The sequence below is a fragment of the Pinus tabuliformis genome, chromosome 4_2 (assembly GCF_031772625.1).
Source record: "Pinus tabuliformis cultivar Carrire ecotype Pingquan chromosome 4_2, CPIR1, whole genome shotgun sequence".
Taxonomy (NCBI): domain Eukaryota; kingdom Viridiplantae; phylum Streptophyta; class Pinopsida; order Pinales; family Pinaceae; genus Pinus; species Pinus tabuliformis.
The window spans coordinates 486,445,813-486,517,901 of NC_142304.1; the positions used below are offsets into that span (position 1 = coordinate 486,445,813).

General features: G+C 38.3%; 1 protein-coding gene across 1 annotated transcript; it reads right to left on the reverse strand.

The window, feature by feature from the left end:
* Positions 1-15,075: 15,075 nt before the first annotated feature.
* On the reverse strand, positions 15,076-54,825 carry LOC149170081 (cell number regulator 6-like). Its single transcript, XM_089428873.1, has 4 exons — positions 54,430-54,825; positions 52,660-52,774; positions 16,008-16,273; positions 15,076-15,762 (listed from the first exon to the last, which is right to left on the reverse strand). The coding sequence occupies exons 1-4, from the start codon at positions 54,538-54,540 to the stop codon at positions 15,544-15,546; spliced, it is 711 nt and encodes a 236-aa protein (XP_089284999.1). The 5' UTR covers positions 54,541-54,825; the 3' UTR covers positions 15,076-15,543.
* Between the last annotated feature and the right edge of the window lie 17,264 nt (positions 54,826-72,089).

Below are 72,089 nucleotides of genomic sequence, written 5' to 3' on the forward strand. Positions count from 1 at the left end.
TTAACAAGATTTGCAAAGGGTGTTGGTACACAGATTGTCTAGGCAAATGAGGACAACCTAAGATGACATCACTGAAGATCCTAGATCCTCCCGCTTTAGGTGACAAGGGCTGACCTCCCTTTCACCACAGTGGGTAATCCCTAGTGATAATCAAAATTGAATAGTCGTTGTAGAATAATGTAAACTAAATAGATTTTCTAATTAACAAACAAATAAGTCAAATTATTAAATTAATTGTTTTTTAGGAAATAGAGGTGGTAGGCATATAACATATGAAAACTTATTAAAAATAAAATATCATTATGAGTAAATGGAGTTTAAATTAATATACAATATTTCTCACAAAACATAAGGGTTGATAAAAAAATAAAAATAAAAATAAAATGAAAAGACAGAAGTTATGAAAAATTGGTTTAAGTGCATTTAATAGAAATGTTGTAGTTGAAACAATATGCAATATGACATCAAGTGCTATTATTATTCATCCTACAACAAAACAATTAAATTATTTGATTTGATTTTTCTAAACAGTAAATATTTGAGGAAAAACTAAAGCAATTTTACTGTGTGGGAGATTAATTAATATGATCATGTCAAAGCATTGCTAATCACCACATATTACTAGTAAACTAAAGAAATGAAAAATGAAAAACAAATTAACAATAAAAATAAAAATAAAATAGAAGGACTTGTTTTATGATATTTAAATTTATGTGCAAATAAAACCCTAAATAACATGTATTGTTAGAGTTTTGTTCTGCAACCAACAAATTCAAATATAATTTTTTTTAAAATAACAAATATTCAAGTATTTAAATCATATTGCATGCAATATTATTGGATGATCATGTTATATCAATAACCTCCACAGTGAGCTAGTAAATAAAACCTCGCATAAAAATAACGCACAGAAAGAAAAATAAAGAAATAGATATTATTAAATAAAAATTCCTCACAGTCACACTGAACAACACCATTGTGGCAAGTACATGATGGCTTTAAAAAGAATAAGTCTCCATCTTTGATGCACAACCATCTTTCAATCTTCCCCAGAGTCTCTGGAACAATCTTCTACCTCATCTTTTGAATGTATGGAAGTTCGTTTTATTTTTAGTTTCTGTAATTTCCAGTAAAAATACATTAACGATTATTATAACTAAATGAAACATATATTTATTTCTCCCGTTAAAATCTTCAATCAATTAATTATTAAATTTATCATGGTAAAATTCCTGCATAAATTTTTTTTCCCGAGGAGAAAATCCGTAATTTCCATTAATTTCAGAAAATTACATGTTGTAGATGCGTAACGCATATGCAGAAGTGTGGGCAGAGCCACATACAATAAACAATACTTCAAGAGAAGTATTCCAGAAAAGCCCACAAACTGGGCAGCAAGTAAAGGGTATGTAAACCCCAAAACTGGAGGATACCCATACCCGTCACAGCAAAAACAACAAATATAAAGCAAGAACATAGCTTCTGAGGGAGAAAATGAAACAGTAAAACATCTAAATCTGGCTGTCCAAGCAAGTAGGAGAGGCACGAAATGAGGAAAGTGCAGCCATGGTAGCCACGCCTCCCCCGCCCCCTCAAAACTCTCCTCCTGAAGCCGACCAAACCAGAGGTAGATACCCAACTGCCAAAACTTCTTCAGCCGCCAATAGAAACCCCAGCAATTAAAACGGCTATGATGCGGCACGAAACAATGCCTGTTCCCTCAACGCGTCAATAAACCGCAATGTATTGCTAGCGAGCCATCAAAAAAACACCCACTGCCCCAGCAGAGGAACCCATCCGGTCCCAGCCAGAGCAGAGGCAGGTCCGGGGGCAGAGGCGGCTAGAGCAGCCACCTCGCCCCCACGAAGAGTGATCCGAAGACCAAAATAATCTCGCCCCCGCTCCGCCGCGCAGTCAAAATAACCCAAAGAAATCAGCACCTTGCAAGACCGCCAAGCAGAGCCGCCGAGAAAAATAACGAGCAGGGCCGCCGAAGTCTACAAGGCGCGCCGCAACCACCCGACAGGTGCTATAAGGAGCCCCGGATCTCTTCCGATCAGAACCCAAGACGAGCGGGCCGCCAAAACAGTATCACAGAGCCGAAAGGATTCAGGTCAGCAGGAATGGGGAAAGCAGGGGCCGAAAAAATGAAGCGTCGCCTCAGGCAAAGCCGGATTCGTCGCTCAAAACCCCAGCTGTAAACAGCGAAAAGACCTCTCGGCAACCTGGCAATGGCGACGATGTCAATACAAAAGCGTCAAGGATGGCCGCCCTGCCGCCACTTCTCAACCGCGGTAGCCAAAAATTCCTGCATAAATAAATAAACGTAAAGATTAGTAAAAATATATATATGATAAATAAAAATAACCCATAGTCACCCCTTAGAAATAAAATCCCGAATTAAAATGAAATCCAAAATAAATATATTATAAATTCTATATTTCCATTTCAATATTAATTTTGAATAATTCCTTTTTCAATGTTCTTTCAAGTTAAACCAATACATACATATTTTCCATTCACCATTAACTTTCTAAAAATAAAATCTCAAAAATATAACTTTAAATTTTAAATTTTAATTTTAATTTTACATTTTACATTTTAGTATAAACTTGGAATTTAAATAAACAACAACAGAACATATATATATTATAAATTTTCAATTTCAAATACTCTATATATATATGAGTTTCAAATAGAATTATATTATAATTATAATTTTTAATATATATATATATATATATATATATATATATTTTAAACGATGCATATATATAATATATATATGAAATAAATATGACATATGTATTATATATAAAAATTATATTATATGTATGTTATGTATTGAATTTTATTCGAATTTTCTTTAAACATTATTTATAGCCCTTGTAGAGTCTGTGGAGGAGAAAGGAAGGGAGGCGACGTTAGACCCCGATGAAGTTTTTAGCGGTGAAGGTTAATTAGTTGAAGAGGTCTGATGGACCATACGTGAGTAAAATCTGTATTTCATTTAATACGCTCCGTAAGTCACGTTGGTAATAAGAAATGTTTTGTTATGCTCGTACTTCTCGTGTGGGTTATAACTTTTCCACCACCTCGTGACTTAAATAAAAGGTTTACCAAACGTTGATTATTATCCCTGGCCCTGGCCAAGGGTATAACAAGGTTTACCAAACGTTGATTATTATCCCTGGCCCTGGCCAAGGGTATAACTTATTCAAAAATGGATTGATTTTTTTATTAGTTTGGTGTTGATAAAAAAAATTTAAACAATATTAGGAGTGGACATTAGATCATAAAAATAATTTATTTTTTTAATTATTTAATTTTATTTAATTATTTTTGTATTGTTACAGAGAGATTAGAGTCTTATTTGGTAATTATTAGCATTACGAACTTGTCCCATTCTCAAAATTGAAATCCCTGGGATCCTCCGTGTATGATATTACATGCTCTGTCGCTAGGGTCCTTGTCAACTATCCACTGTCATAATGTTTGTAACTAATTTGTGTATGCTATGCTCTTAGAAATTGGGCTAATGACAATCGAAAATGAACTTGAAAGGATTGTTGCAATGAAAGCTTTCATTTCAACTTTGCTAGGAGCATGCGTAAAATGCCAAGTGCCATTTTGTAGTAACTAGAGATCAAGGATTATATATGCATTTAACTCTTTGTTCATATAAGCCTCATAAAAATTTAGTCTTTCAAAAGAGAACCAGTTGTACATCATTTTCGCTATGATGTTTGTTTGGGGAAACATTACGTATAGAATAATACTGTTTTTAAATAGAATTAAAAATAAATATGTGATATTTGATTGATGGGTAGAGTAGTTAAAGGTAAAGATCATGCATAATAAATTTCAATTCATAATTAGTGGATCCCAATATTTATTGCTATATAATTCGCAGATCTCAATTTTACTATTACAAATTGATGTTAGGTTTCTTTATATAGTTTTTATTCTAAATTAAATTAGCAAAAATAATTTATATGCTAAATTATTATGATATAGGAAAAAAATGATGGATACATAACATTTTAGTGAATGTTCTGGTCAAATTTCTTACGTGATATTTCATTTTAATTAACCAATTTATATTTGCAAATTGAATTAAAATTATTTATTAAATATTTTACAACGTTTTAATGGTCGTGATTTATTTCTTTAATTAATTCTTGAAACTCAAAAATAATGTTTTACATTTTATAAAACTACAAGATTTTCAAATATTACACGGAATTTTAAATAAAATTTAAATTTTGAGATACTATGTTATCAATATATAGTCTCAATTTATATTTTAAATAAAACTTATATTGATCATCAAATAAGAAATAAATGCATAGCTTATATTCGATCTTAAAATATATATACTCAATGTTAAACAACTATACTAGAGTTGTGTATGGAAAATAAAGTTGTATTGATACCTTACGTTTTTGTGATCCATAATAAGTTAGAGAAAGATTTCGGCGAAAGTCACATGGAATGTCATTTGCCGACGCGTTTCGAACCAACCAATGTGGTTCATCGTCAGGACAAGTTGAAGAACAGATCTAAGCTAGATCTGTTCTTCAACTTGTCCTGACGATGAACCACATTGGTTGGTTCGAAACGCGTCGGCAAATGACATTCCATGTGACTTTCGCCGAAATCTTTCTCTAACCTTACGTTTTTGTGAATGTAATAAAATTAAGTTAATCATGATTTTAATTTGAGAGTTCCAAGTGTACCAAACATAAATAACAAGCACCTAGAGGCTAATGTGATAGGAAACTTAAAAGTTCATAGCAAGGGGATGGATAGATTTATGAAAATTAACTTCAATAATAAATATGCAAACAAGTAAAATTATGCTCTTGATAAACTATAAATGAAATATTTATTTCGTTATTGTTTTTACTTTAATTTAACTATATTTAAACTAAGCAGCAGTTGAAATATGGCAAATGGTTCATACATTTCAAAGTTCAATAATGGTTCATACAGGGAACAAGCGTTATATAGTCTTGTTATGTAGTATATATAAAGAGGTGAGGGAGGTGATTGTTATATTTTATTTAAATAAATTTGTGGAGTGAATAAGAGATAGGGTGAGTATCTTTTTAATATTTTATAATTTTTTATTTAATTAATATTTAATATTTAATTATTTAAAGTTTAATATATTTTTTATTATTATTTTATTAAGTTTAATATAATTAATTGTATTTTATTTGTATTTTGTATTTTGTATTTTAATTAATTAATTTATTTAATTAATATTTATTTAATTTTTAATTCAAAATTAAGATGTTAATTTTTAGTAGTGATTTTCTTACAAGTTACAACAATATATTTGATGCAAGGCAAACATGAAATTTTAAGGAAACATTTTTTTATCATGAGAATATGAGAGAAGTCATATAGCAAGGGAGGCATGAAGCAAAACTCATAGAAGGAGCCAAGATCTAATTAGGGCCAATTTGGTGACAACAAAGGGTATGGGGATAAGTTATGTTGATATTATGAAAGCATCCATGTTACAACAAGATATGTATATAGTTTCGTTTTGAGAATTAACAGAAGGTTTTATATTAATGATACAAAAAGTGTTTTTTAAAATAGGATGCTTAGGCCAATTGTGTGATAAATTGGCTTTTGGCATTTTTGGATACATACTCAATGGTTAATGCCTAAAACTTCAATTGTATCAATTAAAACTTAGCTAAGGTTATCATATTTCTTTATCAATACCTTCGCCTTAAGTGAGTCGTGTTTAAATAACGTTAAACTAAATACATACAAAATAGCTCCCATTGGGTAGACCCTATTCCAATTATGTATATTTATTACAACACAATAAAAAAAAAAACCGTCTATACATGTTTATCTTCTATTTCCATTTTAACTCCATTGCTTCTACCAATCCTTTATTGCTTGTGTTACTATAACAAAGACTATATGGATTAAGACATGATATGCTAATGGTCTAGAAAACTATGGGGTTGACTTTCTTGAGTGTATATGTGATCATGTATATATGTTTTCTTGCAACAAAAAATGAGACCCTATTTGTAAAGACATTGTGTTTCAATCTCAATGAAACCCTTCTCCTTACTTATATGACCACATTTTCCAATGCCAAGATGGCTCTCTTTTCCTTTTTAATCATCCATCCTAGGGAAACCATCCATGTTCAATTTCAATTGTTCTCTGTCTTCTACATTTTTTGTCATCTTGTTTAAAGAGATGGTGAGAAATTCAACTAATTATATAGCTTGATATATATTTCTTATTTCTTATTATCCTCTTTAACCTCCTTTCCTAGCTTGTGTTTTACCAAGCTAATAGTGCAAGTTATTTGCTACAAGCTCCACTAACCAAGAATTTTGGATGTGGTTACCAATATTCAAAATTGCCTCAAAGGTGTTTATGGCTTCTAGTTTGTTTTGAGTCTATAGGGAAGATTTCATCAGCTAAGTGAAAGAGGGTCTCTTTCCTCGAAGCCCTTTCACCCTCCCTCTCCTAGCCCTAGAGATTTTCCAACACTTTCTCTATGATAAACCTCACACAATCAACGAACTACTTATTTGTCCTTTGCAACCATGAACCTCTCTTTGAAGGGGCTTGTTTAAAGAAAATAAACTTTTTCCCTTAATGTCATGGGTTAGGGAGCTTGAGGTAGGATGACTTCATTTCACCAAAATGTGACCGAAAAGGGAACGTTGGGAAGAAACTTAAGGACATGAAATAAAGTAGAAAGAAACGAGGAAGGGATTAAGGACCATAGGATTGACCATAATCAAATATAACAAAGGGTTTCCCCAAAGATCCTTCAAGTTAGAACAAATAGAGAGTTAAAAAAAGTGAGTACCAATGAACCAACCTTGAGAATTAAATCTTCAAAACCATCAAGGGAAACACTAATAGATGTAAGGAAGGGAGAAAATCTTAACCCATTTGGAAGAGATATAACACCACTACTTGACACATACAACAAATCCCCCACACAAATGCAAAAGGGTTGGCCATGACCAATAATGCTACTTCACTCTAAAATAGCCCTAAGTGAGATCCAACTCATGCTTTGCAAATCTCTTGGATATTTTGTTAATTCGTTTACCTTGGTGGGGTTGGAATTCTCATCATCATCTTAAGTTACCTTAACCTCCAAGTAACGTTTGTTTCTCTTTTTTGTTTAATGTGTTTATCATGGTGAGCTACTATCTGTTGCCATTCAATCTAAATGGGTCTTCCTTTTTGAAATCCTCTTTCTCCAACCCTCATATGTGTATCCTTTTATCATGATGCCATAAATTCAATCTTTCTTTTCTTGTTCAATGACAAGGCTTAGCACTAAATAATGTATGTACATCATGGAAGAGTTTGGCAATTACGAGTATAAATTTGGTTGGTGATACAATGTTAATAATGTGTATAATGAATATTGTTGAGGATAAAGCTCATCCGTAGCATGAATTTGCATGGGTCTACTATACATGAAGATGCAAGGGTTCCAACGGTTGGATATATGTCATACATAAACAAGGGTGTCGCCCCTTGCATGCCATTAGCTATAACATCAAAGAGACATGTGGAGTTCAATGATACAACTCTTTGGCATTGATGCCATGTCATGCTTGCTATTATATGTTCTTTGACAACATTGGTCACATATCCAATGTCATAGCCCATGTAACTCTATGGTACAATGAATGTTGTTTATCCTTGTCCTTATAAATTAACTATATCCATACCATTGATATTAATACTTTCATGCATCACTTTAAATATTAATTGAATGATTTCCATTCTTAATACATAGATTTTGAAAACCCATGTATGTATTTTTTTTTAGCATTTCAAACAACAAAGATATTGTCCATCAAATGGAGACCAATTATCACTCATAAATGTGGAATGAGAATGATAATGGGGATCTTCCATGTTTATATATATTGTTGTTATAAAAAAAATAGAATTGCTTCACTTGTTGAACGTTTGGTTTGTATATCAATCCATTTCAAAATTGGAACTATAGTGACTCTATTCAATAAGGAACAATGATTATGTTACTCTTGATCTTGTTCATTATCGATCTCCATGTTTCACTTAAGGTCATCATCCTTGTTCACAATGTCGATGTAGTTTTCAATCTTTGGGGTTTCCTTGGTTCATATTTCTATGTAGTCCCTAGCAATTATTCTTACATATTTAATACATATATGTTGATTTGTATTACAATAATGCTTAGCAAGTGTATTATTTACCCACATAGTGGTGAATGGTATCTACATTGCATTCCTTCAATCTTACTTGTAACAAACACCCTATGTCATTGACATAAGATTTTCCACATGGGCATGTATCACACACACTATTTCAAATATTTTGTTGATTCAACCATTCCCCCAATTTGATATTTGGAGGGGTGAAGCCAACCTTGCTTTCATTTCTTCTACAGACCTTTGTAATTTGACTTGTTATACCCTTGATATATGGTAATGTGATTCTCAGGTCATCGTCCATTTGACATTCTTTGTAATGAATATAAACCTTAATAATAACAACAAAATATATTAATAAGCCCAAGGGGTTGGCTCAACACATTGTCATCAATGTTGTTGGGGTTTTGGCTAGTTCTATGCCATTAGGGGGTCTAATTCGAACCCCTTACGTTAGGTGCACTAGTCTACACTGATAAGTTTACAAGGGATGCCATCTGCAAATGTGGGGAAGCATCCCTTAGATTTCCCTATAATGTTTTCCTTGGAAAAAATAAAATTATATTGATAAAAAATGGTAAAAAAAAAAATTGAAAAAGGTGTGACTCTTCATAGAGATGCCCCTTAGAGTACATCTATACTTGAGGTATATTAAAAAATAATTCCCAAAAATATCCAGCGCAATATTAGATAAGTTTCCCAACAACAACTGTAAATGAAACATGTACATAAATTCTTACATTAAAATAGAAAGTAAATTTGTGAAGGATCTCTCACCTTGGGAAACTTACGTGGGGTGGTCATTGTTGACAATTATTTTCATACAAATAGGTAATTGGTCCTCCAAATCAACTTTTCATTCCTTTAAAAATACTTACAATAAAACCTCTACATCTTTCCCGAGAAAATAGCACGCAAGGATACCAAAAAACACCCCAACATGGGCTTGTATAGCTTGCCCGAAAATATAGAAACAATAAACAATTGTTGTACAACCTACGGGATATTTTGTACAGTTTGTATGGATTTGTTCGTACAATAGTACAAACTTATGTATGACTATACATAAATGTACATATTGTTTTCTACATTTGTGTGCTACCTTGGAATGCCTCTTCCTTGACTACTTGTTCTCTTTGTCACTCAATTGCTCAAATGCGCGTATAGAAACCTCCACCTCGTCGTCTTTATAGTTTTAGAAGAGAATCTATTTTTAAGATTACTAGTTTAAGTACAATTTTAGAGTCAATTGTTAAACATAAGGCTATCAATTTTTTTACTAATGCAAATTACAAAATAAAAATTAATTTCAACAAAGATGACTATTGTGATAAATACTCTCGAAATTCTACTTTCTAAAAAATTACTATTGCAGAACCGTAATTACTTTTCAAAATTACCTTTTAGAAAATATATTGAACCAATCCTAGCATGTTCACAATGAAGATGTGCAAAAGTTTCTATCCAAGCTCTAATTCTCAACAATATTATTCATGGTGAAAAGACATTATACCTCTTAGAATCTACTTATATCTAGGCTAATCTTATTGAATCAAAAGGTATTTTTTACATGGTAGTATGAGGGAGGTGTAACTTCCTCAATGCTTAGTAACTAATTTGACATGTGACATTATTTTTTGCATGTTAGAGATTATATTACCTCAAAATATCATGAAAGACATACATCCAGCGAGCTTCATTATTAAACATGTCTTTGGGTAGTTGGTCTCAATCTGCCCCGTGGGAAACCAAATGCTTTTGACCACCTACCAATAGAGTAATTAGCGCAAAATTTAAAAAGTATCAACAACTCTAGCATCACTAAAGTGTCTACAACACTGTAAAAACAAAAACTTAACATGAACATTCAATCTCAGACATCTGAAAAAGTAATAGCAATTGGATCTCCTACAATAGAACTTGGAGGGCTTTGCGATGCATGTTCACACTAAAAATGGGCACCAATCCTCTCTAAACACACCTATTAGTTACACTGGACTCTCTTGACATCCGTCAAGCTAGCAAAAACGTTATAATTTTTTGCTTGCTTGTTCTTCAACACCCTTCCCAACAAGGTCTTCAATTGCACGTATAAAGCCAAGGCTGAGAAATAATGTTTCTTTCTTTCCCAGGTGGTCCCCAGGTCAGGAATCCATGGAGATATATCCTCCGTGATTTCAGAATTTGATAGGGCTTGTCTTTCTCTAAAAACAAGTGTCTCCAACTAACAAATTTCACCAAGTCTCGAGAGGAACAACTACATGGTAAGTATCAGCAACAGCGTGTGCTTGTTGTTGACTTTGGTTGCAACCTTGGGGGTGGCGTCCTTCCCCACCTTGCCTACTACACATGCATTGGCATTGCATGTTTGTTTGGTAATAATAACACTTGTGGTTTTGACTCAACGAATATAGTATCGACCAAGAGAAAACTACATACCCAATCTTGGTTGAATCACAAGTTCCCAAGGACTAGATGACAAGTGAATGACAATGCCACAAAATAGGAAAGGGACCACAAAGTTTTGATAAAGAGGCCACACCCTAACAATTTGTAGCGAGCAGAGCTTGTTAATAACAACCACCCACGATTGCTTCCACAAGTAAACCCTTGACAACTCAACACCCAGCCAAACCCACAATCCCAAGCGAGGTGGAAGGTTACCAAAGTAATAGGCACTAGCCTGTACAAACTAACCATAAACAAAGTGCCTCGATAGAGGGATACTAATAATAATTAAACCAGGGTCACCTCCCAGATTACGAACTAGAGCCAAAATCAAAACACAAAGAGCACATACAAAACCACAAATACAAACTCCAACCCACACAATATCAAACCAAAGAATTTTCAAAAAAAAAAAACCACAAAGAGAAATACAAAGATTACAAGGTAGAAAAATTACCTCTATTCTGTTGGGCAAAAGGACCTCAACAATTACGTCTAAGGAAGACCCTCTAATGTCTGTCGCAACAAAGCAAGGGAGGAGCGACGGTTATAAAGTTGTGAAATGTTTGGTCATTTCCTTCTCCTCCCTAGTCGACCAATTCTACTAGAGAAGCAGTGTTCTAAAAAGTCATGATAAACAAACTAATAGTTCTCCCAATGGGAATTACCACCCATCTCCTTTGTCTATGCAAAGGCCTAGTTGTCTTCAAACAATGCCCACCAGACTTGCCTACTGACTTTCGCTTTACAAAAGCGGGGGGGTAAGGTTGGGGCCTCTCAATAATGCCTAGAATACCAACACAATCACTCATAACTCGCATCATTTCAAAATTCATTTCCCCCTTCATATCTCCCGCTTGCATGCAAATGCATTCAATGGGGCAGCCACACCACCCCCCTTAATAACTCCTAATGTCATATTAAGGTGGCAAGCACAATCCCCACCCCATTACCATTCTCAAAATTCAACCCCATCAGGGGTTGACATGCGACACTTAAAATTTTATTTATTATAAGAAAATTATTTCAATGTGAGCGAAAAATAAAGTAACATCCTCCATATATAAAATATTTCAACATCAACTTTATTATAGAGAGAACCCAAATTTTTATTGGCAAATACATGTTTTTTACTTGTTAGCATGAAGGAGATGTGAAATTCCTTTAATGCTTAACATGGAGCTGATTCATGACATTTAAAAATATGAATAATAAAAGAAAATAATTTAATAGTCTATATATACTCAATATGGACTTGACACATGGAAAAAACTAGAAATGATCCATCTCAACTCACGATATATATATATATAATCTCTTACCAAGTGGTGTGGTTTTCCTTGAATAACAAAAATGAGTCAGCTTGTGTTTGCAGATAATAACCAGTGACAGATGTCCCCACCATTAGTTTGACCACTTGAGATATGAAGGTTTTCCCACAGTGTAAAAAATGATATATATTTTTACATTCATTTGTTTTTAATATGGACTTGACACACACACACATGAAAAACTAAAAGAAATCCATTTTAATTCTAGATTTACCATGAATCAATAGAGATGAAATTTCTCAAGGTGAAAACTCTTTTAGATTAAAAACACTCAAAGAAAAGTTTGAAAGGTTGATTCTCTAAATATAGAATAAATCCAAATCCAAATTAAAATAGATTTATACTTATTATAAACATTTTTCTATATCAATCAATATATTCAATGTAGAATGATGATAGATGAGATATTCAATATAGAATGATGATAGATGAATTTAATGGCTTATGATAGCCTTCATGTAGGGAGACCACACAAGCTAATACAAACAAGTTAGCATGTTAAAGGTTTTGTTGGAAGGAAATCTCTTTGGCAGAAAAGAAGAGAGTTAATGCCAGAGGAAGAGCACACAACCTGCGTCGCAGATGCAACAAAGGACTGGCATCAAGGTGATATGGACCTCACATTCAATACTGGCAAAGGGACTCAAATGGGCATGGCTGACAGCAGTATGGAGAGAAAGCATACCACGAAGCGGCTGAAGGGCTCGAAGAACACCAAAAGGATCTTTGTGAACAGTTCAAAGCACGGGAGCAAAACACAGGAGAGTTGGAATTTTGCCGTGAGCCTTTTCAGTAGATTAGGGTGCAAACTCCCGTCGGATCCAAATTTTTTTAACAGCTTGTATACCTCCCTATCCACAATGTGATTGGATTAAAGATCTACAAGCAGGGAAAGTGGTGTTCTTATACCTAGAAAGTTTACGCAAGGACACTAACAAAACATGGCAAAAACGAATTCCAACCATCAGCTAGACCCACCTTCCAAGAACAAGCCCTCTCTATCAGTTGGATCAGCCTACCAAGAATAAGCCATACCCACCTACCAAGAATAAGCCCTCTCTATCAGCTGGATCAGCCTACCAAGAAAAAGCCATTTTATGATACATGGGACCTTATATATTCTGCTAGTATCTCAATTTTCAGAGCTTGTCAAACAGCTTCTAGCGAGATAAAATTTGCAACTTAACATTTGGTGTTTAAGATTTTTGGAAAAAAAATTGTAGTAAAAAGTAATAGGTCAAAGAATTAGTAGACAATAAAAAGCTATCATTTGATTAACTCCCATTTGTGGATGGTAGTTAGTGATGGTTGTCCTCACTGCTGGTTGACAACTGAGTTATGATGAGTCTTTCCACTGTAGTCAATTGAATTTATGGGGTGGTTGGTAGGAATGATTGTTATCCTCCCTACCCAAGTTCCATTCCTACAAGTGATATACGGAGTTCACATTATAATATTGTTGTAATGACTTCAAACCTTCTTGTTATACAACATTGAATATAAAGAATATCTTACCCTCACCTATGAGTTTAAGGGTGAGGTAGTTGAATAGATAAAAAGAGGAAAAAATGTTTTCCTGTTGAATTGTCTACAAGATGCACAGTAGAAACCAGTTTTCCAATCTGATAATTACTACCTAATGATCTTCAAACAATTATCTCATGCCACTGATATCATTGAGCAATTATTCAAAGAAAAATCTCAACAGTAACTGCCGCGGAAATAGTAAAGATCATAGGAAGAAAACCATGCACAATAGAGACAATTTTACCTTGGGAAACCCGACCTTGGGAGAAAACCCAGCAACTTTTCTTTTAGGAAAAATTATTCTTCAACAAGTTTTACAAATCCAAATTGTCTAGAAACCTGTGCCAATGTCCAAGTCAAAAAATGTCAGTCAAACCTAGTCAAAATCAACAACAAGATAACACTAGTCAAAACTAGCCAACCAGTCAACTTTGATGAAATTCAGCCTTATGCCTCCTGCGATAAACTGCAACCAATATGTGGTTGACTGCAGTCAAACTGGTCAACCTTCATCCTGCAGCTCCTGTGGTCAACACGGTCAAAGTCAGCCCTCCTGCAGCTTGGTCAACCCTGGTCAAATTTGGCCAACAAAAAGAAACAGCCCTGTCAAAAACAGTCATTTATCCTCCTTTTCTCCACGTGCGGTTGTCTAAGAGGCTTCAGAAATGAAGAAAAAACTTGTTGAGCTGATGATAAATTTATACTCATCAAATGAGATAAAATAAGCCAAGGGACGCACCCCTTCACTTGGCTGAGCTGACTTGCACTCCAAATTTTAATTTTTTTAGGCCAACTTGGAGACCTCTTTGGCATGCGGGAATACCTCCCGATGTTACAAAAATTCAACACTTCCCACTGTCTAAAAAAAATAACAAACCACAATATAGGTGCGACTGAAATGTCTATGCTGTACCATATCTAATTTTTGTATTTTAGAAATATATTAAAAATAAAGAAAAATCCTTACTGTTCACGAAAATTATATCAGTATACTTTAACAAGGCAATATAAAACATCAATTTTATATTCATAATCATATTTCTAAAATGTCCTATGTACAACAACGCAGAAAAGTTTAAAATACTAATCTTTTATTCAAAAACTGGTACAGCCCCATGCAAATAATCTACTATTCATTTAACCTCGTTTTCTGAAAATGATTGACGTATTTCAAAAATAATATATAATCATCTTTATTGACAAAGGAAGAACACTAAATGTGAAATTTGTTCAATAGTATACAGGAGTTCATCATCATTGATAAACAAATAACACTGTAATTAAACAACTCTAAGAGATGTGTATTTCATTCTCGCAAAGAATCGATGATGCTCTCTCCACCAAAAAGGAAACCATGCCAAGTTCACAATTTTTTTTGGCAAACTATTAACGTCCACTCTCATGCTCTTTTGAACATTATGATGCATATATCTAAATTTGTGAGGCCTCAGTCACAACAAAAACTAAGAGACAACCTTGACTGGGAGAACTACAGTTGATAAATTCATAACTCCGTAGGTACAAAATGCAATATGTTATCTCCAATACTGTGAATGTAATGTGAACTTCGTATAGGAATAACATTAAATGTGAAATTTGTTTTTATACAGGAGTTCATCATCATCGCAAAGAATCGAAGATACTCTCCACCAAAACAGAAACTATGCCAAGTTCACAATATTTTTTTTTGCAAATTATTAGTGTCCACACTCACGCTCTTTTAAACATTATGATGCATATATCTAAATTTGTGAGGCCTCAGTCACAACAAAAGCCAAGAGACACAACCTGCACTGGGAGAACTACAATTCATAAATTCATAACTCCGTAGGTACAAAATGCAATATGTCATCTCCAATACTGTGAATGTAATGTGAATTTCGTATATCCAGGATAACATCCTCCATAAGACTTTCTGTGTGAGAAGCAGAATCAATAGTTGCTCGGGAAAAGTTAGAATCTTTCATTGCCTCTCTCGATCCCCTCAACTAGCTCCAACATGAATGAAAATGTCACTTTCAACTTCAAGGTGCTTGCATCTGTACATGGTTTTGGTCGTTATGGTTGTCAGCAGCAGAAGAGCTTGTGTTCTCAGTAGTCATTTCTTGGGGAAGAGGTGGATTTATTACGGTCATTGGCATCACAACATTGTCCGACAAACGCGCTTGCATTTCTCGATGTTCTTGACAGAGTGCACACCAATGCATACAACAATGCACAACACATGGATCACAAGGTGAATTCTGCAAAAGCAAAGTCAAAGAAGATGTGTTTTAGTAAACTCATATTTAAAGCTTGAAATAAGAGGGTAACGCTGAACTCAATGGGAGTAAGCAGGGATAAATGAGGTTCAGTGGAAGATATAGCTTCTCTCCATATGTCATCCCATTCCTTACGCTAAGGATCAAGGAATCAGAGGCAGCAACAACTCGGGCATATACAGGAATACATTCAGAAAAAAACTTGGTATCACAAGGGTAAAAATTACCTGAAGGTGGTATTTCTTTTGTAATCCTTGCCTAAACAGACCTGTGTAAATGCCGCACATCCACCAAGCAAATAATAAACCTTCTCCAATCAGGAAAGCGCCATGGGGATCCACTCCATGGAAGATGGCAGTTGCTAAAGCTAAAGCCATTCCACCTTCAACAAAAATTGCATGACAAGTACAAGGTCTTGTCCAAGGTGTGTCTTCCCTCATCCTCTCAACATTACGTCCAAATAGAACACATGGACAGAATAACCCAAGCCACACTGAAACGATATAGAACACACAATAAATTTATGGAACTATCAAGCCCAAAGCAGAAAAATAGATACAATAATTTTTACAAGAACACTTTGATAAACAACAACTTGCTGTTATTGTATAGAAAATGGCTGAATTACATAATTACTGCTATTCTTGGAACATGATACCGTATAAAATTTGGCACAGTATTTGACAGATATAATCACATCAAGAAAATAGACAAGAGTAAAAGATATCATTTAGGACATTACCTCTGAATACAGAAGTTTCACAGCAGCTTAATAGCATTAAGAGACTAACATGCCTACATCAAATTCACACCTAATGCCAAGCTACATGGAGATGAAAAATACAAGGGATATCATCATCGCTTTTGTGTAAATGCACACTATGGAACCTCTTGACACAAGTTCTTGATACTTGTGAACATTCAAATGTTCCCTAGGGTAAAACCCTCAAAATGTGATCCCCAGGCATTTATCGGTGGACCCTCCTCCAATTTGTGGCACCAACCACTGGATTCATTTTTAGGAGTTTAAAATTTTTACAAGTTTTTTGTTTTAAGGTTGCAAAGGAAGGCAAAATGCAGAAAGCAATTCCTAATAGTAGGAACAAATTAGAAGAAATTGGAATTTAAACGTTGTATTTGACGAACCAAGAACATGAATAGTTGAATAGTTAGTAATACTTAATCCATACAACATCAAAAGATAAATTAGATTGCAAGATAGGCGTAAAGCCCCAATCACATACTTGTTCCAAAACCAGGTTAGCAAAAAATTATAAAGCAACAAGAATATGAACAAATAAATAGTTAATTGACATAGACTTATCAAACCAAATAAGTCTCACATGAAATGAAGATAGCTTTGCATCCATGAATGATTTGCTAAAGTTTTATTAACTCCAGCTACTAAAATGTCTCAAAAGCACTATTACAGATTGTCGGCTTACAAGGAAAATGAGAACCCCTTCTTGGGCTCTTGCTCACATATTTATACAAAATTGAAGTTAAAAAGTTGCACTGATTCAACTTCCTAACATAAATTTTGCAATGTGCATCCAAAACATCTGTTCCAAAGAACTTTTAGATTGATGGCTCCAAGGTAACCCCAAATGGAGTGGGTCCGACCATGCAAGGCCTAAGGACACTAGCCTAGCGCCAACTAGAGCTTTTGAAAGTTATTAAGGCACAATGAAACAACAAATCAATCCAATCTTTACAGAGTCACTTTAACAAGTGTTAGATGCACAATCCGTTAAGGATTATGGGGAGGAATGTGAACAGTCATTGGAAGTATATTTGATTAATAAAATATGTTTATGCATATTTATTCAATTATTGGCTTAGTCCAACAATAGCATCAAAGCAGGGTGTTCATTCAACCCCATAATTCCAATTGCTTAAAAACACCTACTATTCCTCTGCCATTCTCTGTGCCTGGTCTGACATTCACTGGGTCATTTCTCTATCTCTCTATCTGTCTGTGCAGCATTTCACTCCCAAAATTTTCTAACCCGTGTGGTCCAAATTTAACCATTTCTCGTGCCTTTTTCATCTGAGCAGCATTTTGAAAAAAGAAACTCTGTGCACCCATTCTATTCGACAATGTTCCAGTTTTGACAACCATTGGATGATTGCAAACACCCAAACAAAAAGATTCCCCAACTGTTGAGCACCATAACAAGATCTCGAAGCACAACTACCTGCATCTTTCACCATATTTCCTTCACTCACCTCCTGCTGTTGCCGTGACTCTATACATAGTGTGAAAATTCCTAGATCTAACAATCTCTGGAATCCTACTGCAACCAGCTAAATCTACTTCACCTAGATCGTAAATTACATTACAAACTTATTTCAGATTTCTTCTTGAAACATTGAAGTAAATTACTGAAGCAGCCTACACCAAATTAAATATGATTCTGAAACATAGAAATTGAGCAAGGAAAATAGAAACACGTAGGACACCATTATTTTTGGACACAAGTCGCCGGAAAAACCCAATGCGGGAAAACTGGTGCAGCAGCTCTGAGGGTTTTATTATTATGCAGGAGAAAATATGAGTACAATTCTAGGATGCTCAACTAGCAATCTGATACAGAGAGAATACTGGACAAAAGAATGGTGAAATGATCTCACCCTGTCACTGGGAGAATCAATGACTGATCCTGCTGAACTGGAGGCTCTGCGTCACCCTCTGCGTGGCCTCTGCACAAAACTGCGTCACTCCCGACAGTTTTTGCGTCACCCTTGCTAGGTATTATGCTGCCCCTCTTCCGGATCCTCTGTTGGCTGAGAAAATTGATCTTCTGCCTCCCAGACTCACACCCCGACTTCTGGCAACTGAAACTCGACTTCCCTTAGCAAGAAACTCGACTTCCCCTCAAGGACTGCGCTGCCTCTGCGTCAGCACTACGTGGGCCAGCGTCAGCCTTCCTCTGGACGTCTTTCTGTCCTCCCTATGTCTCGTACTCTCCAGAAATTCCTTCTTCCGGATTCTCTCGGTGTGCCTTCCAAATGACCCTCAAGGCCCTTCTTATATCTTTCTGTTGGACAACCAACAGCCTAGATTAAATCTTAATCAAAGGCTCAGATCGTTTTGGCTTGATCCGTGTCTTTTTCTAGAAGTTTCACCCATGATTAGATTAATACCCTTTAATATTTTAACTTTCCTAAGTTTAGACTTTGCAACCCTATTAAAAATATTAATTATTTTAATAAAATCACTTCTACGTGGAATTTCCCAAAACGCTTTCTAGGTTCTTTGGAATACATGTGCCCAAGCCTCCCTACAAAATTTGAGGCTTAGAGCACATCTGATGCTACCCCAAATCAACACATAGTACCTTCACTTCTTGAATATTTGCTTCTAGCGCCTTTGCTTCTCGACACTCAATTATCCATTCCATTGCAATAAATCGCAAACTTGCTTGCAGCTCGAAACCCTCACACTATACACACTATGCCACAGATTCGAAATTGTAACTGTTGAGTCAAGTATTTGTTTAATTTTGACGCTAAGCACATGGATGTGTTGCACTCTTAGCCCACATCAACTATCAAGATGTCAAACTCTTACCTCATGGGTTCAGAGCGAATGTAGTGGCGAGTTAGACAACTTCTCCATCTCGCTACAAAATTCAAGTGACATGGAGGGGACATTGGTTCCATTGTTGGAACCAATGTTATTATCATCCTGGTTACCATGGCTTCACATTCTCATTACAATATCGGTTGGATTTGCATTGTCAAGAAGTATTACTTTGAAAAGACTTGACATATTCTTGATTCATGCTTAAGGATGATCGCCATATATTTAGGAGAAAAAGTAAAACTTGTAAAGAATGGTCAACTGAAGATTGTTGGAGGCCACTGGGTAATAAGCGATGAGGCCAATCCTCATTACCTTGCAATTATTGAGCATATGATGGAAGGTAATGTGTGGTTGAAAGATATGATCAATATAAAACAAAAGAATGTTTGGGCAATCCCTTTGTTCACTTTCCCATAATGCCATATTTGCTTCATTGGGATGGGTTTTAATAACATGCTTATTCTATGCTTTTCCTTTCTATGGATAAATTGTTGGTGTGACATGTTATTTCTCCGCGATCTTTAAAACTTCGTTTTCACTGTTGTTGGGTCTGATTGTGGTCTTGTGGGCCATAGATGATTGCTGGCTTGGAAAGAAACAACAAAAATAGTTGGAACATCAATCAATTCTGAGCATCACATGGTAACTTGCAAATTGTTTTTTTGTAAGTTTACTAGTTAAATCTGTCAAGCCAGGGGGTAACTCCTCAAATCAACTGTGTTTATTCATTAGGATTCCTCATTGTTATATACACAAGGGAGTGACTCTTGGGTTTCACCTCCCGATGACTCTTCATTTTGCATTATTTACTATTTACATTATTGACAAGTGTTCACCCAATCCCCATGATTAGTGATCAACATTCCCCCCTTTAATCTGAAGGGATGTTGGTGAGTCCAAGCATCATTCTAAATCTTTCAAGCTTTTCTCTTCCAAGCGCTATGGTGAAGATGTCTGCAATTTGCTCATTAGTAGAACAATGGCGTAGATGGATTGTCTTGGCCTCAACATGATGTCGAATCAGATGGTATTTTGTATTGATGTGCTTCGTTCAATCATGAAACTTTGGGTTCTTGGCCAACTTTATTGCAGAGGTGTTGTCAATCATGAGTGGATTTGAATGTACTTGTTATTCCTGCAAACCTTCCAAAATTTTCCTGAGCCACACAATTTCCTTTGCTGCCACATATTCTGCCTCTGTTGTGGAATCCACTAGAACTGATTGTTTGCGTGATCTCCAAGAGACAGCTCCTGACCCAAGACTCATAGCGTAACCAGAAGTAAATAACCCAGTTGAAGAAATTTCAACCCCCACTCTAGTTATCAATTTTCCTTATCACTCCATGCATTTAGTTTTAAATCCAAGCATGATAAAAATTCTAAAATCTGGAAATGACAATAATTTTTTGAAAACACAAATTTAGAGATTTCACAACTGCTGAAATTGCAGAAATAAAACGCAGCGAAATTATGATAGCCACACAGAAAATAACACAAGTGATTTTTCGTCAATGTGACCCTGGAAAAACCCCCTACAACTCTTGGGGAAAACCAGTTTGAGATCTCTTCTTTATTTCTGAAAATGTTTTTACAGAGAAACTGAAATACACAGTAAAAATTCCAGCATCCACAAATTACAACTTTTATCGATTTTTGTGCTTGAATTCCGCCTCGAAAATCGTGCCAATCAGCAAACAGCCAAAACAAAAATTTTCCAGCAATAAAACAACATTAAATGTTGTACGGCCATCCTTGAAAAAACATGCCCAAAACTTGTACGGATGGTACGGATTTCAGCAGTACTGTTGCCTCAAAATTCGTGCCCTTGCTGTTGTCCCTCTTCCTTGATTTTTGTTCTGTCCCCCCTCGATATCTGTGTCTTTCTCCTGCTGTACGGTTTTGCCTTGGTATGTGTGCCAATAAATGTTGCCGCCCAGATTTGATGAAATGTCTTCTTGCTGCTCTCCTTCACTTCCTCACTGCTCAGAAATTTTCTCCTTACTCTCTCTTCTCTTTCTCTCAAATGCTCATGAAAAAATGAATTGGTCTTTTTCTTTTCTCTTCTCCTTTTAATCTCTAAATGACCTTTTGGGTTGCCCTAAGATCTAATCACTGAGATTCATTTAGATCTAGGGATGAGAATAAATGTGCATTTAATTCTCACCTTCTATTTTTTAACTCACCCACTTAAATAAAGACCCACTTAGCCTTTTATTTCCATAGTCACTTTTTCACTTTCTAATTCTTCATTAACTTTAATAAAGTCACATTTAAATTAGAATGTAACTTTACCACTTATAAAGTCACTTTTAAATTAAATTGACTTTATCACTTATAAAGTCACTTTAGGAGAAAAGTAAAAAATAAATTTGGACACTTTTCACTAGGCCAAAGATCAAAGCCTTAGGGAACCACTTGTCCTCTGGTACCCAAATTTTAACACTCCCTCTTACCGAGGAAAGTGTTCCTCACCACTCCCATCTTGTCTTTGAAGTAGACATGCTTGCCCTATGGTAAGGCTTTGGTGAAAATGTCCGCTACTTGCTCATTTGTGGAAATGTACTCAAGTTTGACAACTCCTTTTTGGACATAGTCTCTAATGAAGTGATGCGCCGTGAGTTTTATGCAACTCTAATTATCACAGTAAATCACTGAAGGTCTCAGTGCCTAACCAAATAGACCAAACAACATCTGGCGAAGCCATATGGCCTCACAACTAGCCAAACTAGCAGCGATATACTCTACCTCAACTGAACTCAATGCAACTCACTGTTGTTTCCAACTGATCCACGACACAACTGCCGAACCCAACCCAAAACAGCGCCCGGAAGTACTCTTCCTATCTGAAGCACAACTTGCCCAATCTGAATCCGTGTACCCTACCAGTCTCACTCCATCACCCTGTCTATAATCCAGACCAAAATCCACAGTCCCCTGCAAGTAACGAAGAATGTGTTTTGCAGCCACCCAGTGCACTCTCCTGGGCTCACACATGAACTAACTCATAGTGTTAACTGCAAAACATATATCTGGTCGAGTGTTGACCAAATACATCAAACAACCAATCAACTATCTGTATAGAGTAGGATCCACCAACTCGAAATCAGAAGCGTGAAGCTTCTTCCAGTTAGTGATCATAGGTGTAGACATGGGTTTGCAGTCCTCCATGTGAAATCTGCTAAGAATATCCACAATGTACTTCCTTTGTCCCAGGAAGAAATGCCCCTGCTCTGCCACACCTCCAATCCCAGAAAATAATGCATCAAGTCGATATCCTTCAACTCAAACTCTGAAGTAATATCTCTCTTGCAGCCCTCAATGAGTCTCTCTGCACCAGTGATGATCAAGTCATCAACATACAACACCAGAATGAGAGGCTCCTCGCCCACCACAATGAAGTATAGGTTCGGATCAGCTTCACTCTTTGTGAAACCCAACTGCTGCAAGTATGTATCAATCCTAGAGTACCAAACTCTAAGAGCTTGCTTCAGGCCATAGAGTGCCCTTTTCAATCTGCATACATGGGACTCCTTCCCATGCACCTCAAAGCCCTGCGGCTGCTCAATACAAACCTCCTCTTGAATGAAGCCATTGAGAAATGCGGTCTCCACATCCATCTGGTGGATCTTCCAACCCATCTTTGCTAAAATCGATATAATGGAGCGAATAGATGTATACCGAGCTACGGGAGCGAAGGTCTCCTATAACCCACAAAGATGCCCTTGTCTGCAGTGGGCTTTAGCTTGGTCCTGTTCTCCTTGGGGACATAGGAATATGTAAGGCACCCAAAAATACGAAAGTGCCCAACATCAGGCTTCTTCCCAAAAAAAGCCTCCTCTGGAGTCACATTCCCCAAGGCACGATGTGGACGCCTGTTCTGCAAGTACACAGTAGTGTTGCAGCCCTCTGCCCACAAAAATAAAGGTCCCCTGATCATGAAGCATGGCTTTGGCAGCCCCTGCAATGGATCTATTCTTCCTCTCTGCAACCCCATTCTATTGGGGGTTGTAAGGAACAATGAACTCCCTTCTAATGCCTGCCTCGACACAAAAATCAACAAACTCACCAAGGGTATACTCCCCTCCATTGTCTGACCTGAGGACCTTGATCTTCCTACCTGTCTAGGTCTCCACAAGAGCTTTGAACTCTTGAAACCACTTGAAGACCTCACTCTTGGTCTTCAAGAAATAAATCCAGATCTTCTTGGAGTGGTCATCAATGAATAAAACATAGTACTCATAGCCACTCAAGGATACATGCGACATCCGACCACTCACATTGGTATGTATCAAGTCAAGGATCTCAGTCGTCGTGCTGTCACTACTGGGAAAAGGGGATCTGGCAAACTTCCCCATAGCACATCCTCTGCATACATCAAGGTAATCAGAACTGAAATCTGGCACACCAGTTGTGATCTCCCGCAATGTACTCAAGGCCCCATGATACATGTGCCCCATCCTGCGGTGCCAAATCTCACACAACTCTGAACTGTTAGATCTGTTGTCGGTCCTGTCTTAAGTGCTGCTACTCAATGCCATCAGGGGCTGGAATGAGAACTTGTACACCTTGGCATGGCGCACACCAATCTCTCTAGCTGAAGAAGTTGGAGTTCTATTAGGATATATAAGCACCTGCCCTCTCCTGAACAACACATCATACCCTCTATCCTCAAGTGCTGAGACGGATATCAGGTTCTTCTTCATTCCAGGGACATATAGAACATCTGACACTTTCAAGGGAGGTTTGGGTCCCTTATCAAATGTCAATGTCCCCACACCGACTGCTCTAACAATGTTGTCATCACCAACTACTACCTCCATATCAGTATCACCCTCTAAAAGCTTTGAGAAGTACTCTCTGATTCCTATCATGTGGCGGGAAGCGCCACTGTCAACATACCAAATTCTAGAAGATGCTCTGCTAGTGGCGGGGAATGCACACTCCCTCTGAACCTGTATGGCAAGTGATCCTGCACTAGTGGCCTCACAAGCTATGAACCCAAACTCCCTATCAAAGCTCTCTATCTCTGCAGAAGCTGCCATGGGTTTGTCTTTCCCTTTCTTGTTCTTATTCTTCGGATACACAACAGCATAGTGTCCCAACTTTTGACAATTCCAACACTTTGGAATAGTCCTTCCCCTTGTTTTGCTGCTTGCCTTTGCCTTTGCCTTTGCCTCCACTGTTGGAAGCTTGTTTCTTTGCTCTGCCCTTCTTGCCTCTTGCTAACAATGTCACATTGTCATCCTCCTCCACCTGTTTGGCTGCCCCAAGATGGTTCTTTCTGATCTCATTCTGAATGCAATCATCCCACAACTTCTCCCAATCGGGAAAGTTTTCCCGTGCAACAATGCCATCCACAAAATTCTCCCAAGTCTTGGGAAGACCATTCAAAGCAATCCTCACCAACTCAATGGGTGCAATGATCTCACCTATGGCTGCCAACTCATCTCTCATTGAAGTGATCTTTGTGAGGTATGCTGTAACACTGTCAGTCTTAGCCATTTTAATGGCCTTCAATTTCTCCTTTAGGACCATTTTTCTATTTTCATTTGAGCTCTGGTAAACATTGGTCAAGGCTGTCCACATCTCATGTGCATAAGTCTTTCCTCTCACATGAGGAATGACATAGTCTTTGATTCCTTCCAGAATCAATCTTTTTGCCTTAGCATTCTTTTTGTTAAACTCTGCCAACTGTACAGGGTCAGCAGGTACTACTACTGGGTTTTGTGTGGTATTTACCATAATGCCCCAGACTTCTGCTTCCTCAAAGATGCTCTGAATTCTCTCTTTCCATGCACTGTAGTTGTTCTGCCCATCCAACATGTCTTCAACTCTCAAACCCAAAGACATGTTTCACTGTCCTACCAAACTGAAATTTTCAAATCTATGGTAAAGATTTATATTTTCTGTGTAAAAATCAGCTCGCTGTAATTTTCACTTTGTTGTCCCAAACTGCACGTTTCAGCCAACCAAGCTCTGATACCATGAAGAAATTTCAACCCCCACTCTAGTTATCAGTTTTCCTTATCACTCCATGCATTTAGATTTAAATCCAAGCATGATAAAAATTCTAAAATCTGCGAATGACAATAATTTTCTGAAAACACAAATTTAGAGATTTCCCAACTGCTGAAATTGCAGAAATAAAACACAGCAAAATTATGACAGCCACACAGAAAATAACACAGTGATTTTTTGTCAATGTGACCTTGGAAAACCCTACAACTCTTGGGGAAAACCAATTTGAGAGCTCTTCTTTATTTCTGAAAATGCTTTTACAGAGAAACTGAAATACACAATAAAAATTCCAGCAACCACAAATTACAACTTATCTCGATTTTCGTGCTTGAACTCTGCCTCGAAAATCGTTCCAATCAACAAACAGCCAAAACAGAGATTTTCCAGCAATAAAACATCATTAAATGTTGTACGACCAGCCTTGAAAAATGTGCCCAGAACTTGCTATACATATTGTACGAACCGTACAGATTTCAAAAGTATGACTGCCTTGAAATTCGTGCCCTTGGTGTTGCCCCTCTTCCTTGATTTCCGTGTTGTCCCTCTTCCTCGATATCTGTGCCTTTCTCCTGCTGTACGGTTTTGCCTTGGGATGTGTGCCAATAAATGCTGCTGCCCAGATTTGTTGAAATGTCTTCTTGCTGCTCTCCTTCACTTCCTCACTGCTCAAAATTTTCTCCTTGCTCTCTCTTCTCTTTCTCTCAAATGCTCATGAAAGAATGAATTGATCTTTTCCTCTTCTCTTCTCCTTTTAATCTCCAAATGACCTTTTGGGTTACCCTAAGATCTAATCGCTGAGATTCATTTAGATCTAGGGATGAGAATAAATGTGCATTTAATTCTCACTTTCTATTTTTTAACTCACCCACTTAAATAAAGACCCACTTAGCCTTTTATTTCCATAGTCACTTTTTCACTTTCTAATTCTTCATCGACTTTAATAAAATCACATTTAAATTAGAACGTAACTTTACCACTTATAAAGTCACTTTTAAATTAGAATGTAATTTTACCACTTATAAAGTCACTTTTAAATTAAATTGACTTTATCACTTATAAAGTGGCTTTAGGAGAAAAAAAAAAATAAATAAATAAAAAATTGGACACTTTTCCCTAGGGAAAAGATCAAAGCCTTAGGGAACCACTTGTCCTCTGGTACCCAAATTTTAACACAAGTTTCTTTGTCTCCATCGAAGTCTAAATCAGAGTATCCAATCAAGTTGAAGTTGCGCACCTGTGTATACTTGAGTCCAAAGTCTTGAGTTCCCTTCAAGTACTTCATAACTCTTTTTGCAGCAGACTAATGTCCCTTACAAGGCTTTTGCATAAACCTGAAGAGGATTCCAACAGCAAACGAAATGTTTGGTCTAGAAGTAGTCAGGTAGTTGAGACTTCCTACAAGTTGTTTATATTTTGTTGCACCCTCAAATTCTTTTCCTTCAATGGATGTGAGCTTTAAGTTTTGTTCCATTGGAGTAGTCAGAGGATTGCACTCAGCCATGCCAAACCTATTCAACAAATCTCCAATGTACTTCTTTTGAGAAAGGAATATAGACTTTGGATGTTGAGTTACTTCAATACCGAGATAGTAGTGAACATAGCCCAAGTCAGCCATTTCAAAACCTTTACTCAATTCCTTCTTTATGGATGCAATGTAGCTCTCATTGTTCCCTGTCATCAAAAGATCATCTACATATACCACAAGATATACAACTGTTTTGGCAACTTTCTTGAAAAAAAAAGTCGCGTCATCAAGATCATAATGTTTGAAGTTGAGTTTCAAAAGATGCTCAGTTAACTTTTCATACCAAGCCCACGATGCTTGCTTGAGGCAATACAAGGATTTCACAAGTTTGCATACTTTATGTTCATGTCCCTTCACAGCAAATCCTTCAGGTTGGAACATAAAAACATTCTCTTTCAGATCTCTATTCAAGAAAGCAGTTTTTACATCCATTTGATGGACTTTCCAACCGTTCTGAGTTCTAAGGCAAAGAGTGTCTGGATGGTAGCCTATTTTGCTATGGGGGGCAAAAGTCTCCTCATAATCAACCCCTTCCTTCTGTGCAAAACCTTTTGCCACAAGTCTGCCTTTGTGCTTGTCAAATCAGCCATCAGCTTTATACTTGTTCTTGTAGACCCACTTGCAGCCAATTGGTTTGGTTCCTAATGGGGGATCAACCAGCTTCCAAGTGCCATTCTTTATCAAGGCATCATACTCTTTTTGCATTGCTTCTTTCCATTCATCATGAAAAACGGCTTCTTTGAAAGAAGTTGGTTCAAAATCTGTAGACAAATTCAGTTCACAATCATAAGAAACATCCATATCAACAGGTGAATCAACATCATCTACATCGCCTCCATTTTGCCTGGTTGAATTTCTTGTTCCTGTCTTTCCAACCTCATCAGAATGAACACTTTCAAGTGTCTTTGTCAACCATTTTGGGGGACCTTTCTGAGATGGTCCAAGCTGCTCAGTTGATTGAGTTAGCACTGAATCAAGATTGAGTCTCCCAATTCTGTCAATCACATCACTCAAAGTATCATCAGTGGTTGGAGTTTCATCCAGGGGAGAAAGTGCTTCAGAAGAAGATTCCACAGATTGATGCAGTATAGGAATCCCCCCCCCTTCAAGATGTGGAATCTGATTATCAAATTCTTGAAATGATTTTGCATTTCCAAATCTATCCAAGCGATCAATTTGTCGCTCAACAACATTGTCAACTTTGGAAGATTCAAGAAAGATTACATCTCTAGATACAACAATTTTTTTATTAACTTCATCATAGAGACGGTATGCTTTAGAGGTATTTGAATACCCCAAGAAGATACACTTATGACTCCTTGCACCAAGTTTGTTTCTATGTACTTTTGATATCAAGGCATAACAGGTGGAACCAAAGACCTTGAGATGTCTTACCGAAGGAATGTGGCCATACCACATTTCATAAGGAGTCTTGTTTCTAATAACATTAGATGGACTTCTATTCTTTACATATACAACACAGAGAACTGCATCAACCCAAAACATCAATTTTACATTCTTGAAAAACATCATGGAATGTACCATATTTAAGATTGTCCTATTCATTCTTTCAGCTACTCCGTTCTGTTGGGGATTATAAGGCACACTTGTTTGATATTTGATCCCATGTTGGCGAAGATAGTTTTCAAATACATTTGAAGTGTATTATTTTCCATTATCAGTGCGAATAGAGCCAATATGAGATTGTGCATCATTTTCAATCCATGTATGAAAGTTCTTGAATGTTTGAGAAGCATCAGATTTGTTCTTCAATAAATAAACCCAACACATTTTGGTGTAGTCATCAATAAATGTCATCATATATTTATTTCCATTTGCAGAAGGAACAAGCATTGTTCCGCATAAATCTGAATGAATGAGTTCAAGTTTTCTATGTGCTCTGGAATGTGAATCATGGAAACATTGTTTGTTATGCTTTCCTAGAATGCAAGCATCACAGTGCTTAAGTTTCCTAGGAATTGTAGGCAAACCAATAACACCATTTTTCTTCAACAAGCGAAGGATGTCATAGTTCAAGTGTCCAAATGTAGCATGCCATAATACACTTGATGAAAATGTACCTTCATCATAATGAGAATTGTATGAGAAATTTTGTGCACAAGCAAAGGTACCTTGCAGCGTGAGAAGCCTTTCTTCTTCTATCCCCGTCATGACAAGTGAGTGATCTGAGGATTTTCTCACCTCAACCTTGCCATCAAACATATGAATGGACTGTCCTTGCTAACGGATGTGGACCAAGGTCAGCGAGTTTCTCCTTAGTTGTGGGTGATATAAAACATTATGTAAAAGAAAGTCTGGAAGACCAAGCAATTTGAACTTGATTGTGACAAGCCCTGATGGCTTGAGTTTTGATTTGTCTGCAAAGTATACTGCTCCATCAACATTATCAGTAAATTCTTCAAAAAAATCTCTTCTAAAATTCATGTAGCAAGTTTCTCCTAAATCAAGCAACTAATCATTTTTCCAAGAAGCAAGTGAAACATTAAACAAGTCTTCATTTACTCCAATATTACAATGACCAAAACATAGTGAGCGGATTCAGGTGCTTTACCTTTCTCTGTCATTGGTTTAAACTTTGGGTTGATTTCTTCCCTGCTCAATTCTGTCCCAAGGCAACTTGCATGTGGATGCATCATGTGATCCATCTCTATTGCAACGTATGCAATGCAAATCAGAGTTTTCTCCTTAAGAGTGGTTGCCCCCCCTGCCTCTGAAATTTCTTCTTCCTCTTCTTCTTCGACCACCTCTTCCTTTGCAAAAATCTTGAGCATGATTCTTTCTCTATGTGCAAGACACACCGCTTCTTCAGAAGACTGAGGAGTTGTCTTCTTCCCAAAGCTTTCTTGTCTTCTTCCCAAAAGCTTTCTCTCTCTTAGCAAATTTATTCAAAAGCTTTCCATTTGCTTGCAATGACTCGAGATAATTTGAGTAAGTGGGATAAAGTGCCTTGACAAAAGCTATCAAAGGAATGTCTAGTTCAAGATTAGTGACTTTGATATCATGCATAATAGATTTTACTTCTAATGCAAGAGCAAGAGGATCATCATTTTGTAATTCAACGCTAAACAATTTAATCATCAGTTGGACAACTTCAAGCGCAGAGTGTGAGTCATAGAGTTCCTTCAATTTTTGTAAGGCTTCAAATGCATTCGAAAATGGTGGAATATGGCAACTCACCTCTTCATTTACAAATGTTGCGATCAAGGCATAGGCCTTGTTGTTCTTGTTTTCCCAAATGGTGAATTCCTTGTCTGAGGTAGGCTTTGTTGGTTCATTGTCTCCTTCTCCAACACAAACTCCTTTCCACAACTCATTAAAAATGAGAGTGTGTTTGATCTTCTGCGACCATTCTGGATAGTTCTCCTTCCCGATGAGAACCACTCCCACAATAGATATCAATGGATGCATTGTAAAATCTGTGTATTGTAAAAAAATACTTTTGCTGCCAATGTCTTAAATTGTACTTCTGGTAGTAATATGTATAAAAATTGCACTTTGATATATCAAAACAGAGGTATTATGAGGGGAAGGTGGTTTATGGGGAAGGGTTTGTATGGATAGCATATAATGGGAGTAGGGTGTATATGTGGGGGAGGTAACTTATGGCAACGTTTAAACGGTGGTAGGAGTGAAGATTTTCACTGAGCGGCGCTGAGTTATATGGCTAGCGTATGGCAGCATTTAAACATGCAGCGCTGGCAAAGGTAGATTTTACACCGATTGTGTTACAGCCCAAAAGGAACATGAAAAGATTTGAATGTAGGTTTCGTTAGGAGAAGCGCTAGTATTACCATTAGCTTTAGCAGTGGCAGAAAAAAAGAAGACGGGGCATCTAAACAAGCATTTGGAGCAGACAAAATGCTTTTCTTTTCCATGTCGCATCACAGAAAACCTGCAACCTCACTGAGTGGTGGCAGAAATGAAATTTGAAAACTTGTGAACCTCAATGGGGTACTGTTTAAAAACAACATCAATTCTTGCCCAACGAACTACAACATGTATGAAATGATTCAAATTTCATTTAGGACCAACACACAAACAGTTCCAGCAGAGGACACAGTTGCGGCCTTAGCATTATACAATTCAACGCACAACTGCAGCACATTAAAAATACCAAGTAATACCACACAAAAAATACCAGGGAGGCCAGCAGAGCCGACCATGCAACGGAGGGCCGAGCCAAGTGGGTCTTGGGACCTATGGGTCGACTATGCGACGGGCCAACGGACGTGACTGTAGTATGTGTTACAGTTTATGCTTGACTGCTGCACAATAATACCACAACAAAACCTCCAACAACCTCCAGCAGAGGGGCAAAACATGACAAAGAAATCTGACAAGAGTTACACTGCAGAAAACTAATTTCGGACCTGCGCTCTGATACCATGTCAGGCCAGGAATTAACTACTCAAATCAATTGTGTTTACTCATTAGGATTCCTCATTGTTATATACACAAGGGAGTGACTCTTGGGTATATAACAATGAGGAATCCTAATGAATAAACAAAATTTATTTGAGGAGTTACCTTCTGACCTGCCAAAATCACAAGTGTAAATGGGTGCATTTTTGGTAGAAGTTTACATCCTCATAGAGTTGGCTTCATGGAGGATCATAATTTTTTATCTTCATCCATCTGAGCATTGTGGAAATATATGTGTCTTCTCACCTAATAGGAGGAGAATGAAACAAGTGATTAACAGTGAGGCTTCTTCTTTTGAAACTCTAACAGTCAAGCATACAAGCCAAAACTTGAGCCACGGCCTGAACCAGAAGCTTTAATCTTGAACCAAATTCAAAGCCATGAATCAATTTGTGGTCATCTTCAAACCCACACTAGTTGCATCCATCTTCAAATTTCCATTTGTGAGGACTTCCAATCAGCAGAAGGGATCAACTTCAAGCTAAAACTTGGAAATGTTCCAAGAACTGTTGTCAAGTGTCAAAGTTGGTGGTCAGCCATAAACCACCATTTAGTAGACGACTTCAGCTTCTGCTAGCCATTGGGTTTGTGGTTATCTCAAAACCACCAAATTCGGAGAGCATATTCAACCATTGGTAGCTATCCTCATCGTTTTGCTTGGATTCACATACACCCTTTGGGTAAGGAGGGGGATGTTACACACATAATCTGTACAGGTTGTGGAGAGGAACATAAACTGTCATTGAGAGTTCAAGAAACCTTGGAATATGAACTCAACAATCATAATCACTATATTTATATGTATATTTGATGAATGAAATGTATTCATGTCTATTGTTAGTTTTTGTAGCATCGGACGGGTGTTCTAGTCTCGACTTTGCTCAGAGAGGCTAAGGAACACAAGATCTCCAAAACCCAAAAAAAGTTTCACAAGAAAACACTTAAAAATGGCTCAATTAAGTTAATTGATCAATATTTCCTTAGTCTAACTTAGGAAAAGTGATTAATTAACAACAATTAATTGAGAAAGGTGAGATTTCTCTAGAAACTCACATGGATCGACCCAGAGATGATCTTAGTTGTTGATGGGGAATCATGGTCGTTGGTGAGCCAATGAGATAATATAAAAGCAGGGTAATGGGGTTGGAGATAGACACAACAGAGTTTGGCAGATCGAGCTACCCAGTTGCAAAGTTCAAGTAGGGAGAAGAGTTCGAGCCAAAAGGAAGCAAAAGTGAGAGGGAGATCAATAGCAAGATTCAGGAGGTATTTACCATTACCGGAAGAGTCAGCTGAGGGAGGTTGAAGTTATCCACAAGACATTGCACGGGAGCTTGCGCAGAGCCTCAAAGCGGCAATTTGATTCAGCCAAAGAGGAAATCAATTTAGTTGTTGGAGGCCGGGATTTTCACCAAGAGGCCAAGCGAATCATTTCCAGAGGCAACAACAGGCAAGACATCATTAGAGGCAGATTCTACGCAGTGCGAGTTGGCCTACGCAAGGGTTTTCTGGAGCCAATTCTGAGGCTCATTTTGTTGCAGGATTGTTTGTGGAGAAGGGAAAAAATTCCCTTAATAATTTTACCAGTATTTTCTTAGAAGAGAATTGCTAGTTTGGCATCCAAATTTGTACTCAGAATTTTTGTTGCTAAAGAATAATAATAAAACCCTCGTCTGTTGCACCGGTTTTCCCACATTAGGTTTTTCTGGGAACATTTGTCCAAAAATAACTATGTCAATTTTTTGTGTGCGCTCGATATTTCTTAGTTCTAGTATTTTATTTTCCGGAGCGTTTTTATGGTGAAAATTGCCTCCTCGTAGCAAATAAATTGCACTTAATTTTAATCAATTAGAAGAATAATTTCCAGTTGCTGCAATAGTTGAAAATTTCACATGGGATCAGAGAAAAGTTGAAGTCAAATCGAATTCTCAGAAGCGAGGGAGAAATTTCGCAATTCAGAGGGAGTTTGCAACACAATTTCTCCAGATTTGCACAAGCCAGCCAGGTAGTGTGAATAACTAGGCAAAGGGTTCAATTTCTAAGGGCAAGTTGCCAGGAAAGATTGAAATTGTCTAGTCACAGTTCCAACATGCAGCGGTGTTGTCGGGAAGCAGTTCCATGAGCAGATCAGATAGTTCATTGAGAAAATCTAGGCGCAATTGGTTTGCAGCAGTGATTGCAGTATCAAATCAGCGCCGAGTGGAGGAGAAATAGCACACAGAGGGATTTTTCTTAGAGGGTTTCCAGATTCAGTTTTCTGGAGGAAATCCTTGATTTCCAGTTGCAGGTGGCAATAGCAGCTAGCAAAACTTCACATTCCATAAGGGAGTGCAAGTAGCAAAGCGAGCAGCCAAGCAGGAAAGGGAGGAGATTCTTGTTTATTTTCCCAATTGTCAGTTTTTGCAGAAAATGGCATCAGCAAGACTTCAAGATCAGGATAGACTAGAGGGAGCATCCAACTATTCTATCTGGAAAGCCAAAATGTCTTTCCTTTTAGATGAGCATGGTCTAAAGACGTATGCAGAAAGAGCAATCTCTATACCTACAAATCTTGATCAGCTAGAGACTTATAATAAGGAGATGGCCAAGGCAAAGTGGTTGATCCTCGATGGCATTCGGGATCATATAGTCCCACACTTAGCGGCCAAGAATATGGCCAAAGAAATGTGGGATGTAGTCGCCCAACTTTTCTAGAATCCTTCAGAGAACCGCAAGATGTTCTTGAAGGAGAAGTTGAGGGTCACCAAGATTCAGTATGTCCAAGACGAGCTTTCCATGGTTGTTGAAGCACCTCAAGAAAGTGATTCGGTGCGTACTGCTCTCAATGGTTTCACCCTAGAGTGGGATACCTTCATCCAAGGTATTACTAGGCAAGATAATCTACCAGGATGGGATCGATTGTGGGAAGATTTTACATAAGAGAAGATGAGGCTTGCTCTAGTTGAGAGCAATATCAGTGGCAGCAATAGCATAGGATCGAAGAGTGTGAAGGAAGAGGAGAATGTAACCCTTGCATCAAAGGGGAAGGAAATGAAAGGTCCCAACCAGGGACAAGGCTCACATGAAGGAGAAAAGAAGAAAAATGGTCTGTCGAAGATCAAGTGTTTCAGATGTACTGAATTTGGTCACTACAATACCTAGTGTCTGAAAGATGTTAAAATTGGCAACTAAGGCCAAACTCCATGTGGGTATGGCAGTTGATATTTTTCTTGGATTCCTCTCGTCGAGAGGTGTAGGATTGATCTAAAGATCATCCGATTCCGACATGTATTCATGGAGATATGAATTTACTTGTGTTATGTGACAATTCGTCAAGGTCGGCCAGCAACCAAATTACCCCAACCTATCCTCAACGTTTTATTATAAATAGAAGAGGTCTTCAAGTCATTTTGACACTCATCTCTTGTGATCTTACTCTCCACTCGTTTGGGTTTTAGTGGAAGGCGAGGTCTAAAGGATAGCACTATACGCAATACTAAAGGAGACACGACTATTGTCTTGTAGGTGCCCTAGCTACAGTTAAACATGCCCTAGCCGCAGTCAAGGAGGAGGCCTAATTAGCAGTGAATTGTAAGCCCTAAACACTGTCAAGAAAAGGCTTTCTATACGCTATCTAAGGGAGCTTCAACGCAGATCAAAGGAGGCCCTAATTCTCTGTCCTAAAGGGAGACCTAGCCGCAGTAAAGGAGGTCTATACACAGCTGAAGGACAAGCCCTCATACGTTGTTCTAAATGCCCTAGCCACGGGTCATGAAGGGACCTTAACTCGCTGTCACAAGAGACCCTCGAACGTAGCAAAAAGTAGACCTTGATCCACTGTCTTTAGAGGCTTCAATCCGCAGTTAAGGGTGACCCTTATTCACTATTCAAAGAGGCCCTTATATGCTGTCCTAAGGTGGCCTAAATCCGTAGACTATTGAGCCCTAATTCACAGCTAGAGAGTGATCCTATTCCGCAGCATCTAGACCCTAATACGTAGTTACAAGAGGATGGTCAAAGGCAGTCCTAACAATTGTCATAAGAAGGCTTAGTTGCAGTCTAGAAGGAGGCCTTACACGCAACCTAACTGCAGTCACCTAGCCGTTGTCATAATGGATAATGCCACATTGTTGTAGATGACAGCGTGGCCATTTCAGTATTGTTTGAGTATGTTAAAGTTGTTCTTGAACTCGGTATGTTGGGCAGTAGTATCTGCAAAAGGAAGGAGCTAAGGGTTGTTGCTTAAGGGTTGTTTGGATCATTTTTTGGAGGGACTAAAGCTACAGTCCACTGCTAGGCTAGGCCACAAGCCATAGCCAACAGTTGAAGGTCTCCAAGCGCTGCGTTTAGGAATATTAGCAGCCTTATCATGATCAGAGTGAAGCAGCGAAGGAAGAAGAATCTCATTGAAGGAAAGCCTCAAGTATTTTGGGTAATTGATTGAGTTGTTCTAGGCCTATCATCTGCTACATATCTTCAGTCCTTATCATCAGACCTGCAACCTCCTTGTGTCATCTTCATGGTGAAGATCTCTAATGTCTGATCTCCTATTTTGGCAAGAAAAGTATTGAATTCAAATGTATTTGTACTATCTCTCTCTCTGCTGAACTATTGAAGAATATAAGAAGAATTGATCAAGGCTTTCCCCACATTGAGGTTTGTCCCTAGCTGGTGCCACATCTTGTGTTCTCGTCTTGGCTTGTCTTCTGTTATTTATGTTTATGTTCTATCTGCACTTTACTATCATGCTGATGTGATTGCTAATCTGAATATTGTAATTGGGCTTATATGAAAGATTGAAGTAAATTGCTCTAAGCATAGAACATACCAAAATTTAACATGGTATCAAAGGTGAGGTGAAGACAAAGCCCAAGCAAGAGTAAAAGAGCAATCACCAAAGACAGTTGGACAAGGTCAAAGGCTCAATGGGTTCCTCATCCCACTTCCCAGTTGAATTGGAAGAGCAAGAAGTGTTGGATTACGTGAAGGGTAAAATCCCTGAGCCTCCATCAAATGCATCGATTGCTCCAAAGAACAAATACACCAAGGGTGAAGTCAAAGCGAAGAATATTATCAGAGATTCCATTGACAAGCATCTGGTGGCCTACCTAAAGGTCACTTCAATGGAAAGTCTGGATCTAAGGGTCGAAGGAAGGGCAGATGCCTTGCTTGCAATAAGTTTGGCCATTATGCAAGGGTGTGCCCAAATAGAAGGGACACACATCACATGATGATGATCACAATCATTCCAATGTCATCTTCAATGATCGAAGGAATGACAAGTACAATGGCAAAGGAAAAAGGAATGCAGGACATCAAGGAAATGGCCGACTCTCTAAGAAAGCAAGGAACTCTAGGTATGAAGAATAAAATGTTGTTTCTGATAAGCAAAAAGGAGTATTATCTTATATCTACCTCTCCTCCGGACTTGTTGGGAAATTGGCTTATTGATAGTGGTGACTCAAGGCACTTCACTGGATACAAGGAAGCGCTCTCTAATCTAATAGAGAAGGAAACAAACTTGGAGATTATTCTTGGAGACGATGCCACCTATCCCGTAAAAGGTGTAGGGAATGTTACCCTTCAATTGAATGAGGGTAACACAATTCATTTACAAGAAGTTAAGATCTCAAAAGGAACCTAGTGTCCATTTCGGCAATGGAAGACAAAGGTTACAAGGTGGCATTCATCGATGGAAAGGTATGTGTTTGGAAAAGGAATTTTAAAGATGCTTTTACTCTTGGATTCAGGGTTGGCACTTTGTATCAAGTTGCAGGAAGTCCATTGGGGACCATGTTGTGTAACACATCTCTTCAATGGCACTGAAGGTCTGCCCATCTTCATTGTAAGGCCCTACCCGATGGGAAACAGATGGTGACAGGATGCCTGAATTCAAAGAAGAGCGTGAAGGTACATGTCTGAGATGTACTGAAAGAAAACTTACAAGGGGACCTTTCCCCTCATGTAATAGCAAGACCACAGATGTGGAACAAACCGAGGGGTTTGAGATTCATGATCGGGAATCTCATGTATGCAGGTTGAAGAAAGCTCTCTATGATTTAGAGCAAGCACCCCGGGCTTGGTGTGAAAGGATTGATAGCTATCTAATGACGCTGAGATTCACTAGGAGTGAAGCCGATCCAAACCATTGCTTTAAGGTTGTGGATGATAGACCTCTCATACTGGTACTTTATGTGGACAACCTCTTTCTGACAGGTGCAGACCCTCTCATTTGCAAAAGTAAGAGGGAGTTGGATTCCGGATTTGGAATGGTGGACTGCAAGCCTGTGACTACCTCGATGGAGCTTAACTTTAAGAAGTTATGCAGTAGTGTTGCCAGACCTAATTTGGGAAATGCCTCTGAGTTTCGTCAACTCATTGTAGCATTGATGTTCTTGGTGAACTCCCGTCCGGATATATGTTTTGCATTTAGCATGTTGAGCCAACATATGGTTGAGCCTCATTAGATTGGTGTCAAAAATCTTCTGAAATATCTTTAGGGCACAATCACTCATGGACTGAGATACACTGCTGGAAATGTGAGGCTACACGGTTATTCCGATACTGATTGGGCAAGCAGTGTGGAGGATCGCATGAGCACTTCTAGGTGTTGGTTCTCCTTGGGTTCTGCTTAGATATCCTAGATGAGCAGGAAGAAAAAGACGGTTGCTTTGAGCACCATTGAGGCCGAATACATAGCTGAGAATATGGCCTCCTGTGAAGCTATATGGTTGAGGAAGCTCTTCAATGAGTTGTTTGGACACGTGTTGGATACCATCGTGATCCTCTGTGACAACCAGAGTGGGATTCAATTGCTGAGGAATCCCGTGTTCAATGATCGCTCCAAGCATATAGACATCAGGTACCACTTTATCAGGGATATGGTACAACGAGGAGCAATAAGGCTCCATCGCATTGGCACTAATATGGAGGTCGCTAATACTCAGATGAAGCCCCTGGGAAAGGTCAAATTCTTGACTTTCCGAGAACGACTAGGAGTCATGGAGAGACCCTCTCCTGAGGGTCCTGTATGATATGAACATTGAGCTCCTGGAGCTCCGGGGGGCTTGGGGGTACTTCTTGAAGCGATGAGCAACCATAGGGTGACTGGTTTAGCCTTCCCCTAGTGGTTTGCTATGTAAGGCAGGATGAGTGGTTCATCCTTCTCCTATTGAGACACAATCATAGGGTGAGTGGTTCAACCTTCCCTGGGATACCCCATGGCGACATGTAGGCAGGATGAGTGGTTCATCCTTCTCCTACTGAGACATCCTACACATGCAGTCTGGGACTCATGGGAAGTACCTCTCATCTGGCCAATGATCAGGGAAATGAAGATAGGGACCATAGTACTACCGATGGATGCATCATGTACTACCATACTCCCTATGCTAGGATGACATTGATCTGGGATCAATTGGAACTGACTTCAGGTCAGTAAGAGTGGTATGAGACGCTCTCTTTATTTGGAACTAATTTCGAATCAGTAAGAGTGGTATAAGACACTCTTTATTTGGAACTGATTTTGGATCAGTAAGAGTGGTATGAAACACTCTCTTTATTTGGCACTGATTTCAAATCAATAAGAGTGGTATGAGACACTCTTTATTTGGAACTGATTTCGGATCAATAAGAGTAGTATGAGACTCTTTATTTGGAACTGATTTCGGATCAGTAAGAGTTGCATGATACTCTCGGATCAGTAAGAGTTGCATGATACTTCGGGTCAGTAAGAGTGGTATGAGACGCTCTCTTTATTTGGAACTGATTTCGAATCAGTAAGAGTGGTATGAGACACACCCTTTATTTGGAACTAATTTCGGATCAGTAAGAGTGGTATGAGACACTCTTTATTTGGCACTGATTTCAAATCAATAAGAGTGGTATTAGACACTCTTTATTTGGAACTGATTTCAGATCAGTAAGAGTGGTATGAGACTCTCTTTATTTGGGACTGACTTCAGGCCATTAGAGAATGGTATGATACATTCTCAATCACTTCTTCTTCTTCATAGTTCAGCAGAGCAAAGGAAAGTAGTGCAAGGCACTACATTGATGGCAGAGATAGTATGGACTAGTAGATGGATTAGCAGAGATGGAGTTATCCCTAGTTGAGAGGGAGTGTTAAAATTGACAACTAGGGCCAAACTCCATGCAGGTCTACTTATTTATGGCAGCTGATATTTTTCTTGGATTCCTCTCATCGAGAGGTGTAGGATTTATCTAAAGATCATCTGATTCCGACAAGTATTCATGGAGATATGAATTTACTTGTGTTATGTGACAATTCGTCAAGGTTGACCAACGACCAAATTACCCCAACCTATCCTCAACGTTTTATTATAAATAGAAGAGGTCTTCAAGTCATTTTGACACTCATCTCTCGTGATCTTACTCTCCACTTGTTTGGGTTTTAGTGGAAGGTGAGGTCTAAAGGATAGCCCTATACGCAGTCCTAAAGGAGGAGACACAGTTGTAGTCTTGGAGGTGCCCTAGCTGCAGTTAAACATGCCCTAGCCGCAGTCAAGGAGGAGGCCTAATTAGCAGTTAAGTGTAAGCCCTAAACGTTGTCAAGAAAAGGCCTTCTATATGTTGTCTAAGGGAGCTTCAACGCAGATCAAAGGAGGCCCTAATTCTCTGTCCTAGAGGGAGACCTAGCCGCAGTAAAGGAGGTCTATACACAGCTGAAGGAGAAGCCCTCATACGCTGTCCTAAATGCCCTAGCCACAGGTCATGAAGGGACCTTAACTCGCTGTCACAATAGACCCTCAAACGCACAGCATAAAGGAGACCTTGATCTGCTGCCTTTAGAGGCTTCAATCGGCAGTTAAGGGTGACCCTTATTCATTGTTAAAAGAGGCCCTTATACGCTATCCTAAGGTGGCCTAAATCCGCAGACTATTGAGCCCTAATTCACAGCTAAAGAGTGATCCTTTTCCGCAACATCTAGACCCTAATACGCAGCTACAGGAGGATGGTCAAACGCAGTCCTAACCGTTGTCATAAGAAGGCTTAGTTGCAGTGCAGAAGGAGGCCTTACACACAACCTAACTGCAGTCACCTAGCCGTTGTCATAATGGATAATGCCACATAGTTGTAGGTGACAGCATGGCCATTTCAGTATTGTTTGAGTATGTTCAAGCTGTTCTTGAACTCGGTATGTTAGGCAATAGTATCCGCAAAAGGGAGGAGCTAGGAACTGTTGCTTAAAGGCTGTTTGGATCTGTTAAGTTATGGTATGTTCTATGCTTATAACAGTTTACTTCTTTTTCTTATTATTTCAGATTAGCAATCACATGTACATAAGGTGAAGTGCAGATAGAACATTAAACGATTGACAGAAAACAAGCCAAGACAAGAGACACAAGATGTGGCGGCTAGCCAAAGACAAACCCCACAATGTGTGGGGAAACCCTTTGATCAAATCTTCTTTTATCTTCAATAATTCAGCAGAGAGAAATAGTACACTAAATCTGATTTATATCAACAATAGCAAACACTAGATCAACAGCATCAGCATTAGGGGCTTCATCATCAAACTAGGGCAGACGATATCTCACAAACCGACCGTCAGATCGGCTTGATTCCACCACCAAAAGTTGCGGCTTCTAGAGGAGGTTCAGATGAACCTACAGTGCAATTCAGATGAGGAGATCTTCTGGTCCATGCAGGTCAAACTTCACTTCTGCAGTTGCAGCTTCAGTTTCAGCAGCTTCCTTCAAACTAGGGCAGTTGATATCTTGCAAATTGTCTGTCGGATTGACTTGATTCCACCACCAAAAGTTTTGGCTTTCAGAGGAGGTTCAGATGAACCTACAACGCAGTTCAGATGAGGAGATCTTCTAGTCCACACAGGTCAAACTTCACTTCTGCAGTTGCAGCTTCAGTTTCAATAGCTTCCTTCAAGTGAGTTGTTTATGGTAACTGATATTTTTATTAGATCCCTCTCATTGAGAGGTGTAGGATTGATCTAAAGATCATCCAATTCCGATAAGTATTTATGAAGTTATGAATTTATTTATGTTATGGACAAATTGTTAAGTTGGCCAGCAACTTATGTAGGCTTAGAAGCCCAACAGTCATGTTTATTCAACCTCTATGTTTTAGTATAAATAGAAGAGGACTTCAAGTCATTTCTACACACACTTGGATCTCTTCCTCTCTCTACTTGTCTTTGGGTTTTAGTAGGAAGAGAGATCCTAAAGAAAAGCCGGAAAAGCCGGAACTGCCGAAAAAGCCAAAACTGCCGGAAAAGCCAGAACTTCCGGAAAAGCCAGAACTGCCGAAAAAGCCAGAACTGCCGAAAATACCGAAAGCCAGAAAAGCCGGAAATGCCGAAACTGTCGGAACTGCAGGAACCACCAGGACTACCGAAACAGCCAAAGCATCTGTCTCCGAAGGAAGGCAGCATGATGTATGAGATCATGGGCAGCATAATAAGCAGCATGATGATATGAGCATGGGCAGCATAATGATGCATGATGATATGAGCATGGGCAGCATAATGATGATTGAGATCATGAGCATGGGCAGCTTGATGATGAATAAGACCATGGAAGATGCAGCATGATGAGCAGCATGAAGATGAGAGTAGCTCAGTCATCAAGGTTCAACACATGTGACAGTACAGCAAAGTGTCACACGGTAATGTGCAGCAATAGACGAGATGCAGCACTATGATAGGTGAATGAGTCACCTTAGAGAATCAGTTGAAGCAATATGTCTTCAACTAATCTCATGCCGATATCAAAAGTCAAAGTGATTGACTTCTATTGTAAATGTCCTATCTCTCTCACTTTCTCTGCTAAACTTTGAAGAACATAAAAGAAGAATTGATCAAGGGTTTCCCCACATTGGGGTTTGTCCCTGGTTAGTGCCACATCTTGTGTCCTCTTGTCTTGGCTTGTCTTCTGCGATTTATATTTATGTTCTAAATGCAGCTTACTTTATGCTGATGTGATTGCTAATGTGGAAAAGAAATTGAAATAAATTTCTCTAGCATAGAACATACCTAAAATTAACATTCCTTCTACCCTTAGATCCAGGCTTTCCATTGAAATGACCTTTAGACCCTACATTATTTCTCCTTTTGGCATGAGCGGAGAAAGCATGGGGTTGCTTCTATTAGAAGGTATTTCTTGCTCCACAATTCTTGTTTCTTCTTGAATGCATCTCGACATCAATTCTTCAAACCCTGGAATTCGATCATTATTGAGAATAGTGGTTCTAAATATATACCACTCGGGTGGGAGTCCTCCAAGGGTAGTGATATTAAGTTCCATGTCAGGAATGACCCCTCCAATCAAAAGTAGATCATTCTTGATCTCAGTGATCCTTAAGAAATAGGATTGAATATCCTCGTCCTTGCTCTTCTTAATATCCTTCAATTTATTTTCGAGAAATAAAATTTGATTTGCATCACTAACCTTGAACATGTTGACCAACCTGTCGTAGATCTCCTTGGAGGTGTTCAAATCGGAGATGTAGGCCACCAGACGCTTGTCAATGGAATCTCTGATAATCTTCTTTGCTTTGACATCAGCCTTATTGTATTTGGTCTTTGCAGCAGTCGATGCATTTGAAGGAGGCTCAGGGATTTTACCCTTCACATAATCCAACACTTCTTGTTCTTCCAAGGTCAAATCATGAGACATCTTCCATCCATGATAGTCAAACTTTTCACGGACCTTGTCTTCCAACGTGAAGTGAGATGAGGAACCCATTGAGCCTTTTATCCTTGTCCAACTGTGTTTGGTGATTGCTCTTTCACTCTTGCATGGACTTTGCTTCACCTCACCTCTGTACAATGTTAATTTTAGGTAACAATGGTATGTTCTATGGTTAAGAGCAATTTACTTCAATTTCTTTATTAGCCCAATATCAATATTTAGTTAAGCAATCACATCATCATGATAGTAAAATGCAAATAGAACATAAACATAAACAGTAGAAGACAAGCCAAGACAAAAGGACACAAGATGTGGCACCAGCCAGGGACAAACCCCAATGTGGGGAAACCCTTGATCAATTCTTCTTATATTCTTCAATTGTTCAGTAGAGAGAGAGATAGTACAAATTACAAATCTGATCATTTATGACAGCATCAAGAAGCCTAACTAGAAAAGTCAATGCTGGTAAAACAGGGCAAAATTCTTCTTCTACACAGCTCGGTCAAACCCAGTCAACTTCGACCTCCAACAGCAAGCCCAATCAGCCCAAAACAATTCAAAAAAGTCCAGTCAAAACTGGTCAACAAAATTCAAACTGCGGCCAGCCCTAGGGCAGTTAACGTTGGTCAAATGAGAGGTCAAATCTCCTCAATTTCAGTGCCCAGATCTGCAGCCTGCTAAGGGGAAAATACCTCACCCAATCCTTAGTCAAAAGGAGGTCAACGCTGATCAACGCAGCCCAAGATACAGCCTCTGAAATTTGGTCAACGTAGTCAAACAGAAAAACATCCTCCTTCCTTCGCACATGTGAGAGAAAGCTACCCAAATTAGCATACCCAGTCAAGTGAGGAGAGAGAGATGTGTGGAGATGAGATGATAATAAAATGACTTGAGGTCTCCTCCTTTTATATGCAACGTTGAGGATGAGCTGGGTGTTTGAATGCCTGATTTGCTTGCTTGCCGACCTCGACAATTTGTCCATCATATAAACAAATTCATATCTTCATTTTTACATGTCGAAATCAGATGATCTTTAGATCAATCCTACACCTCAGCTGTCATGAATAAGATGACCCATGTGGAGTTTGGCCCTAGTTGCGAATTCTAACGAGTGCAATCCTCTGACTACTCTAATGGAACAGAACTTAAAGTTCACATCCATTGAAGGAAAAGAATTTGAGGATGCAACAAAGTATAGACAGCTTGTAAGAAGTCTCAACTACCTGACTACTACCAGACCACACATTTCATTTGTTGTTGGAATCCTCTCTAAGTTTATGCAAAAGCCTTGCGAGGGACATTGGTCTGCTGCGATGAGAGTTCTAAAGTACTTGAAGGGAACTCAACACTTTGGACTTAAGTATACACAGGTGTGCAACTTCAGCTTGATTGGATACTTTGATTCAAACTTCGATGGAGATAAAGAAACTAGAGTATGTTGAAGAATCTAGGGCATTTGGGTTAGGATGAGATTCTTCTAACGACGATAACTATTTGTGAGGTACCTTTTTACCTTTTCTTATTGACACAATCTTCTCTTATTATTATTAGTGTGTGTTCTCTTAATTCATCAAACAGTTATCAAAACGACAGAGACAAGAACACAAGATGTTGCCTCTCAGCCAAGGCAAAACCTCTCTCTCCTAGACAGGAAAACCCTTCTGCAAATTTCTATTATTGAAGCTTCAATTGACAAATGCCAAACCCTAGACCCTTGACCTCTAGATCCTCCAACTTCCAAGCACAAGACACAACCTCTCTTTTGCAAAAGACTCCTTCTGCACTGCACCTTGATCTTTCCCTTCGCACTTCTTCCGGCAACTTTCCTTCGCTCTTTTTTCGGCAACTACAAAAACCCTAGGTCTCCTTAGAGACCTCTTCTTTGGTGTCTTCCTTTCCTTCTTTACCTCGCTTGGCAGACTTCCTTCTCCTTGATACTTAGGATAGATAATGAGCCTCTTCTTCTGATGTATCTTCGAGTTAGAGGTTGATCCTCTTAACCCTACTGCAGATCCTTCGCACGTGTGGCTGATCTAGGGCTCGAAATCAACCCTTTTACTTGTTTCCTTCCCTCGCTTTAGGTGAAACCTACTTTGCTTGAGATGGAGGCCTATTTGGAGCCTCTTTTTCACCCAAAACACTTCTTCTTATGTTGTTGCACTTAGGGTTCTGTTATGACCGTAAACAGACCCTTTTTCCTTCACACGTGTGGCAGAGATTAGCCCCAAAACGATCCTCCCAAACTCGGTTTCTCTTCCTTCTTCTTCCCTGCCCTAGAATCACCTTTATGCTCCTTTTTCGCACCTCTTTCTTGACTATCTTCTTCGCTGATTTCAGAGATCACTTGATTGTCCTTTTGTGAGATCAAACTGCCCTATATATAGGACTTTGTCCCTCCTCTTTGGGCCGACTTGTGCTAGTGAGGCCGACTTGACTTAGTGCACCAAAAATTCATTCTTTGAGCCGACATGAAGAGGAGAGTTGTCTTTGCTTTGGAGGATCTCTTTTGACATATTTCTTTGACTCTAATACATAGATTTACATAGTGTAACATGCCCACATGGGTCTTCAACAATTACATTGACTCTTTGACTTTCCTAGAAGCACTTAAACATGTGCTTGACCTATCAAATGGGCAAGAAACCCATTCTTGATAATGACAAAAATAATAATTCTTTTCTTTTACAAGTACAAAGATCAAAATTACATTTATGAAGACCAAACCTAGTTACACTTTCTTCAACACTCCCTCTTAACTATGGAGGTATTCATAAATCACTTTACAAGGTGTTTGGACATTTTCAATCTGAAGAATTCACATAAGAGAAATCGGATTAGCAATCCATTTGTTATAGCATCATAGTAACCAACATTGTTTCCACAACAAGGCCTTGACTGATAACTCTATCTCTCATTAGATCAGAGCACAATGTTGGCGAGACCAATGACTAGAGACACCTTCATCATTGTCTCTCAAGGTACATACCCACCTGGGTGTTCACCGAGTATGACCTTCTAGGACTATTCTTGTCTTGGTTTCCGAACCCTCAAAGAATATCAGTCCTCTTGTGTACTCTTATCTTGGATGCCCTATACATCCTCAAAAAGCATCGGATGCCAGATATTACTAAATCCTCCATTCTTTCTTCCCAAGTGAAGACAAGAATATTGTGTCTATCTCTCCCTCTCAACTAGGAAAGATATCCCCATTCCTCTAAAGGAATGTACCTAAGCTCCCTCTGACAAGGGACTTGCCCAAGCTCCCTCTTAATTAGGGGCTTGTCTGAGCTCCCTTTTCAACTAGGGACTCTTCTTTTCATCAGCAACTTCTTCTTCGTGGGTCCTGCAGTTGCTTGATCGATTTCTTCCTTTGATGTCATGAAATTTAGTTGAGCCATCGATCACTTTCCTTGTTGATTCATCATGTCATTCCTTTCTTCATGGAAAGTGGCCTTTTTGGTACATATCTGGAACCTTCTTCATATGGCTACTTCTTTCTCATCATGCTTCTTTCAGGAATTTCCATCCTCTACATGAATGTTAGTTGTACTTGCAATTGCAACTCTTGTTTCAGTAGCCCTGCATGACCCCATCCAGATATTACTCCAGAAAAATCAACATATAACATTAAGTCACATAGTACCTTTCAAAATGACTCTTCATCATGACATCTTTTGTTGGCTTGAATCATCAGCATCCTGCATGTTTCACATCTCCAAGGCCTTTTCAGGTGTCAAGGGTCCTTTGATCTTTTTCTTTGTCAGAATTCTCGTGCCTTCTTCCGAGAGATGTCTTAATAAATCTGTCAGATGTTGATTCCTAGTGTCCATGGTGTTCTTTTGTCCCTAATCTCTTTTTCTCATATGCTTCTTTATAGGTTTCTTAGTCAACCACCTCATACTCTATATGAGGTCATTTCTCATTTTGACTTTTATCAATGTGTGAACCATGCCTTTGTGCATATCTTCAATGAAAGAGATCTACCCTATTCTTGACCATGTTTTTCAGAGCAATTCCTCATGCTCGTTAACACAAATGATGACATGACTTCACTAAAAACATAGATGCATACATACCTCATCTTAGTTCTTTCCTTGATCATCTCTGCTTCCTTTGACAGCTTCCTAGATTGAGATTACCTCAATCTCCTTTGCTTTGTTGTATCTTCCTTTCCTACATATCATCCTTTCTTGAATCCCCATAAGTGGAATTCCCATCAAGACATCTAATTTTTCTGAAAACCGGGAACCTTCTATTGAAGATTCCACCGAAGGATCCTTATAATCCTTATCTTGCAAATGCTTCTTTCTACTAATGATAATGGCCTTCTAAGATGATTCTTCCTTATCATGATCATTCCTTTATGCATTGATATGGTGATTCATTGGCTACATCCTTCCTATATTGAATGTCTTTATCTGAGCTATCTCTACACAATGCTCCTATATTCTTGAAGGTGTCAATCTTATAAATCATGCATTCTATCCTACTCCTACATATTATTGAATGTCTTCTAAGCTATCTCTACACAATGCTCCTATATTCTTGAAGGTGTCATTCTTATAAATCATGCATTCTATCCTACTCCTACATATTCCTATGATACCCAAAACTTTAAAGAGAACTTAGGTGAAGAAGTTGATCTCAGTCATAGTAGAGATCTAGCGGAGTTTCCTTCTTTTGCTTCTTCTTTCACTTCTTGGGTAATGTGGACTTCTTCTCATTTCCTTTTATTGTTTTCCTTCTTGAACTTAGGACAATCCCTTTTATAGTGTCCATATTCTTGGCAGCCAAAGCATTAGACTTTTGACATATCTCTTTTACCCTTTCTTTGTGGACCAAACTTACCAAATCTTCCTTTTCTCTTGGCCATAGCAGCAAATGCTTGCTCCTTTGATCCCACATCATCTTTGGCTTTGAGTCTAGTCTCTTCAATTTTTCATAGAGACCAAAGTTCATTCAACGGGGTAGCTTCCTTCTTGGCATATATACTAGATGTGAAGTTGCTCCATTCCTCTAGTAATGCATTGAGCACTACAGTAGTCATCTCTCTGTCTGACATGACTTCTCCTAGTTTCTATAGCTGGTCTCTCATCTCAAAGACCTTCATGAAGTAAGGAGTTATTCCTTCTTCCTTGGAGATCTTCATTTTATATAGTTCATTATGCAATGATATCACTTCTCTAACTGTACTAACTGAAAATAGCTCCACCAGCATATCATAGATTTCTTTATATGTTTCAAGTTTGGAAACATAAGGAATAAGAGGGTCCTTGATGGATTCTATCAAAATCCTTTAAGCCCTTGTTTCATCCTTATTATACTTTGCTAGGGCTTGAGTTTGTTCCTTTGCAGGAACAGTGACACTCCCTTTGATGTAGTCCAGAAGTTCAATTACTTTGAGAAGTAGACCAGTCCTCTTTTTCCATGCAAGGAAATTAGCAGTCCCAACCAATTTGTTGTTTTCCTTACAAAAAGACATTTTGATATTTTCAGAAGAGGACATAAAATACTTACTTGAGAGTATTAGTGATGAGCATTGAGGAGATCTTGATGCTTCCTTGATGAATGAAGTTTCAGCTTCTTTGATCTTGGAGTTCTTCAAGATGCTTTTGTCAAGGTGCCTTGAGGGAGATTTGCTTGTTACTAAAAACTTCTCAATGTGTAGATCTGACGATCTTCACTAATGGGCCTTCATCTTGAGTGCCTCTTCTTTGAATATGAAGTATCTTTGATGGAGACTCTTCTTGAATGTACCTTCTTGTAGAAGCCTTTAGATTGATGAATCTAGGGGAGAAGACAGTAATCCTTGTTGTCTCTGATGGATCTGGAACCCTTGCTTGTAGATCTAATGCTTCAACCTTTGTGTGCCCTTGCTTCAATTGACAAATGCCAAACCCTAGACCCTTGACCTGTAGATCCTCCAAGCACAAGACACAGTCTCTGTTTTGCAAAAGCCTCCTTCTGCACTGCACCTTGATCTTTTCATTTACACTTCTTCCGGCAACTTTCCTTCGTTCTTTTTCCAGCAACTGCAAAAACCCTAGGTCTCCTTAGAGACCTCTTCTTTGGTGTCTTCCTTTCCTTCTCTACCTTGCTTGGCAGTCTTCCTTCTCCTTGATACTTAGGCTAGATAATGAGCCTCTTCTTCTGGTGTATCTTCGAGTTAGAGGTTGATCCTATTAACCCTATTGCAAATTTGATTTCTTCGCACGTGTGGCTGATCTAGGGCTGATTTCTTCGCTTTAGGTGAGACCTACTTTGCTTGAGATGGAGGCCTATTTGGAGCCTCTTTTCACCCAAAACACTTCTTATTATGTTGTTGCACTTAGGGTTTTGTTATGACAGCAAACATACCCTTTTTCCTTCACACGTGTGGCAGAGATTAGCCCCAAAACAATCCTCCCAACCTCGGTTTCTCTTCCTTCTTCTTCGTTGCCCTAGAATAACCTTTATGCTCCTTTTTCACACCTCTTTCTTGACTCTCTTCTTCGTTAGTTTCAAAGATCACTTTATTGTCCTTTGTGAGGTCAAACTGCCCTATATCTAGGAGTTTGTCCCTCCTCTTTGGGTCGACTTGAGCTAGTGAGGCCAACATGAAGAGGAGTCTTGTCTTTGCTTTGGAGGATCTCTTTTGACATATTTCTTTGACTCTAATAAATAGATTTACATAGTGTAACATGCCCACATGGGTCTTCAACAATTACTTTGACTCTTTGACTTTCTTAGAAGCACTGAAACATGTGCTTGACCTATCACATAGGTAAGAAACCCATTCTTGATAATGACAAAAATAAATAATTCTTTTCTTTTACAAATACAAAGATCAAAATTACATTTATGAAGACCGAACCTAGTTACACTTTCTTCAACAGAGTATCTCCTAAAGGTCAAAAAACAATCAATTCCAGCAAATTCCATAACTGAGAAAGAATACGAGGCAGCAGCTGAAGCAACAAAGGAAATTGTTTGGCTCAGGAATATTCTGGAAGATTTGCAAGAGAAACAAGTGCATTCAACTCCTCTCATGATTGACAACACTTCTACAATAAAGTTGGCCAAGAACCCAAAGTTCCATGATCGAACAAAGCACATCAATACAAAATACTATCTAATTCAACATCATGTTGAGGCAAAGACAATCCACCTACGCCATTGTTCCAAAAATGAACAGATCGCAGACATCTTCACCAAAGTGCTTGGAAGAGAAAAGTTTGAAAGATTCAAAATGATGCTTTGACTCACCAACATCCCTTCAGGTTAAGGGGGGTAATGTTGACACCTAATTTGGGATTAGGTAAATCCATGTAAATAATGTAAATAGGAAAATAAAGGGAATTGGAAGACGAAGAGACATTAGGAGACACACCAGAGTAGCGAGTTTCCTTGGCAAATCAAGCTACCCAATTGCAGAGTTCGAGCCATAAGGAAGCAAAGGAGAGAGGGAGATCAGTAGCAAGATTTTGGAGGTATTTTCCAATACCAGAAGAGTCAGCTGATGGAGGTCAACGTTATCCACAAGAGGTTGCGCGGGGGCTTACATAAAGCATCAAAGAGGAAATCGATTCAATTGCTGGAGGTCAAGATTTTCACTAAGAGGGCAAGCAAATCATTTCCAAAGGCAGCAACACGCAAGACGTCATCATCAAAGGCAAATTCCAGGCAGTGCGAGTTGGCTTGAGCAAAGGCTTGCGCAAGGGTTTTCTAGAGCCAGTTCTAAGGCTCATTTTGTTGCAGGATTGCTCGTGGAGAAGGGAAAAAAATTCCCTTAATAATTTTGCCAATATTTTCTCAGGAGAGGATTGCCAATTTGAAAACCAGATTTATACTCAATTTTTTTGTTGTTGAGGAATAATAATAAAACCCTCATCTGCTACACCAATGTTCCCACATTAGGTTTCTCCAGGGACATTTGTCCAAAAATAACCGTGTCAATTTCTTGTGTGTGTGTTGGACATTGGATAAACCAACGCTCCTCATGTGTTTCGCAACATGGACTAACCGCCTCTTGTGGATCCTTATCTCTAACGTTGCGATCGTTGACTAACACCAACGGGTTTTCGCCTAACAGCAATCGTGATTCCCAACAAGTGGTATCCGAGCATAGGTCACGAGTTCAATACGCACCCGGCTCGCATTGGGGGGGAAACTGTTGGACATTGGATAAACCAACGCTCTCTGTGTGTTTCACGACATGTACTAACCGCCTCTTGTGGATCCTTATCTCTGACAATGCAATCGTTGACTAACACCTATAGGTTTTGGTTTAACAACAATCGTGATTCCCAACAGTGTGCTCTATATTTCTCAATTCCAATATTTTATTTTCCCCAACATTTTTATGGTGAAAATTGCAATTCTGATTTTATTCGTTGTTTGTCGTAGCAAATAAACTGCACTTAATTTTAATCAGTTAGAAAAATAATTTCGAGTTGTTGCAATAGTTGAAAATTTCACATCTATTCATTCAATTTCTGGCTCAATCCAACAACAAAAATCCATCTGAAAGGAGAATAAGAAAGTGGGAACACTTCGCTAAACCATGGCATGCCTATAACATGTTCAAATATTAGGTGCATTGGCACTAAAAATATATGATGGAGGTTTCACAATTTACATTTGAAAATTTTTACTCAAAGCAATAGGCATGAATAGGGAAATGACTCACCTCTATTATATTCATTGTCGATTTCCCAATATGGTGGAGACAACGCTTGCTTGGGCTTTTGGGATGCTGACAATATTGATATGATTGGTCTAACATCCCAACATAGTCAAAATATAGGCAAAACATTCACCTCTCCACAAATGTTACTTAAATAGATTCAAGACAACAAAACACAAAAAGTGAAAACTTGCTCACTACAATAGGGATGTAATGCAAACTCCTACCTTCAATAAGGGAAAAGTGAGAAGGTGCCCTTCAAACCTTTGAATGTATTCATCACTCACTTTATCCTCTCAAAGAATGTACAATGAAGCTTTCATTTGAAGTCAAAAAGGTCCCAATGGCTAATGGAATATGCATTAGAGCACCCTTTTGATTAGGAGATATATCATTTGAATGATTAGATCTCGACAAGTATGAAAGAGGTATGAGTTTACAAAGGATGAAAATTTAAATATCTGAAAAACAATGACAAGTCACAAATACGAACAATGAAAACTTAAAATAAATGTTTGCATTGATGATGATAAATGGACAAGTACATATAAATATCTTTGGAGGTGCATCTTGACATACCCTTTTTATGGGGGGAATGCCCAAGACTGCCCTCACAAAAGGGAAATGCCCCACCCTGCATTAGTTAAAATAGCTTACAAGAGGCCAAATTCAGCATCTTAGTAAATCAAAGCATAAAGGTTCCATTACCTCTTTGTCAAAAATCCATGGCAGGCAAGCTCTTTATAATAATTTAGATTCTAAATGAAAAATTCAAATAATCGTATACAGGCTTAGACAGATACTCAGAATCAAGCATTTGCTACAAGAGTGCCAAAGTCAATTAAATATGGCTACAAGGATGGCAGAAATACAAAATGAAGGCAACTTTACCCTCTAAAAATTAACTATAAGAGAGGAATTGAAATAGACCGCATGAAACAGAAAAATAGATATAACATACTCGCAAGGGCATGAAGAAAAAGACACTTACAGCTTTCACGATCTTCAGCACAACCACATATGCCAGTAGTCCAAGGCTCATTTGCAGGTGGCTCATAGCTTTCAGGAAGAGGCTGACCACACTCCCGACATGTATGTACAGCCAACTGGTTGAAAACAAAAGCATTATATTGGCTTTTAGAACATTGCAACATCAACAAAAATAATGGACCAATAGAAACATTCTAAAAGCTTACAATATCATCTAATCTCAGAAAGTTGAAACGCATTGATGAAATATTAGATTCAAAGAATTTGACTCCCAACCAAATGAGAGCGTACTAGCCATATATACTATAACACCCAAATATGTCTCAAATCACATATAAGCCGTCGATGATTCGTTTTACATCGATTTTAATTTTGTAACAGATATTTTATCCAGACGATACAAATTAATGAAAGGAAATAAACTCTACGAGTACAAAAAACATAAATTCACCAATAAACAAGTGTGAGATTATAAAATGATTAGAATGCATCCTCCAAATGCCATCAGCCTTGACTGTTATTTTTTGGAACAAATCACAACAATGGAAATCAGGCATAAATGATAAGAAATTTCAGTACAAGCACTTCTGAAACACAAAAATTATAATGCGTACAACATTCACCCCGTCCGCCTGAATTGATATGACAAGACCAAGACTCACAAAGCACTTGTCGTTGACTGCAAAAGAGGGATGAGAGAGCAGATAATTGGGATAAGGGAGCAGAAACGGAAAGTTGTCACCCACTTCAATCAAAAGCAAAGTACTATGAAAAACAACTTCCCAGTAAATGGCCCCATGATAAGAGGACAGGAAATCACACTTAACCTGCAAACAAAGTAACGACATTGATAACTATCTGCATAGTTTCACGTAATTTCACCTGGCAGCAAAATCCTAATAACAATTAATGGAATTCAGCTGAATGGCATACTTTCAGCCAATGCAGCCTTTCAATGTCTCTCACTAACATCGATATACTCAACTACCTAAAGCATTGCAATTAAGGAAAACTCTGTGACCCATAAACTAACAATATTTTGTAATGGCATACTTTCAGCAATAGACTCAATGTCTCCCACTAACGCCAATAGACAATAAACTCAACTACCTAGATTACGGCAATTAAGGGCAACTCTGCAGTCCTTATAACAGAATTCTCCGTGCCCACTGTGGCACGGGTGTAGTCTCAAAGTCATGAATGCCCACCGTCCCTTGTCCTTGCCATAATGGGCTTGACCTAATTGGTCACCGGAGGCAACAAAATGAGGACAGGTTAAATTTCCTGGTGTTTTAAGACACAAAGTATAACTTCATTGGCAATCTAAGCGTGTATAAGATCAACAGGCGCCACAATGTTCGCAGGTAGATAGGCTTTAAAAAGAGTTCTCACAGCATGTCTTTTTGCCTAGGCCCTAAATTTATTTATTGACTTGCACAAAATTAGGGAATGGCAGGCTACAAGATTTGATTATCGGTCTCCTTGTCGCCCCTATTTAAAATTAATCATAGGCCAATAGACTTCACTCCCTTAATAGCGCAAAGGAAAAAAAAAATGCTATTCCCAAATGAACCCTATCCAAACCTAACCATTCATTAATATCAAATCTGTTAGAACAGGCGAAGAACGCCTTGCTCTGGATCGAAACACCTTCCTTACAGATAACTTGGAAGTTTCTTCCACGAGCTCTGAGTACTGCTGACTTTTAAGATTGCATTCGGAAGCACAAATCACTCAAAGATTGAATTAATGGGTTAAGCAGAGAAACAACCTGGGGAATCTGCACGGGTTGATTAAGCTCTCCGGGACGGATTTCCTCGAGGGGCGATTCTCCTTCCTTCCTTAGTTTAACATAGCGGGACATGACGTTATCATCCGCCATTTTTCCGAGACTGTTGAATTGCCAAGCTAGGAACTATTATTGTGCAGTTGTTCGATCAGAATGCCAGAAAACACTTCAGTATTTGCCGTGTAAAATGGGCTCCCCTATTCTCTGCCGTAGAAACCTTTGAATCCTCTCGAGATTTCCAATCCGATGAATTCTGAAGCAACTCATCTGCCTTGGTCTGGCATTTTCTTCTTCTACGAAACTTCTGCATTCAAATAAAAATTTCAACGCAAACTGGGTTGATTAAGGAGAGTTTCATGTGATGACGCCACAATACTTTGGTAAGTAGGCATTTTGTGCATAAAATTTATATTCATTTATTATAAAATAATATTGTGTTACTGTCGGTTTACGATCCATCTGGTTTGAATGTGACACCACGTCTTAACCACTACTGTCATAAACCAGGGAAAAACCAAAACATGACCTAATTTAATTTTATTTATATAAATTTTCAATTAATGTTAAAAACATTTGAAGTCATAAAAAAATTATTTGAAAATTCAAGTCAACCTTAAAAAAATATTATTTTATTTTAATTAGTGATTATAAAATTTATATATATAATTTACTTCAAAGATTAAATGATTATTTTTTTATTTTATTTTTTTCACTAAGCATTATTTAGCTCGGTGATGTTATATTTTTACAAGGTAGGGACGGTTACATTTTAGCCTTGGTTGCTTGTAGAGGTCTTTTTCTGCAAGTTTGGCACATTTTAGATGATGTGTTTTGGACTCTATATGGTGTCTTTGTTTGGGATTGATGGTAACCTAAGCCATAATGTAGGTTAGACTAGGTCATCTAGGGTGCCCCTTGTAAGTGCATCCAAGGGATCAATCATTGAATCTCCTACTAATCAAGGTGGTTCTACCTAGAAAGATGCAATTAAGAAAGAAGTTGCACTTTGTCTTCCCTCTTATAATTTTCTTTTGGTGTAAGAGGCCTTGGCTTTATTTATTCCAATGGTGCAAGATATTATAGATCAAGCATCATTTTACAAAGTCAATGGCTTAGTGTGTCGTTTTAATGGTCTTTGACTTCAAGTGGTTAATCTTCATGATTGGATCTCAAGTTCTTAGAAGCCAAAAACAAAAACAAAAAATGCTCTCATTCACCCCTATGCAAAGGAATATTTCATTGTTGAGTTAAAACTTGCAAAAGATAGGGATTTGATTCTAGAATCAAGTTTGTGTTTTTGAGGTAGTTCATGTTTATGCATGAAACCTTGGACGCCCTCATTTGATCCAATGACTGATATTTTAACTTTGACTCTCGCTTGGGTTAGACTCGTAAATATGCCATTACATTTTTTGTTTTTACCCTCTCTTAGGGCCATTTGTAACAACCTGGGAAGATTATATTGTAGAAGTCCAAAAACAAAGAACCACAACATTTCAAAATATGCTAAAATATGTGTGGAAATGGATTTCAATAGAGGGTTTTCAATAGAAATAGTTTTGATAGGTGAAAATAACTCCTTAACACAAACATTGGATTATGAAAGAGTTTATTTGTGCTCTATAGCTTCTTTTGAAATAGGGTGTATTACAACGTAATGTATCAAAGGGTTAAGGAAGGTCAGAAAGTATCAGTTTAAATCAACCTAGTGGGTTAGCTCTAAGAAAGATCACCAATAAATTGTTAGGCATATTCACTTTGAACCCATCCAAAGAGGGGTCCAAATGGGATTCAATGAAAGCAAGTGGAACATCACCAAGAAAGATCCTCTGATACAGCAGGAACCAGTACCAAAAGAAGACCTTTTTTCATAGCAATTGGCATCACAAGGTACAACAAAAGTGGAATCTACCCTTCCTCCAAATCTAGCTGGGGGAACAAGGCTTACACTAAGCTTTTGAGCAACAACATGCTAGGTGGATCACGTTGCAGAATTTGAAGCACTAGAATAAATAAAAGCTCCAAGTCAAGACAATATGGAATGGATAAAAATAGTAATGACTTTATTGAATACAAAAGAGAATTGGACAATAATAATAAAGAAGAAAAAGATTTCCACTAAGCTCTTTAGCAACAAAATGATATTACCAAATACAAAAATGGTTTAGACCATAACACCAAAGAAGAAGAAATTTTCTTTAGTAAAACAATCACGATGAGAAGCCAAACCCCCAATCTAATTTAACCCGGTATTATTTCTATTTTTTATTATGTAAAAAAATTGTAAAACTATACTTATGTAAGAAATATCGCAATATTTAATAAACAAGGTTAGCAATTTTTTAAAATGGGTATTAACCTTTGTCTATGTATACTTGAATGTTAGAATAATAAAACTTCAACAATATTGCTACTATAAATATAATCACTCTTATTAGTCCCTGCTATAGGCAGCAGGGACTATAGTAATCGATCACCACCGTTTTATTAGTCCCTACTCAAAAATCAAAACATTAAACGAAAAATCAAAGCATTCAACCTAAAGTTTTGAGAGAGTGTACTTTTTCCTAGCCTATTGAAGATTGACAATGTTTTTCCTCAGCCAATCAATAATATTGAGGTCTTACTTGCTCCCTTACCGAGGCAAAAGGAAAAAAACTTAGGTCAAAAATACATATGAATGAACAACTTTGTTGACAATGAAATAATGTTAGGTTTCTTAAGCATTAGTTGATTAACATTAAATTTTTCTTGTAAAGATTAAAAATATCCATACACCACAAAGCATCTCCCAACTGCCACATACACTGCCATGTGATGTTGGTGCCTGCAAATGTTGGTGCCCCTTACACCCCCATGCAAAAAGAGCTCTTTACTTGTATTTTCTTTGCAAGGTCTATATGTTTCTGTCAATATGTCTTTCAATCCTATCTGGATTTTATATTGGAGGTTTATTCCAGCCCTGTCTTTCTTTCAATCCTCTAGAAAGAGTGCACATATCCTCTGGAAAGTATCCGAGCGCACATGAGCTCTAATACAACTCTATTGTTGGAGAGTAAGCGCTCAGACATTATATTATGACCCTTGTTGTGGTTCCGTGAAGGAATGGACTTTCATGTGAGGCATTATATTAGCGATCTTTCGAAGGAATGTCGTTGAATGTCGGGTTTAAGGGAGGGTTGAAATAATCTAGTTGAATATGTAACTAAAGATAGAGGACAAGCGCCCAAGGAGCACACAGGTAGTGTCAAGTAACACTACTTGCATGGAGCACACAGCACACAGGTAACAACAATATTAGGATCATTCATTACCTAATTTCATTAATATAACATTATACCTTATGCATGTGTTCTGAAGTTGGTGTTTGGTCAATTTAGTGAAGTCTAAATTGCAACTTTTAAATGTCAACCCGGGGCTCGTAAGCTGATGAAGTGAGGTGTACTATATGTACTTAGATAACCGTTTTCTTAGTCTTTTGTCGTTTTTAGTTTTTTTAAGTTTGTTTTCGAATGTATCTTTCCTACTGTGATGTGATGGAAGTGTAATAAAGCAAGTGAAATGTGGATGATTGTGGTGATCTCTAAATGATTTCTCTAAACTTAAAAAGTATTCTACAAGAAAGCTTGAACAACAACTGCGATAAAATCAGCTCTTAAAGGAAAATAAAGACATCAAATAAAAGACTAATGACATCGGCCCAGTATCTCTGCTACTGAATGAAAATGAAAATGAAATCTATATTAAGTCCAACTAAAAGTAAGAACAACTATCTCACACTATTTCAACTCTTCAACTTAATCTTTTCTATGAAAAGATATCATGAAATGTTAAGCAATGTGAAATCTAAGTGAAACTACATAAAAGAGACTAGTCACAATACTTTAACTTTCTCTTAACCTTTTGCCTTTCAGCTGAATTTATCATGTAAGAAACAATTATGAATAAGTCAAGTAATGTGAGTTCTAAAGCAAACTAAATCAAGCTATACTAAATGATATTTTGGCTCCCAATAAAGTTATTTGATTATGGAAAAGGAACCATCAATAGATGAACAACTTGATATCTAAGAGCAGAAAGTAAATATGCAAGTTAAAGAAATGACAGTAAGGAAAATCAAAACTGCAAAACAATAAAGGTCAACAACATAGACAAGATGATCACGCATGCCACTAGTTATGAAAAGAAAAGAAGGAAAACTGTCCCGGGCTTGCCTAAGAAACCTGCATAACACACTGATCAGTCATGAACATAAAAGTGCAGAAATGTAAATCAACAGAAATCAAAGTTTATGTATAGCTAATATACATGTTGAAAAGAAATAAAAACGCAACAATTAAAAGACATCTGTACAGCTAATATACATGAAACAAGAAAAGAAATGCAGGAAATTAAAGGTTACTGTACAGGGCTTCAGCAAACAGGGGCCCTCTGCCTACTTCAGCCGGTTCAAGGAGCAATTATACGCTTAAATGTAGAACAGTCTTCTCATGTATTGACAGCAAATGTAAAGTACAGTGGGGAGTTCAAAATTACATACAAAATGATTACATCAACGACTAACTCTACAGCGTTCAAGGACGCTTTATTTATAAGGAGAAAAGCAAACTACTTTAACGAGATCTATGCTATTAACCAGCTGTTTTAAAAACACGTGAATCCTCTGCGTCCCCGGATCTAGGTAACTGTCATCGTGTTCATTCAATCTGGAGAATGTGGCTGTTGGATTCGTGCTTCTAGATTGTCTCCGTGGCTGAGGATGATGCCACCTAGCTTCACGTGCCCAAAAACAGAGCAACGCAGAGCCGTGCCACCGCTGGACACTTCTGTTGACCGGTATTTGCCTCCTCGTTGACCGCGGGCTTTTATGGCTGTTCTGGGTGATCTGGAGGGACACGTACCATGTCCTTGACCCCTGGAACTTGCCCATGTGGCTCATCTTCTCGGAGGACACCTGTAACATATCGTTTAATAAAACAGTTGCGAAATCTGTGTTGGCTGCAGAAACCTGGATCAGCTGCGGAAACCTGTGTTGGCTGCGGAAACGCAGCACACTGAACCAAAATTCTAAACCAAACAACAGTCACTTAGCATAGTTAGAAAATCATGTAAAAAGTCCTAAAATACAATGATTCAATCAACTTGGTGGATGAAATGAGTGGGAAAAGGAGGAAATGAATGGGAAAAGAAGGCTGAGAGGGTGTGTAAGGAGGTACAGGTTCAAGGCTCTACAGTCGGCTAGTTGTTTCTTCTGTGGTGTTTGTCTGCGATGCCCACGGGTCATGCCTCTACAACCCCTCGACCCCTCGAGAGTAACATTATACTTTATGTTTGTGTTTTGAAGCCGACTAGTTGTTTGTTTTGTGGTGTTTGTCTGCATCACCCACAGGCAGTGATTTTGCAACCCCTCTTCTCAATCGATTTAAGCCCCAAGTTCGTATCAACAACCTATTCATCGATTTAAGCTTGAAATTTGTCACAACGACCTATTTTGGTCTCTTTTTTTCTCGTGAACAACAATCAAATCCTAAGGACTATGCCAAATTATGTCAAACATAATAATCTCTTAAACTCTGCATATTTTGTGTAGCTTTCAAAGATATATATTATTGTAGAGAGACCATAAAATTTGCTTCAAACAAAACGATATATATATATATATATAATTTGTTGTGGAACTCCTTCTCCAGTTGATTGCATAGGCCTTCCTTATACATTGGATAATAGGTTTGTTAAAACAATGCCAATTGGTAAATATTTTAAATGAATTGAATTAAGGCAATGAATACATTTACAAGGGATATGGATTTCCTTACACTCCATTTGCAGGGGGTTAACGTCGCATGATACATCACGGGAAGCTATTTTTATGCGTTCGAATGGAACAAAACTTTCAGTTCTTACTCAGTGGCGATAAACTAGGGTCGAGGAGAATATTGCTCTTGCCTTCTTGCGGAGAATATTGTACTTGACTTCTTCCTGGCTCTACGCCTGCTGACCCGAGGTAAGGGTCTGATAACTGGAATATTGACATTGAAGAACCTGACATTATGTCTTCCTTGGCTCAATATGCTACCTTTTCACTAGCGAATTCACCACTTGCCACATTCATAATGGGGGGAAAAATAGCTAAAGTATCAGATTTATGCATACCAATTGATCATGCGGGAAAGCAATAAAGCCTTCTATTTTCTATTTTCCCTATAACCAAGAAAATAGAGCAAGTTATAGGAAAATTTATCATTAGCAAGGCCAGGTTATCAAAGTAGAATTTACCAGTTGTTCACTAAGTAGGACCAACACTAAATGAAATACACAAACCTAATTAAGTTATATTATCCATAGAGCTTTGGCTTATTTCTGGCTTTGGCTTATTTCTATGTTGAAACATCGGATATTGTTCTATTGATGCTCCCCTCGAATGACCCCTTGGGGGTTTTCGTGACAGGTATAGCGGGTTTTGATCCTTCGCCTCATGTGACCTTTTCCCTAGATATTGCTATGGATTTGGAATGGAGGACGGAGATTTTCAAAAAGGACCTACGCTTGGAGGGATGTTGAGCAAGGTCCTAGCTGTGCCAAGTTTGTTTCTATTTCCCCGGCCTACCTCTATATCTATTGGTATGTCCAGTAGTAGATTCTCGTAATGCATTTGGATCCGTGGATGGTGGAATTGGATCTGTTACTAAAGATTCAAAAATTAGGTCTACCCTGAATCCATGCTTAAGACTATATTTTTAGTGAATCAATCGGGTAACATGCTTCTTCGGCTTCTCTTGCTTCCACCTCTTTTGTTGCTACAAAGTAAAATTATCATGGATATGGAACAAGCTATGGTAGCAAAGTAGAGTAGATGCTTAGTGAAGCATGAAAATTAGACCAAGAACTATTCATGGGTGCTGCCAGCTCTCAAATGGGGTTTGCTCTTGGCTTTTAAGCTTCAACTTCTACCTGAATGTTTGATCTGGGGTCATCACCTTGGAATAAGAAGTTATCACTATTTAAAAAAAATGACATGATACTTTAAAAGTGGTTGTTACAAGTGCCACGATATGTTAAAAGTGGCACAAGTGCTGAAAAACAAACCACAATGTGGGCCCATCTGTGGACCACTTGTCCACACCGATGTTATGCATGTGCTTCGTCGTGGACTTATTCCTTCTGTCTTTTTTAGAAGCTTTGAGAAACGCCCTTCAAGGTTGAGGTTTAACAACATAACACCAACTTTGTTATGCTCAGGTGTCAGGCTTGATGGGTGTCTATTTTGTCAAAGTTGGACTAGAGCTACAAGTTTTATTTCCATTATGTGACTTTGGAAACATGCTATTTTCACATGATATTTTGTAATTTCGCTGCAATTATTTTGATTGTAAGATCCCCGCTTTCGATTTAATTCAATCAAATCAAATGAACTTTGATGATTCTTTCCAGAGATTTTAATAATTTTTATCCTCTGACTTTTCTTGTCAATTTTTTTCCCTAGGATTTTAATGTCCAAGAGATCTTGGGGTTGTTGATTAGAATCCTTTAGGTGAGACAACTTCCTCCTCCCCTACCATATCTCATGTCTTTCTAGGCAAATTGCATCACTAGTATTTTTCTACATAACCGCGTTGTTTTTATGTTTCACATATATTCTGAAATAGCGAAGGGTGATTTACACTAGGCCTCTGTTAACCCTACTTTAACGAGATATTTTCTATAGCAATATTTATTGTGGAAATATCCAATTCATCATGTTTCTTTCTTCTCCAATGTTTTGTTTTCTTAAACCACTCTTTCATAGACATGGAATGCGTGCTTCTGTTCTAAACACACGCGTAAAATAATGACTTGGAATATTGGTCAAAAGATCTCAATCTCTAGACCGATGATTTAGATATTATTTAATGTTATTTACATTCATATTTAGTGTTATTTTTCTCTATTCTTATATTTGGGATGTGTGAAAAACTCCCGCTTTAAAGTTGTAAAGCAGGTTGTACTCTTAAGTGCCATTGACACAATTTTGGTCATTCCTGGACATTAAAAAAACCAATTTCAATGTGGTGTGGTTGTAAAACACAATTCATTATATTTCACTTCAGATTTTATTACACCCTTGCTTCCGCAATCACCATTACATGGATTCAATTTTGAATTTTGACGACTAGAGCAACTTATGAGCATTTTCAAGTTAATATTTTGCCACAAAAAAAAGATAAATTCAACATTTATGTACTTGGTCTGTTGACACTAGGTTTGTTGGTTGTATATTTCAATAAGATTTTATAGAAAGTTTATGCACTTTGGTATTTATGAGGACAAATGGTTAGTGACATGTCTACTAGGCCACTTGATTTGTGAAGGTTTTCAATTTTGCAGCTAAAGTATCCCGAATACATGCTCTGTTCACTAGAGATTGAGATAAATTCAACATTTCTATTCTTAACATTGATCCAGATGTTTAAATATTCAGTTGGGATCCTCCAAAGTGGCGAGTCTTCGACACTATTTTTGCAAGTTGCAAGTAATCTCTAGATGTCTTCCAAAATTGAAGAGTGAGCTCCAAGCTTCAAAAGCAGGAAATCCATAATCCTTGGCAAGCATTCCAAGCAGTGAGACGAGTATACGTCAATGATGAACCCTTAGAAACTTAAAAAAACAAAACTTGCAAAGAGAATATGTTTATCTCAGTTATAGAGTCCTGTGTTAATCTCATTTATAGAGTCCTCATTTGTTGTTGTTCTTCGCTCCAACAATGTTTCAATCTTTGACTCTGACTATGTTGGGTTATAAACAACTTACTTGGAGTACGACTATCCAATATTTATCTTTAACCAATAATGTTCACACTCCATTACCCAACTTTCAAGGTAATTGATTGAAGACTAATCTTATTACATTTATTGATGTTACTTGAATTTAAGATTCTAGGAGTATGATTTTCAATAGTTTAAGGGTTTTCCCATCCTGTCAAGAGAGTCCAATCCATTGGTACATCTCTCCTAGTATATGCAAAGTACAAGTGATCATCTAAAATAATTTTAAGACAAAAGCATTTGACAGGGACTTGTTGAGTGTGCAACCACTCTTGTTTTTAAAAGGAAATAAAAAGAAGATGATGAAATAATTATTAATATAAAGATTATAATATCCATCTCTCTCTCTCTCTCTTTATATATATATATATATATATATATATATATATATATATATATATATATATATATATGGTAATAGGGTGTTATGTTAAGGTTCTTTGCATTGAAAATGTCATTAGTTCAAGATTGTGGGTAGAAATCTAATAATCAGTAACCTAGGTTGGGTGCAATTCCCAGGTCATTTTAATGGCTTATATATCTTTGGATCATGGTTTCCCAAACCACAAATTAGTCCCATATATTTACAAATAAACTAACAAACAACATTTTTTTGTTTTTTTTGTAAGTCAGTTTTGTATTTCCTCAAAAATCCATATTACATATTTTTCATCATCAACATTCAAACTATTACTAGTCTCAATTTGCTACAAGGGAAACCATATTTGTTGACTGATAATTTAAAGTCAAGTGTATCAAAAATAAGAGTACAAGACTAAAAACTACAAGAACAAACGACAACCAAGCTATAAAGATAATCCAGGAAACTAAAGGGAAACACATCATAATATTAGGAGTTAGAAGAGGTCACTCGAGCATGATCATGTACACTTGTACCAATTAGATTAGAGAGCTTAAGCTCACATTAGAGGTGAATTTCTAGGTGTGTCAAGCTGGGCATCTAAGCTAACCAAGCATGAACATTGATATTACTACACCCACTTGATCTCGTTCAGGGAGGAAATTATGTCATTTCTATCTTCATGTTTCACTTTCAGGACTCCACCTAAAAGAGTTTTCATATGACAATTGAGGATGATACAATTTAGATACTAATTTTGTCTTCCCATGGTATGACCAAGGCCAGGAACCTAATTAGCAACCTCCTCCATAATTTCGGAGTTTGAATATGCCTAGCGATCATGAGAGGCGTAGGTCTCGAGCTAACAAATTTCCTCATGAATGTCATGTGGCATTATAGAGTGGAATGTCACAGTGGCCTCCTAGACTTGGGCTTGGGCACGTTGTTGACATTGTTGGCCCCTACCACCATCCCCCCTACGGCTACCCATGTGTTTCCTTGGCATAATGGGCCAAGAGGATCGGTGTTGATCAATAAAGCAGGCCACAAACAAATTCATGCTAGAGCGGTAAATACTCAATATGTCGAGATACAAAAGGAACCAGAAGAGAAAGGAAGATCGGGATAGCCCCAAGCCGCACAAGGCTCCAAACGAGTTCACCCCAGGTCCATAAGGCACCAACCAAACAAGAGCACCTGCAGGCCAAGAAAACCCTAGACGCATGACATATAAAGCTCCCAAAGAAATTATGAGAAAATTCCCATATTGAATCCACTCAGATACAGGGAAAGAAAACCACAGAACAAAGTTTGAAAAAAATCTAATACTCAAAGAGCGTTGTCCCAAAGTGACTAAGTCGAGAAGGTTACATGCTTGGAGTATAGAATAAAGACTTCAACATGCCCCCGCTCTCGCTGTAGTGAAACTAGCCAAGTGACGCGAGACAACTTCTCTAAAGACCAAATTTATGGCTGAGTTCCATGAATCAGAGACCCAAGAAAGCAATTATAACTAGCAGAGATAACGGTTGGCATGGATGGCATGCAATTCCCAAGCATTGTCTTTGTACCCCCAAGACTGACAAGTTGTAGGTTTTAACCCTGTACAGAAATTACCTATATACGAATTCTAAAAACAGAAAATAAACAATGACGAGAGCATAAAACATAAAACAAATATACACAGAGATTTTCCCCTGGATCCCAAAACCGGGACTACCAAATAGATTTTTCATTATGTTTCTTTCAATGTTACAATACATATATATACATGTCGAAGCATCCATAAACCCTAATCCATTAACCATAGATTAGAACATAACCATAGTTCCCTTGACCGGATCTACAAAATACCATGAACAAAAAACCATAATGAACAAATGTAATAAGTAATAATAATTAATTGATTGATTATAAATGGAAATTCCTACCTCATTTATCACCAAAGAAGCTCTGCAATGTTCTTTCCCTTTCCCTAGTCACCAACAATCATCTCTTTCCATTGGATCCTACCTTCCCCCCCTATGTCCCCTAATCCACCTGACCACTGAGCTCCCGTTCGCATGGCACCCATTGGGGGATGAGCCCCTAGCTCCTCCGCTCCCCAAGGTCATGCGATCACCTCTGCAACCTCTAACCTGAATCCCTCTGATCCCTCTACACATATTGCCAAAATCAAAAAGCAAAGTGACAAAATCGTTGGTGTTTTCATGCAGGAACCGGAAGCGCACCCATAACCTGAGCAGAGGAGCACCAATACATGCAAGGCCAAATCAGAGAAAATCCCCAGATTTCACATCTTGCCGGCACAGATAAATAACAATATTCAGTTCATGCAATACCATGCACTGATTTGTAAGTTCATCAGAGTCTAGCCAACAGAGAAAACCCTCATGCATTGGATTGCTCTGCGATGGAAACAAAAGGCACATTATGATGTCAAAATGGTCTCCAAGAGATTTTTTAACGGCTATCTTCACACACCAAGATGAACTCAAATATGTCCTGGAGGGAGGCCCATTCTTTCTTAATGATATTGGTCTCTACATGCATCAATGGACAACGTGTTTCATCCCAAAAAATGAGGATTTCTCTTGGGCATCGGTTTGGGCCTGTCTTTACTCCTTACCATATGAGTATTGGGACCTTACATCTTTCATGACATATGAAACAACATGGGGAGTTTTTTTGCCTCTCAAAACAAACTTGCTAAGGCTTCTACATTGTTTATGCATGAATATGTGTCTATATGGATATTTATGGCTCCCTCCCAGTAGTTATTGCCCTAGAATCAGAGGATAGGGATTGGTTTTAAATGCTCGACTACGAGCACATCCCATTCAGGTGTAGGAAGTGCCATCAACATGACCACTTATTTAGGGACCGCCTCTTCAATGATCCCAAGCCAAAGGCCACTAATGTTAGTCCAATAGTCAAGGACGACTTCACAAAAATCCCCAACAAGCAAAGGCACACAAAGAAGGAGGGTCCCTCCTCGCAAACCAAGCTATCGACATCTAGCAATGACTTTCAAGTGTTGGAGGATCTCTTGGAGGAAACCCTAGAAAACCCAAGGAACATATCGAAGTCGTGCCCAGCTCAACAAAAGATCAACCTACAACAATGGACAAAGGGAAAGGCTTGACGACCCTGGAATGCCCAGAACCAAAGGACTTGCAGCCCCATGATCCTTATCAGGAAATGGAATAAGGAGGAACTTAGAAACATATTTCAAAAGAAGGAGACTCTAGAAAAAATAATGGCCTCCTTCCAACAATAAATCATCCTCCATGGACGCTCTGAGGAAACCAACGTTCGGGAGGCTGACATCTCAAAGCAACTGGAGGAGCGCTATAAGCATAAAGAAATCTATTGGAAATAAAAATTGAGAGTGCACTGGCTTGAAGAAGGAGAATGCAACACCTCCTTTCATAAATCCACCATTCAACACAGAGCCAACAATCAGATCTCCCTCCTCAGAACGGAATCAGGCACCACAATGGAGACTCATGAAGACATAGAATATGAACTGCTTAACTACTTCTCTCATATTCTTCATGATTTGCCCATTCAGTACAAAGAAGCCATCAACCAAATTACAACTAATATCCCTCATTTGGTCAATGCAGATCACAACGCTGCCCTCATGAGACTGGTAACTGAATCTGAGGTCCTGGATACTCTCACTCGAATTGCAAACAATAAAGCCTTAGGTCTATGCGACTTCATTGTCTATTTCTTCAAAAGATGTTGGCACTTCCAAAGCAGAGAAATACATGACATAGTGGAGGAATCCAAAAGTACCATATCCATCCTCCAGGCATTCAACTCCACCTTCCTAGCCCTCATTCCAAAGGAGAATAATGTCACATCGCTAGGTAAATACCGACCCATACCCCTTTGCAACATTATTTACAAGATCATCACCAAAATCATTGCAAATAAGCTCAAGCCCCTCCTTTCCTTCCTCATTTCCCTGGAGCAATCGAGTTATGTGGAAGGCAGGAAAATTCTTGATGGTATCATCCTTTCCCATGAGACCATCCAGTCCCTCAAAATTCTCAGGAAACTCGGTATGCTGCTTAAAATGGACATTTCAAAGGCCTTCGACAAACTAAGTCGGGGCTACTTTGAAAGCACCCTAAAAGCATTTTGGATCTGCACCCACTAGATTCATTGGGTTATGTCTCTTATCACTACTCCCTTATTCTCCATCCTAGTTAATGGCTCCCCCTCTGATACTTTCCTCCTCTCTATAGGCATCCAACAAGGAGATCCTCTCTCCCTATTTATCCCCATTCTCATGGCGAAAGGTCTTGGTCGATCCATCAAATCTGCCAAATCTAAAGGATCCCTCAAAGGCCTCTTAGTTCACAATAACTTGGTTCACACCCATCAACAATTCATAGACGACACCCTCCTCATGAACCACCCCTTTGTTTAGGAAGCTAGATAAATAAAGGCCATTCTCAACCTTTTCTCCTTAGCCTTTGGAACTGACATCAACCTTGATAAATCCCAAATCTTCTTTTTCAACAACCCCACCATCACCCAATGGAACATACAACACATCCTTTGCTTCGTAATTGCCTCCCTCCCCTCCAAATACCTGGGAGCCCCCCTCACTAACTCTACAATCAAGCACTCCTCCTGGTGGGATCTCACTGACAAAATTTCCTCCAAGCTCAATTGTTGGACTCACCATGCCCTAAACATATCCAACAAACTTGCCTTCTCAAATCTGTCCTCCAAGCCATGCCTCTCTACCTATTCTCAATCCTAGTTTCCCCCAAATGGGTCCTCAAGAGTATCAAGAACATTAAACGCTCCTTCTTTTAGGGAGGGGCTGATCTAAGGCACAAATGGCCCCTAGTCAAATGGTACACGCTATGTCTCCCAAAAGTGCAGGGAGGACTAAGCCTTCAGGATCCGAAAGTTGTCAACAAAGTCATGGGCGCTAAGATTCGGTAGAAATGGATCAAATACAAACAATAACCATGGGCCCAGTTGTGGCATGCCAAATATGCCAACAATCTACCCCAACAAGACCTTATTCGCTTGTCTCACACCCACCCTTGCTCTTTAATCTGGAACTTAGCCAGTTAGGGTCGACAACTGGTTCACTTTCATTATTTGTGGGAGGTCAGGGACGAACGCTCGACAAACTTCTAGCATGACTCTTGGTAACAACAACCAAACCTTACCTCTGTCCTTCCCACTCCCCTTAGCAGGGCTCAAGCTCTCAACATAGGATGCATCTCAATTCAATAATTCTAGATGCATATAGAAGGCACAACACAACATAATTGGGCTTCAAACATTCTATGCTTTGTTGATGGAAAATTATGAAAGGGTGGAGACCCTGGGTTCAGGCATAGGGGCCAACAAAGGGTTTTTTATAGTCTAGCACAACGCCGACATTTTCACCTTACCCAAAGAGATTAAGGCATCTCACCCAAGGCATGATGTGGCCTTAGTTAGTTAAGGGATTGGAACCAGCATCAAAAGTAGTAGCACACAGGTTAATAGTTACATTTAACATAGAAAAATGACATTTGAAGTATAACCATCATGAAGGACAATGAAAAAAGCATTCAAAGGAATAAAGAGTATACACATGCATTCATAATAAAATAAAATAAAAGGGGCCCCATAAAATCAACACATGCAGATCCATAAACATCCCTGCAACTCATTTTCATTAACTTCAACCATCAATACATCATTACATTCATGCTCTGAGGCCTTTCTGATAGAGATAGGAAATCATAATACAAACTAATTCAGAATCAGATAACCACAGAACATAACTAAGCACATAGACTCAGCGTCAACATTTCACTACACAAGCCTTCTTCCTCCTCATTTTTCCTTTCTCTTCAACTTTTATGCATTATGCTCGCCTGAACTGTTCATTTCTTCCTTAGATGCCCCACCCTTTCCTTATCAGTTTCTTATGTTGCTCGGATACAACTACTCCCTCTCCTGTTGATGGTTGTTTCGGCTCGACTGTGATTGCATGCGTCCCTATTTTCCCTGGCCAACCTTGCACAACTACCAAATCTTAGTGGATTCCTTCTCTTTCCTCGATTGCTTTCTTTGTGACTTCCTATGGGTCAAATTTGGTCAAAACATATCAAAACTTTGTCCCCCAAAACAAAGGACCCAACAGGCCCCGACCACAATCAATTGATTCATCCCCGAGTCAATCATTCACTGACACTGTTGTTGCGAGGCTCCTGCTAGTGCTACTCCTTCTTGGCTCGTTCCTTCAAATTAAGGACCCAACTCTAGGACGGATTGAATGGCTGCAATTTTAAACTGTGTATACTCGGCAAGGGTTAACTACCATGGACTCATGAGAGTGTTAGCTTGCTCGATGAAGTGTACGTTGAGTTCAGTTGCTGGTTCAGCAAGGCTCGTAGTCAGGAGAGCATTCCACTGAGTTTATGCTTCTGCACTAATCTATTGTAGATTCTAGAAGTCGACTTGTGCAGGTGGCTTAAGGTCATGGAGTAGAGTTTTTGTGGCATGCTATTCGTCCTCAATTTGCTGGATATGTTTTTTGAGGATGTCGGTTTGTGCAAAAATATCCTTTTGTTGGTTGAGGTCTGGGGTGGTCAAGGCTTGGTTGAAGAGTTGATTAGCTTATTGGCACAGAGTGTAGACCAATTGATTTTTCTTTGCAAGAAACCTCGACCAGTCACGGACTTGAGCGAAGAGTTTTTTAGCTTCTCCCATAGCCTAATGAATGGAGGCTTTCAAACAAGCCGCCTCATTTATTATTTGCTCGATGTCACTAGCATACTGGGTTGTTGGATTAGGGAGCACCCTTTGGGTGGCAACATTAGTTCTCTGAAGATCCTTGTTTGCTAAGAAAAGTTTGGTGCATGGAGTTCTGATATGATCGCAACAAACCAAAAGAGTGCAGGTTGAAAAGTCTTTTGGTGCATTTGGTACTATCTCAGCAATTGTGGGCCAAAGATCCTGAAACTTTGCATTGATTTCGTCAATGTGTTGTTGTAGCTCTTGCTTTTCTTGGAGAATTCGATCTCAGTCAATCGCAATAGAAAGACGTTGTTGTTGTTGTTGCTCATGCTCGGATGTCAAATTGTTGTGCAACGCCTCTGCTTGGCATGCAACAAGTTGAATAAAAGTAAACAATTGAGAGGACGACCAACTTTGGAGGTCATTAGGTGTCATAGTAGTAGGTGGAGGATACCGGGCTTGCAACAGTTGGTTTTTGGCAATTGATTTCTTAGATTTCCCTTGGGTGAAGTCTCCCATTATAGGGTTTCGATAGTGTGGGTACTGGTATGATTTGGAAGGGAATGCGATGGTGAAAGGGATGTGGGGTTAGAAGTCAAAGGTAAGGTGTGTATAACTTAAATGCTCTGGGGACCAGAGTGGATAGGTTGGTCAGTTGTCATTTGTGGACCTAGTGCTAGTATCGAAGATAACAAATATGTATTAATTAGCTTCGTGTTTGTAGAGTGTACAACAAGTGCATCTTTGGTAGTGTCAATGATGGATTGGATTACAGATTCTACTTCCATTTCAATCTCGGCACCAAGAAGATTGCCAAACGGAGGAATGTCTGAAATAGTGGCAGAGGGGGAGGTTGTGCAGGGTGATGGGTTTTGTGATGTTGGGGACATAATGGAGGTGTACAACTAATTAAATTGTAATTCCACTTCACATGACAACTTGTATTATTTAACTAATTTAATTTGACTTATTTGGCTTAGTTAATTCGATTTGAGGATCTAACTTGAGTCATGTAAAGTGTCACCTACATTATAGGAGTCTTGGTTGAGTTTATTTTGAGTTGTAATTAATTAATTTTATTTAACTGAGTTAAAGTCAGTGAAACTAGTTCCAACTGTTGGAGTAACTAGTGGGAGGTCTAGTAGTGTGGTGTTGCATGCAGTGATCAACCAGTTAACTAATTATTCACTCATAAATAACTCATGCATGTCAGATCTGAGAGTTACACAATTGAGATTGGAGTTAAGGGACAATGTACTATTAGTGGTATAATCATCTGAATTGTGTAGGTGGTGCATGCAGTCAGAGGAAGGCTTATGAGGATTGCATAATTCCAATTGAGGAATTTACCTAATTAATAGGGGCTAATTCCCAAGGAAAAAACGCAAGGAAATAAGGACTTGGGCAAGCGAGACATTGGTTAAGTATTGGCTTGGGCTTGTTTAGGAAGCTGTGAGATAGATAGAGATAGTGCAGAGGTTGCTCAGGCTTGAGCAAAGTATTGTAATTTTCTCATATTTTATGAATACTACAATATACAGATAACAAGGGTTTTTAGTTGTGGCTTTCCCCAGGAAATCATTGTGTAAGGTGGTGATTGAATTCTTTCTCTGGTATGCTTCTTGATTTCACAATCGTTTAATTGTTTTCGATGATGAGTAGAGTATATTCAAGTCTATTGTTTTAGTAAATTACAATCAATAGTTTGAATC

Coding starts and splice junctions, on each gene's coding strand:
- LOC149170081 (XM_089428873.1), bottom strand. CDS start 54,540: ATGGCGGATGATAACGTCATGTCCCGCTATGTTAAACTAAGGAAGGAA. Junction 52,775..54,429: donor AACCCGTGCAGATTCCCCAG/GTTGTTTCTCTG, acceptor GTTTTCAACCAG/TTGGCTGTACATACATGTCG. Junction 15,763..16,007: donor AAAAGAAATACCACCTTCAG/GTAATTTTTACC, acceptor TTGCTTTTGCAG/AATTCACCTTGTGATCCATG.